This window comes from Lathyrus oleraceus, chromosome 5 (genome assembly GCF_024323335.1).
Source record: "Lathyrus oleraceus cultivar Zhongwan6 chromosome 5, CAAS_Psat_ZW6_1.0, whole genome shotgun sequence".
NCBI lineage: Eukaryota > Viridiplantae > Streptophyta > Magnoliopsida > Fabales > Fabaceae > Lathyrus > Lathyrus oleraceus.
This window is the reverse complement of record NC_066583.1, coordinates 249434227-249506315: the sequence shown is the minus strand read 5'-3', so window position 1 is coordinate 249506315 and position 72089 is coordinate 249434227. Positions and strand designations below refer to the sequence as shown.

At 37.1% G+C, this 72089-nt stretch overlaps 1 protein-coding gene and 1 long non-coding RNA gene across 2 annotated transcripts; one reads left to right on the top strand and one right to left on the bottom strand.

Annotated features, from left to right (window-relative positions):
• Positions 1-21400: 21400 nt before the first annotated feature.
• Positions 21401-33591, bottom strand: LOC127083553 (uncharacterized). Its single transcript, XR_007788465.1, has 2 exons — positions 33439-33591; positions 21401-21529 (listed from the first exon to the last, which is right to left on the bottom strand). It is a non-coding gene; the product is annotated as an uncharacterized LOC127083553 (long non-coding RNA).
• A 10783-nt stretch (positions 33592-44374) lies between these two features.
• Positions 44375-45095, top strand: LOC127080020 (NDR1/HIN1-like protein 13). The gene has a single exon (XM_051020357.1). It carries the CDS (start codon positions 44375-44377, stop codon positions 45086-45088), a length of 714 nt encoding a protein of 237 aa, XP_050876314.1. The 3' UTR covers positions 45089-45095.
• Positions 45096-72089: the final 26994 nt, after the last annotated feature.

Sequence of the window (72089 nt, the reverse complement as noted above, 5' to 3'; positions counted from 1 at the left end):
AGAGTCGAGTGCTTTATTGTTGATCCAACGTTGTCCGTAACTGGATAACCATAAAGACAGTTGATGGGTACTCCACAAAGCATGCTGAGGGACATGAGTGTCCTAGATGGAATTTGCCAATCCTGCGTAACAGGATAAATGTCTATGGGCCCAATATTGAACTGGACAAGGGTGACACGGTCTATACCTTGTGTTCAATATAGACATAAGGGCAAAAGGGTAATTATACACATAATTATTATCACAGGAGGTTTTGTCAGATCACATGACATTTTCGTGACTTGGGTAGCAGTGATGTGTTGCTAGATACCGCTCACTGTTTATTATGTTAAATGCGTGATTTAATATAATTGCCAATGTCGCGAAAACCTATAGGGTCACACACAAAGGACGGATTGATGAGAGATAGAATAATTAAGGAACATCGTAAGGTACGGTGTACTTAAGTAGAATACGAAATATGGTAAGGTACCAAGTACTTAAGTGATTTTGACATATTATGAGATATAGGCCAAAATGTACTTAAGTGGGCTTTTTGGCTTGAAGCCCACACAAGTGGTTCTATAAATAGAGCTCTTGTGCAGAAGCTTTGTATGGGAATACAACACAACTGAAGAGTTGGAATTTCGTATCTCTCTTCCTCTCACTCAAAGCCTTCATTCACAAACAGCTAGCACTGCGATTGAAGGAATCCGTTCGTGTGGACTGAGTAGAGACGTTGTCATCGTTCAACGTTCGTGATCGCCCCGTGGATCTATATCAAAGGTTTTGATCATTATCAGAGATCTGCACCAAAGGTTTGAATCGCCACAAGAGGTAACGATTCTATCACTGATCATGCCCATTCGTAAGGATCACTAAATGGAGAAATTTTTAAATTCCGCTGCGCCTTGGATGGCTATTCTCCAACAGTGGTATCAAAGCCACTTACGAAACCATGAATCTGATATCTGTTTTTGTTATGTAATAATATGATTAAAACAGAATGAATCAAAGGTTAAATTGAGATCGATCAAGTTACATATATGTGATATATGTAACCCTGATGCAAAATACATTATATATGATATAATGTTCTTGTTTCGTTCATTCAAAACCTCGATGATTGTTTTCCTTTGAGCGATCAATGGTCGTTTGCTTCTTGATCCGACATTAGTATGGTGAAGCAATGACGTGTTGATCAATCATACTGAATTAACAATCGAGACGTGTTTGACGGTCTGAAATTGGTGCATTAGGGTTAGTGACGGCACAAGGGTTGTGTTGTCAGAGAGTTATGCGATTGGGGTTTGAACGCACAAGAGTTGTGCTTCCTAAACACCTTTTGGAACAATGTTAACCGGTTAACGCGTATGGTTAACCGGTTAATGGAATGCGAAATAAAATTTTTGAGATTTTTTAACAGTGTTAACCGGTTAACGCATATGGTTAACCGGTTAACGCAAGGCGGAAAACAGTTTTCCAAGACATTTTCAAACAGTGTTAACCGGTTAACACATTTGGTTAACCGGTTAACGCAAGGCAGAAAACAATTTTTCAGATTTCAAAACAGTGTTAACCGGTTAACGCATATGGTTAACCGGTTAACGCAAGGAAATTTTCGCCCATTCGGCTAACTCAGTGCTTTAAAAGTGTCAAGTGTTGATACGAAAAGCGACATCGATTTTAAATGAATTGTTCATTAAAATGTGATGATCGGTCGTCGAAATTTAATTTGATTTTAATTAATTAAAGGAATTAATAATAATAATAATAAAGTGTTTATTATTGCCTTGTGGTGATCGGTTATGGCCTTAGTTTTCCTTTGTTTTGTTTTGGGATTTTAAAATACGACCTGCGTGTCGTGCCTCTCTCTTGATCTCCCAAATGTAACTTCTTTTCTCATCTCACTCCCTCGTATGTAAAACGAGTTTCTTTCATGTAATGTAATGATATGAAGAAAGCAAAGGAGTTAGTGCCAAAGGAGGACAACCTTGAAGATCTTGCTTGGAGAAGCTTAGATCGTTGTAGGTTAGCTTAGGTTCTCTCATTGGCTTGGGAGAACAATTGCGCTAGGGGCCATAACTGTTTCATTTTGTTTGTATGTATGTTGATGCATGTGAATGTATGTTGATGCATGTGAGAGACGGTTTATATGATAAACAAGCCGGTGAGATCAGAAAATTGCAATTCCCTCAAAACTAAATATTAAGTTTTAAGCTTTCCAAGTTTTAACACTCATCAAGACTAGTATCGAATAATGTAGGTTTCGCCTACGCGAGGTGCATGTTCTATATTAGTAAGGTGCGATGGGATAATTGTAATATCCAACTGTTAAAACAATGGGTCAAACTTAACTAAACAAATTATAATAAGATTATATATATGTTTAGAAGCAAGAGTTGGGAATGATCCATATGATGGATTGGAATAAGGAGTTATTCACCCAACTGAAATTTTCGAGAGTTGTATGAGATACAATTGGAAGGAGTTCCTACCTAAATAACCTAGTTTTGTGTAATCCGCCTACGCGGACTTAGAACGAAGTGAAATATGGATCTCGACCCACTAGAAAATCTTCCAACGGGATTTTCCGAATCAAATGATGAGGGTCATTTGTTTTGAATAAAATAGTGGGAGCATGTTTAATTAAAGGCCTAATTGAATATGTCAATGATACTTATATTTTCATTAATCCTTATGTAGATTACCATGACAACAAACACCTCTAACAACATCCTGCGATCAATCCTTGATAAGGAAAAATTGTCTGGGACAAATTTTCTGGATTGGCACCGAAACCTGAGGATTGTCCTCAAACATGATAAAAAGCTGTATGTCTTGGAGACACCTGTTCCTGAAGAGGAACCTCCTAGTTCTGCACCCAAGGCAGAAAGAGATGCTTATAAGAAGCATGTCGATGATGCCAATGAAACTGCTTGTCTCATGCTAGCTACCATGAACTCAGAATTGCAAAAGCAACATGAGAACATGTCAGCGTTCGATATGATCGAACACCTGAAGTTGCTCTATCAAGAGCAAGCAAGGCATGAGAGGTTTGAAGTTTCAAAAGCCCTTTTTCAAAGCAAGTTAGCTGAGGGAGCCCCTGTAGGTCCCCATGTACTCAAGATGATTGGGTATGTGGAAAACCTTGAGAGATTGGGTTTTCCCCTCGAAAAGGAACTTGCAACTGACTTGATCTTGCAATCGTTGCCAAATAGTTTCAGTCAATTTGTCCTAAATTTCAATATGATTGATATGGACAAATCTCTTCCTGAACTGCTCGCCATGTTAAGAACTGCCGAGCAGAATCTGAAGTCAAAAGGGAAGTCCATTCTGATGATCGGAAATGGAAAGAGACAGAACAAAAGGCCCACTAAGCATAGTGATAAGGGGAAGGGCAAGGAAGTTGCCAATCCCAGACCCACTGCTGCTTTGAAGCCTAGTGGAGGCATAGCAAAAGAAGGCACCTGCTTCCATTGCGGTAAGACCGGACACTGGAAGAGGAACTTCCCAAAGTACCTGGAAGATAAGAAGAATGGAGTAGAGACTTCAACTTCAGGTAATTTTGTTATTAATTTATCTACTTCTATATCATGAGTATTAGATACTGGATGCGGTTCTCACATTTGTACAAATGTGCAGGAACTAAAAAGGAGTAGAGATTTGGCAAAAGGTAAAGTCCACCTACGAGTTGGCTATGGAGCAAAGGTTGCTGCTTTAGCCGTAGGAACTTTTGTATTGACTTTACCTAGTGGTTTAATAATTCAGTTAGAGAACTGTTATTATGTACCTGCAATTAGCAGGAATATTATTTCCATTGCTTGTTTGGACAAGTTTGGTTTTTCATTTATAACAAAGAACAATTGTTGCTCAATTTATTTGAATGATATATTCTATGCTACTGCCCAAATGAACAATGGACTGTATGTCCTTGATCTTGAAATGCCTATTAATAACATTAATACAAAAGGGTGAAACCTAACGAGTTAAAACCAACTAGGTAAGAATATTAAAACTCTTCGATCAGATCGAAGTGATGAGTATTTAATCCTAGAGTTTGATGACCATCTGAAAGAGTGTGGGATCCTATCCCAACTTACTCCTCCTGAAACATCCCAATGGAAGGGTGTATCTGAGAGAAGAAATCGAACCCTGTTGGACATGGTCCGATCCATGATGAGTCAAGCCGATCTTCCAAACTCCTTTTGGGGACATGCGTTGTTGACCGCAGCTTACACACTTAATCGTGTTCCATCCAAAAAGGTTGATAAGACACCATATGAGATATGGAGTGGTGAGAAACCACATATGTCTTACATGAAGATTTGGGGTTGCGAAGTTTATGTGAAACGACAAATTTCAACTAAGCTTGAGCCCAAATCTGACAAATGCTTATTTGTGGGATATCCTAAAGAAACAAGAGGATATTACTTCTACAATCCTTCTGAGGGCAAAGTGTTTGTCGCTCGAACTGGAGTTTTCCTAGAAAAGGATTTTATTTCCAAAGGAACCAGTGGGAGGAAAGTAGAGCTCGAAGAAATTCAAGAATCACAAAGCATCGATACACCTATGGAGGAATTAGAGCAGGAAACACAAATGGTTGTGGAAGAGCAACCTGCTCAAGTAGAACAAGACCAGCGTAGGTCAGGCAGGATACGTCACCTACCTGAGAGATATGGATATCTCATAACAGATCAAGGTGATGTATTACTCATGGATCAAGATGAGCCTGTGACCTACCAAGAGGCCATAACTGGTCCCGAGTCTGAGAAGTGGCTAGAGGCCATGAAATCCGAAATAGATTCCATGTACACGAACCAAGTTTGGAACTTGGTAGAGCCTCCTGTAGGAGTCAATCCTATAGGATGCAAGTGGGTCTTCAAAAAGAAGACTGACATGGATGGTAAGGTACATACCTATAAGGCAAGACTGGTTGCAAAAGGATATAAACAAATTCATGGTGTTGACTATGATGAAACCTTTTCACCAGTTGCAATGCTTAAATCTGTTCGGATTTTACTTGCTATCGTTGCATATCATGATTATGAAATATGGCAGATGGATGTCAAAACTGCTTTCCTTAATGGGAATCTTCTTGAGGATGTGTACATGACACAGCCTGAAGGATTTGACATACCAGAAGAAGCCCATAAGATATGTAAGCTACAAAGATCAATCTATGGATTGAAGCAAGCTTCCAGAAGCTGGAATCTTCGTTTTGATGAAACGGTAAAACAATATGGATTCATCAAGAACGAAGATGAGCCTTGTGTCTACAAGAAGGTTAGAGGGAGCATGATCGTGTTCCTGGTGTTATATGTAGATGACATATTACTCATTAGAAACGATGTCCCTACCCTGCAACAAGTAAAGACTTGGTTGGGGAAATGCTTTTCTATGAAGGACCTAGGTGAAGCAGCCTATATATTAGGAATCAAAATCTATAGAGATAGATCACAAAAACTGCTTGGCCTAAGTCAGAGTACATACATAGACAAAGTGCTGAGACGCTTTAATATGCATGATTCCAAGAAAGGATTCATACCTATGCAACATGGCCTGTGTCTATCAAAAACACAATCCCCTTCAACTAAAGAAGAAAGGGAACGCATGAATAAGATTCCATATGCATCTGCAATAGGATCTATCATGTATGCCATGTTATGTACTCGACCAGATGTCTCGTATGCTTTAAGTGCAACGAGTAGGTACCAATCTGATCCTGGTGATGCCCATTGGGTAGCTGTTAAGAATATCCTTAAGTACTTGAGAAGGACTAAGGAATCATTCTTGATATATGGAGGTCAGGAAGAGTTGGCTGTAATTGGTTACACTGATGCGAGCTTCCAGACAGATAAGGATGACTTTAGATCGCAATCTGGTTATGTGTTTTGCTTGAACGGTGGCGCTGTGAGCTGGAAAAGTTCGAAGCAAGATACAGTTGCTGACTCTACAACCGAGGCCGAGTATATTGCTGCCTCAAGTGCAGCAAAGGAAGCTGTTTGGATCAGGAAGTTCATTAGTGAACTTGGCATAGTCCCTAGCGTTGTGGATCCCATTGGTCTCTACTGTGATAACAATGGTGCTATCGCACAAGCTAAGGAGCCTAGATCTCACCAACGATCCAAACACATACTTAGGCGTTATCATCTCATTCGAGAGATAATAGATAGAGGAGATGTGAAAATATGTAAAGTACCTACACTAGACAATATAGCTGACCCACTAACAAAGCCTCTTGCGCAGCAGAAGCATGATGGCCATACTAGATCGATGGGCATATGGGGTATGTCTGATTGGCTCTAGTGCTAGTGGGAGATTGTTGGTGTAAGCCCTAGAGGCCAATAATTTTGGTACTTGTATCGAATTATTTATTAATAATAAAAGGCATTTTCTTTATTATGGTTGATTAATAAAGTCCCTAGAATAGATAGTCCGTTTAATGTATTAAGTGTGACTTAATCATGAGAACACATTAAACATAAGGGCACTGTTCTTAAAGTATCCGTAGTCGAGCTTTAATGTGAAGTGGGATAACATTAAAGCATTAAGACTATTATGTTTGTAGACTGATGATCACATCTCATGGATCATGGATAAAGAGTTATCAAGTCTTAAACATAGGTATGAATATTAGGAGTAATATTTATACCGGATTGACCCGCTATGAGAATACTATATAGAAAGTTATGCAAAAGTGTCATAAGTTATTCTCATGGTGATAATAGTGTATACCACTCTTCGACCTGAAACCACTATGGATCCTAGATGTAGAGTCGAGTGCTTTATTGCTGATCCAACGTTGTCCGTAACTGGATAACCATAAAGACAGTTGATGGGTACTCCACAAAGCATGCTGAGGGACATGAGTGTCCTAGATGGAATTTGCCAATCCTGCGTAACAGGATAAATGTCTATGGGCCCAATATTGAACTGGACAAGGGTGACACGGTCTATACCTTGTGTTCAATATAGACATAAGGGCAAAAGGGTAATTATACACATAATTATTATCACAGGAGGTTTTGTCAGATCACATGACATTTTCGTGACTTGGGTAGCAGTGATGTGTTGCTAGATACCGCTCACTGTTTATTATGTTAAATGCGTGATTTAATATAATTGCCAACGTCGCGAAAACCTATAGGGTCACACACAAAGGACGGATTGATGAGAGATAGAATAATTAAGGAACATCGTAAGGTACGGTGTACTTAATTAGAATACGAAATATGGTAAGGTACCAAGTACTTAAGTGATTTTGGCATATTATGAGATATAGGCCAAAATGTACTTAAGTGGGCTTTTTGGCTTGAAGCCCACACAAGTGGTTCTATAAATAGAGCTCTTGTGCAGAAGCTTTGTATGGGAATACAACACAACTGAAGAGTTGGAATTTCGTATCTCTCTTCCTCTCACTCAAAGCCTTCATTCACAAACAGCTAGCACTGCGATTGAAGGAATCCGTTCGTGTGGACTGAGTAGAGACGTTGTCATCGTTCAACGTTCGTGATCGCCCCGTGGATCTGTATCAAAGGTTTTGATCATTATCAGAGATCTGCACCAAAGGTTTGAATCGCCACAAGAGGTAACGATTCTATCACTGATCATGCCCATTCGTAAGGATCACTAAATGGAGAAATTTTTAAATTCCGCTGCGCCTTGGATGGCTATTCTCCAACAGAGGAAACATCAACATTTATTAAATGTTAGAAGAGCTCTCCTTTTTCAGTCAAAACTCCCAAAGAAATTCTGGTCATATGCCACTTTACATGCCACATTCATTATCAATAAGATTCCCACACGTGTTTTAAACAATTTTTCTCCCCATTTCATCCTGCATAATAAACATCCTGATATGCATAGTCTCAAAGTGTTTGGGTCTCTAGCCTTTGCATCAACATTGAACGTGCATAGAACTAAACTTGAGCCAAGAGGTCGTAAATGCATTTTCTTAGGATACAAGAATGGTATGAAGGGTGCGGTGCTATATGATATAAATAGTCATACTATTTTTGTTTCTAGAAATGTCATACACCATGAGCACATTTTCCCCTATTCCAATTCCAACTCTATTAACTAGGATTATCACCCTCACACAGAACCCTCTGAATCATCACAACATAATTATGTCAGTCCTGTTTCACCACATAGTCTAGAACCTATTATTGAGGAACATGAACACCAGCCTAACATTGGTCCTTCACAAAGTCTTGAACCCACTATTGAGGAACATGACCACCATCCCAACACTAATCCTGAAACTTTAGCAAATCCTGATAAGAACCATGATGTTCAATATGTGCCTGATACACCCGATACTGAAAATGATCACATTCAGTCCAGACCTGTCAGAGTCAAACATACACCTAACTATCTCTCAGATTATGTTTGCAATACATCCGATGCTTCAGCAATCAAGTCATCATCAGGTACATCTAAATCTATCTATCCTATTTCTAATTATGATTCATTACATTTTCTTTCTGCATCTCATCGTGCTTTTGCATCTAATATCACACCTATACATGAACCAAAGAACTACAAAGAAGCTTGTTTATCTGAGGATTGGACCAAGGCCATGAAGTCTGAATTAGATGCATTAGACAAGAATAGAACTTGGATTTTGGTTGATTTGCCACCACATGTCAAACCAATTGGGAACAGATGGGTGTTCAAAGTAAAACATAGAGCAGATGGCACAATAGAGAGATACAAAGCTAGGCTTGTTGCAAAGGGCTATAACCAAATCGAAGGGCTCGACTTCTTTGATACATTTTCACCAGTAGCAAAGCTTACTACTGTCAGAACTCTACTTGCAGCTGCAGCCATCAACAACTGGTTTTTACATTAGCTTGATGATAATAACGCGTTTTTACATGGGGAATTGCAGGAAGATGTGTACATGACCATTCCTGAAGGTGTTTCATGTCACAGGCCCAATCAAGTATGTAAACTCCAAAAGAGTTTATATGGTCTAAAACAAGCCAGTCGCAAATGGTATAAAAAGTTAACAGCTCTTTTACTTCAACAAGGGCATTCTCAATCTACTTCTGATTATTCCCTCTTCACTTTGAAAACTGATGCACATTTTACAGCTGTTTTAGTATATGTTGATGATATAATTCTGGCTGGAACATCTATGCCTGAATTTGATCGTATCAAAATCATTCTGGATGAAAACTTTAGCATCAAAGATCTGGGAATACTCAAGTACTTTCTTGGCCTCGAGGTAGCTCATTCAAAAGCAGGGATCTCGTTATCACAACGAAAATACTGTCTAGATGTCTTACAGGAATCTGGTATGCTTGGATCAAAACCAGCACCCACACCTCTTGATCCTTCAGTCAAGCTACACGCTGATAATGGCAAAGCCTTTGAAGACATTGGAGCTTATAGACGCTTAATAGGCCGTCTGCTGTATCTTAACACCACACGTCCAGATATCACCTATGCCACCCAACAACTCAGTCAGTTTCTTCACAATCCAACAATGGCACACTACCATGCTGCTTGTAGAGTGATACGCTACTTGAAGAATAGTCCTGGTAGAGGAATTTTGTTTCGCAGGAATGCTGAACCACAACTCCTTGGCTTCTCAGATTCTGATTGGGCAGGGTGCCTCGATTCAAGGAAATCCATCTCAGGTTATTGTTTTTTTCTGGGTACTTCTCTCATATCATGGCATGCAAAGAAACAAGATACTATTTCCATATCGTCATCCGAGGCTGAGTATCAGGCATTATCGTTTGCCACATGTGAATTGATTTGGTTGATAGCTCTTATGAAAGAGTTGCACATCACATGTACCAAGCTTCCCGTACTCTACTGTGACAGCCAAAGTGCAATGCACATTGCACTCAATCCGGTGTTCCATGAACGAACCAAACACCTTGAGATCGACTGCCATTTGGTTCGTGAAAAACTACAACAGGGTTTACTTCGACTGCTGCCAATCTCCACTCATGAGCAACTCGTGGATTTCCTGACCAAAGCATTATCTACTTCAACCTTCAACAAGTTTATTTCCAAGCTTGGCATGATCAACATTCATCATGCTTAGCTTGAGAGGGGCTATTATGATTAGCTAATTTTAGTCTTTAGATTAAATTAGTTAATCAATATTGTTGATATAGATATTAGAAGTAAGGTTGTTACTAGTTAGTTACACATTGATTGGTTGTTATGTGATAAGCTTTTCTATATATAGCCTGTATCATAACACGTGTAACATCAATGAAGCTATCTTTCTTCTTTCTTGAAGTCTTCTTCTTCTCTTTCTTTTGGTTGTTCTTCATTCAAATGTCACAATAGCTTCATATCTCAATAGTAATAGTGAACCCTTGATAGACTATTTAATTTGTGATCCGTATTGTAAATATGTTTGATAGTAGTTGCACTAAAATATTTATGTTCTTCAAAGTCATCAAGATTTTTTTTTTAGAAGGAAGATATTAATCGTAATCTCACGAACAAGTTTCTTATCTTTCAATTTTAAATGTTTTAAACGTTCTACATATTTATGACATTAAAAGAATTTAATCATATGATGATTGTGTTTCCCATGCACAATACTATGATTCTATAGACCATTGCTCAAAAAATAATCTCTGATCTAAATGAACACTCACACTTCAAAGATGTTGTGTCTTGAAGTTCTAACTTTTTGTATTATTTATATACACCACCTCTTTCACATCCTAACACAATAATTTGTTGTTTCTTTTTCCCATCATTATCCAATTTTGCAATAACATTAGCATATCGTAACTTATTTTGTTCATCTTAACTCATGTTAACAACTCGTTTCATGAAGTAAATTGTCTATAAATATGATGTCAATAACTACAATAATCAATTAGGTTTAAAGTCTTGTTACCTTTGCATTCACACAAAAAATAGTGTGTGGAGTCCATTGATGATTTGATTGTGTTTTGAAAGCATTAGTTCATGTTGATGAGGTGTTTTGGGAGGGTTTGTAGTGAAGAAAGAAACAATGGGGTGACAATGATTATCTAATTATGTACATATTGCATACATGACATGGTTGAATTCTAAAAAACAAAAACACCAAAAACATGCTTTGAATTCTAGAATCCGAGCATACTATATTTTTTTTTTGAGTAGCATTTGAGAGGTGTGGGGATTTAAATAGGCTTAAAAGAATTTTTGAAGATGGAACATTTGGATTTGGATAGAATGTTTGTAAAAAGAAAGGAATTCAAAATTATTGGCTACGAAGAAAAGGAGGCCAAGAGATCTAAAAGCTCAAAAGATTTCATTCAATTTTCCAGTGTTGTCTATCGTGAGATATTATTTTTTTTCCAACCATTTAACACATATTATTTTGTGGAGATTTTAAATTGCTGCAATCCAATAAAAAGCTTTGAATTGGCGAGATTATTGACTTCGACAACATACTATTATGATAAATAACACTACGTACAATAACAGTTTAAAATCTCCGGAAAATGTATTTTAATCTAGCACGACTGTAGACAACACTTAATTCTGCAAGGTCATTAATTTATAATGTTTTTAAGAAAACTCATATTTTTGAATGATATTTTTGCAGACATGTTAATAAAAATAAAATGTCCCTCCACAAAAAGAATTAAAAACTTTATTACGAGTCTAATTTTTTGTTACTTTGATCTCAAGCTTGTGTTTAAAAAAAATCATGTTGAGTGCTATGAGGTGCAGAGCCGGTTAAGAGAGGGTGCAAACAGAAGTTTTGCACAAGGCTGGACATTTTACCGGGCCCCAATTTTTTGTTAATCTTTGTAAACATCCACTAATTAATAAATAACACTATTAGCCTGGTTGATTTCTTAGCACTTTTTCAGTGATTCAATATGGGATAAGTGACATTACCAAGATGACATTACTACCGTCTCTATTTCATAAAAAAATTAAAAATATCTCAGTTGTACTATCTCTCCCACTCAAAATAATTACTCTTTTATCGATATTTATTACATTCTCGGTCCTAAAACAAGTGTAATAAGATTGTTATTATCTCTCTTTTATTTATTATATTTTTTTAATTTATATGAAAGTATCGAGTATTTTATTTTGATATTTATTTTAAAACAAATAAAATATTACTTTTCGGTATTATATTTTTATTTATTAATTTTATTTTATTCAACTATTCAATTAACTATAATTAATAAATATATTTTAATAAATAATATTAATTTTATATTAAAATTATTATATTTAATTATTTTTTTAAGAACCGTATATTATTTCAATAGAATTTTTTTTATCAAACTGAGGGAGTACTTTATTTTATTTCTCTATAGATGGTTTTGTGATATTTCTAGGCAAATGAGTGAATGGTATTATTACATTTTGTACATGTATATCAATTTTAAAGTCTTTTGACATCTACTCTACTCACATATTTAAATATAAAATTATTCTTAAAATTTTATATATCATTTTCTTTATATTAAATTTCCTTTAAGAATTATAGATTTTATTTTCTCTCTTTTAAAAACTTATAGAAACATTGCAAAGAACAAAATAGTAAAATTACGAGACTAATAGTTAAAGAACAATTTTGAAAAAAATAATAATGTACATTATTTAGATATTTATTATCATTTAAATTTAAAAAAATTCTTCTTTTTCTTTTTGATAAATATTAGCAACTTTTTTTAATACTCAAAGTAGATAAACGAGTCTCATATTTGTTGAATTGTAATTCCTTGTGTCGAAACAGGTTGCTCGACACAACAAGGAAATGTCGAATCACCTTGGGTGTTAAGTTGTGTTAGTGTGTCAAAGTGTCGAAGCATGTTGCTTCACACATGATTTCGAATTATGCTTATTTTAGTAGTTTTAGCTATTTTGGGCTTTTATAGTTTTGGGTTTAGCTTGAGGTCCAAACTAACATAAATCTATAAATAGAGGGAGTAACCCTTATTCTTGTAATGAAGTGAATAGAGTATTAATAACATTATAATTCACAGTATTTTGCAGTTGCAAAGTGAATAAGAAGTTTTCCACAGTTTGTGGGCAGATAGAAACTCTATAGAATTTAATTCTTCTTCTCCTTCATCGTTCTTTATTTTTTTTTTATTTCTCCATTGTTCTTCTTTTCATTGTCATTGTGTGGGTGATAACAATCTTGTTCATCAAGATTGATTGAAATTCTCCATAGGTTGTGGTAGATTTCCAACATCCGGTATCAAGAGCTCCAGTTTAGTCGATTCGTGGGAAGAAAACCATCATGGCAACGAATCATCCAAACGGGCATTTTCCAACAAATCTTTCGATTCTCAAGAACAACAATTATGAGAATTGGTGCAAGCAGATAAAGGTTGTGTTATGTTATCAAGATCTTTGGGATCTTGTGAAGGAAGGAGTAGCAATGTTTGCAGAAGACGCGGCAGATCAAGAAAAGGTTGCACATAAAGAATTGAAGAAGAAAGATTATAAAGCTCTCTTTATAATCCATCAATGTGTTGATGCAAATAACTTTGAAAAGGTTAGTGATGCAGAGTCAGCGAAAGAAGCATCATAAATTCTAGAAAAATCGTTTGGAGGCACTGAGAAGGTGAAAGAGGTGAGGTTAAAAACTCACAAAAGAACATAGGAATTGCTTCAGATGGAAGACAATGAAAGCATAACTGATTTCTTCACCAAGGTTACGAAACTGGTGAATAAAATGAAGGTATGTGGAGAAGTGTTGACATCAAGATCTGTTGTTGGAAAGATCTTGAAGTCGTTGGCTCTAAAGTTTGACCACGTGGTAATAGCCATAGAAGAGTCAAAGGATTTGCCAAAGCTGACAATGTAAGAGCTTCAAGGGACGCTTGAATCTCATGAACAAAGAATGACTGAAAGAGCTGCAGGAAATTCGAAGAGTGATATGGCTTTGCAGACTCAATCAGCAAAAGAAAGAAAAGGCAAAGGAAGTTGGAATGGTAACAAAGGCAGAGGAGACTACAATAATTCGACTAGTCGAAATCAGCAAGAAGGAAACTGGTCGAATCAGAGAAAACCCTGGAACCAAGGCAACCAAAGATGTGGTGTTACATGTAGAGGATGAGGTGATGGTCAAAAGTCAGACAAGAGTCACATTCAGTGTTACAATTTTCAAAAGTATGGTCATTATTCTAGTGATTGTCCAAAAAAGCAGAAGAATCAAGAAACTTATGCAAAGCTGGCGAAACATGAAGAAGAAGAGACGTTGTTGATGGTTACAACAAGAGATGAAAAGAGATTCAAGGACCAATGGTACTTGGACTCAGGATGCTCATCAGACATGTCTGGAAGGAAATATTGGTTTGTCAACATAAATCTCTCAATGAAGAATATGGTGATATTTGCAAATGACAACACTCTAACAGCTGAAGGTGTTGGTGATGTTCTGATTATGAGGAAAGATGGCAAGAGGTCAGTAATTTCAAATGTGTTGTACATACCAGGCATGAAGATTAATTTTCTCAGCATAGGGAAGTTAGTTGAAAAGAACTACATAGTGTCGATCAAAGACAAGATGATGAGAGTTCTCGACTCAAATGGAAGGTTGATCTTAAAGGGTCCAATGTCTCAGAATAGAACCTTCAAGATTGAACTAAATATGATAGAGCATAAGTGCCTTGCAACAGCAGCAAGCAGAGATGAATGGATATGGCATTATAGACTTGGTCATCTCAATTTCAAAGACATCAGAGATTCTAATAGAAGAAATATGGTTTCAGGATTACCAAAAATCGCCATTCCAAATGAAGTGTGTGAAGAATGTGTGCAGGCGAGGCAGCATAAGAATAACTTTAGTAAGGATGTAGAAAACAGATCGAATGCAATTCTTGAAGTCATATCTTTGATGTATGTGGTCCTCTCCAGGTGGATTCGATTGGAGGTAACAAAAACTTTTTACATTTATAGATGATTTCGGTCGAAAACAGTGGTCTTACCTGATCAAGAAGAAAAGTGAAGTGATCGGGGTATTTGCCAAGTTTAAATTTATGGTCGAAAGACAGAGCGGTCGAAAGATCAATATTTTGAGGACTGGTGATGGTGGAGAATATGTGTCGAAAGATTTCGATGCATTATGTGTGAAATAAGGGATTGTGCATGAGGTGGTGCCACCTTACACTCCACAGCAGAACGGAGTCACAGAAAGGAAAAATAGAACCATTATGAATATGGTTAGAAGTATGTTGAAAGGCAAGCATCTACCCAAAGAATTATGGGGAGAGGATGTGTCGACTATGACATGTATCTTGAATAGATGTCTGATGAAGAAGCTAGAAGGAATCACGCTAGAAGAATGTTGGTCTAGTGTCAAGCCTACCTTGAGTCATCTGAAAGTGTTTGGATCTATAACACATAGACATGTTCCAGATCAGTTGAGAAGAAAACTTGATGACAAGTCGAGTCAGATGATCCTCATAGGATATCATTCGACTGGAGGATACAAGTTGTTCGACCCAGTGAATAAGCAATTGGTAATCAGAAGGGACTTGATCATATATGAGCTTAAGGAGTGGGATTGGATTGAGAATGTCAAGAAAGATTTAGTGAGAATCTTTTATGATGAACCAGCTGGTGAAGTCGAAAGAGATGTTCGATAAGGAGAAGTCAGAGGTGAAGCAAGCCCAAGTAGACCTCAAAGAACATGACACATGCCTGCAAGGTTACAAGAATGTGTGATTACATCAGATGATGTGGTCAATGAAGAAGGTGAGCTGGTATATTATGCTTTTTACGCAGATGTCAAACCTGTCAATGTAGTTGAGGCATTGAAAGATTCGAAGTGGATGAAAGCAATGGACGAAGAGCTGAAGTCAATCGAAGTCAACAACACTTGGTCACTTGTCGAATTGCCTCAAGACAAGAAGGAAATCGATGTGAAGTGGGTATACAAGGTGAAGTTGAATCCCAGAGGAGAAGTGACTCAACACAAGGCGAGACTTGTGGCGAAAGGATTTCTTCAGAAAGAAGGAATCGACTTCGATGAAGTTTTTGCACCTGTTGCTAGGATTGAAACAATCAGGTTGATTGTTGGTCTAGCAAATATAAACAACTGGAAAATGTGCCAGATGGATGTGAAATGTGCATTCCTTAATGGCCCCTTAAAAGAAGAAGTTTATGTTGCACAACCAGTTAGGTTTATGAAACAAGGCGAAGAAAGAAAAGTGTACAGGCTGAATAAAGCCCTGTACGAACTTAAACAAGCTCCAAGAGCTTGGAACAAGAAGATAGATGGTTTTTAAGGGAGAAGGAATTTGTGAAGTGAAAATATGAACATGGGGTATATGTAAGAAGAAGCAAGAGTGAATTGTTTATACTATGCCTCTATGTCGATGACCTGTTGATAACAGGTAGCTACAAGAACGAGATCGAAGACTTCAAAGGTGGTCTCAACAAGGAGGTATGCAGGCGAAATACTCAAGAGATTTGAGATGCAAGATTGCAACCCAACTTCGACTCCATCTGAGCCCAGATTACAACTGTCGAAAGATTCAAATGAAGATGATGTCTATCCAACCCAATATAGAATACTTATTGGGTCATGATAACACTAAAACACACGACGTATTTGGCTCGGATTGCACATGTTTATTGTATTTTATTTGTCAATTTCTTGTATTATGCTTATGTTTTGTTTCATTTCCAGGTAATAGTGCCCTAATAAGCCTCTAGCGAAGAAATGATGCGAAAAGAGAAAAAATCAAGGATTTTAAGTGAAAAATACATTAATGGCGCCCCACATGACGTTGGCCAAGGAGGGCGTCATGAGGTGTCATGGTTTGACCATGTCTCAATGGTCACAAGACCACGTCTCCCACTCTTTTTTCCACATGGCGTGCGTCAAGTATAGATGGCGGATGCCACTTCATATGTTGACCACGTCCCAACAGTCAGAAGGCCACGATCTCTCTCTTTACACACATGGCGAGCGCCATGTAGGGGATGGCGGGCGCCATCTGCTTTAAGGAAGCTTTCGGTCAAGGCAGTTAGAGCACTCTCCCATAACCAGAGAAGTTCTCTCACACGAATTTTGAATGGGCTGCTTGGACCCCAAGGCATTGTTACACTGTAAATAGGTCTTAAATTCTTATTTTTTGATCATCCAGTCTTCGTTTCAGCATTAGGCATAAACTTAGTATTAAAAGCGATAATCTGTCACATCGAGAGATTATCGCACTATTGTTGTAATCAAGATTGGAGCACCGTAACATAAAATTTTATTTTCCTGTCAAATTTATCTTTAAGTCAAATTTACTTTCCGACATTGTACCAGATTCAAGTCTCCGATTCGGAGTAGGTTTTTATTTCAATTCGTAATTTATTATATATCGCATTGTCTTTAATTTATTTAAACTCCCGCGCCGCTTTACATTCTTTATTTTCTTGTCCCGCTTTAAATTTATTTACATTATTGCTCTATTTTACTTTGTTTACTTTATCGCACGATTTACTTGTTTTAAATTCTTTTACCACAAAAAGATTTGTCTTCAAACCGAACTTAAGAGTGACACTTTCGTTCTTTTGGAAACCAATCACGCACTTATCATGTTTTTAATCCCTAAATGACTTATTCTACAAATCAATTATATGCAATGTTTACCATATTCATATCCAGCTAAATTTACTGTGTTGGGATGTGAGGATCATCGTTTCGACGGTACTCCATATGTTATTTATGTAGAAATACTTTAGGGGCTGATTTTGATTTTAAACAATTTTTCTGAACTTAAATTGATCGGCCATTTTGTCAATGGGACAGTGTTTTTATTTACGTAATAGTCGTGATTATGTCGGGTAAGATCGAAAGTCGTCCGACACTTTAGATAAAAGTCGAGCAAGCATTCCAAATCCTATTTCTATCACTAGAAGTAAGGGTTTTCGAACATTCTCCTAAGTAACCATAGATTCGTATTAAAGACATAATGTAAGAACAAAAAGAGCAAAAAAAAGGAAAGAAAATGATACATGAGGCTTGAGATAGCAGATGAATCGAGTGAGGGATGAAGAAGAAATTTGTTTGCAAATACTAGTTTGGGTAACAAACAAAATGAAGAAACAAAGTCCTTTTAAAAAACAAAGTTTGTAACAGTCAAGAATACACATAAAAAAATAGAAATGATGACAAGCAAAAGTTGCCATAAAAACCATCATGATGAGGAAAGAGAAATATTTTTCATCATTAAGATGAATGACACCTCATTGATTCACCGAATAGGTGGTCGGTTTGGGAAGAGGAAATTCAGAGATTATCTTGACCAAACACTTCAATCCAATAGGACCTCGTGACCAGGGGGCTTATGTACATCCCATAAATCCCTTGAGACCGAGATTTTGTGAACCGAGTATGAATAGGCAATAAATTCGAGTAGACATATCCTTACATAAGTCGAAATCTGGTTAGAGTTCAATTAGACACAAGATAAGCACATTGGAGCCAATCTCATGCTATCACTGAAGAACAAAGTCGGATCTGACGTCGATGTTAAGAAACCATATGAACAGTCACAATGAATGATTATGAAATGTCCTCATACCGGCGGGAGGCTATAGAAGATAAGGGGGAAAAACATTATATGATGATTATGAAAGACAACAAACATTATTACAAGTTCCCTTAATGAGGAATATGAAGAAGCACTCATTTTAAGAATCATTGATGGTTGTCATACCCTAATTTTTAACCCTTAGATCCCATACATCATTTGCATCCTCACATACAAATAAGATCACATATTTGTCTTATCCCTCTCATCTTCGGGTTTGCCTTTTGTAGAGATCATCAAACACCTGTTTGTTGGTGTTCTACCTTTGTGTTTATATGATTCATTGCTTATCTAACTACTAATCCAAATTGAAAAAATATGTCTTGTTTCCTTTAAGTTTATTGTGCAAGGTAAGACTTTTCATCAAGAGCATCAAGCATGCTTCCTCAACTAAGGTTTTCTTTGATTCCTCAGCAAAGTATGGTCAACCATTGGTTCTCAAGGGGATATTTCTAAAAGCATGATCTCTAAGGTTCTCAAGCACATTTCAATTTCATTTTGATCAAGAGCATCTCAAAGTTTTATTGCTTATTTTCTCAAGAAAAGTCAAAGGTTCATGTGTTTATTTCCATGCCTTCTTCAACAAGTTACCTCAAACTTTGAGCAATCTAATCAAGATACATTTAAGGACACCTTATTTTGAGTTCATATGACCATACATGTACTTTGAAATGCAAGAAAAGTTCAAGTACACAAGTTTATTCCCAAAGGTTTGACCAAAAAGTCAACATTTGAAGTCAAGGTTCAAAGGATCACAACTCCTTCAATTCTCAACATTTTTGAACGCTTATTTTTGCATATGACTCTTCTCAATATCCTCTAAAACTTATCTTTACATGAAAGGATCCAATTATTCTTGGAGGATCATCAAAAGTTTGGAGAAATTATAGGTCATTTGTGGACTTAGTGAAATTTGACCTACTTTCATGTGATTTTTTTCTCAACTTTCAAAGATTATAACTTCTTCAATTTCAACATTTGAGGCTGATTCGTTTTGCACAATATCATTTGTGATCCCCTCTATAAGTTTACTTCATGGATCAAAGTCAAATTATGCTTGGAAGGCCATGGGATTCTTTGAGACATTACATGTCATTTTCAGCCACTTGGAACTTAGAATTTTCTAAGTTACATGACCAAATTTTCGTGCCAACTTCAACATGCCATAACTTTGTGCTCAAGCATCCAAATGCAACATTTCTTGGCACATTGTGGTCTTTGATATGATGTCAACATATTTCAAGAAGAATGAGATCAAAAAGCCTTCTAAGTAAGATGCCCCATTGAGTTGAACATGGTGACTTAGAACTGAAGAAATCACCATGATCCAAAATTTGAACTTCACTAATCTCAATTACAAGCCAAATTACCGCGTGTTTTGGACCTAAACATGTTTAATCAAGTCTCCATAAGTTATTTGACTCTTAAAATGCATCATTTGATTAAGTTTTGATGGATTGTAAGTCACATTTTTCACACATTCTGATCAAATTCATTTTTCACGAATTGAGCTTCATTCCACACGTATTTAGATTCTAACACATTCCCTATAAATAGAGCAACATATTGCATTTATTTCTAAGCTTTTGAGAGCCAAGAAATCCTGATTCGCTCTGAAATTTTTCTATAAAATTGAACTATCGTGTTTTGAATTCCAACTGGTTTCAATCCAATTTCTTGATTTCATTAGCACCCTCGGTCTTCTTTGAAGTTTTTTCAACAATTCCCAAGATCCAAGACCTTCTAAAATGCTCTAACCAAATCGAGTTTCATCAACTTATGATCACCATCTAGACAAGGTAGTTCTGAGCATCATTTGAACTCAAACAAGTTACCACAATGTAGTCATTCACTATCTGATGATTTCCCCTAACTTATCTAGTTTTGATTGATCATATTCATCATTTAATTTTATTTTCAGTGGCTTGGTTTCTTCTGAAACTTCTATGAAATTCCCCATGCTCAGGTTAGATAAATGAATTTGGAGCATGAGGTTGAATTCGTGATGAGGAGACGGTCACATTGGTGGTGGTCTCGTGTTCTGAATTTACCAAACAATGAAATTCCAGTGAGGGATCATCAGGGAAGATGACCAGAGTTTATCTCAGGACATCTGAGTTTTCTTACACGTTGGCAATTTAAATTGTTATGATTGGTTCAATTTAAATGCAATCATGTGTTTCACTTTTGCTAATTTCCATCGTGCGCCTAGTCTAAGGATTGTTGGATCTGCCACGTCAATTAATGATGACAGATTCAACGCTCAGTGTTGTCATACCCCGATTTTGGTCCTGAATTTTTTCCATTTTTTCATTTTTATTTGGCACTTGGCCTAAAGTTCATTTGCATACATTCATTCCCAAATCCATATTTTTTGATAAACATTGGTTATTATCTAAGCTTTTTGATCATGGTGCTTTTGATTATAAAATGGATTTTAATTATTTGACTTTTTAATTTTCAATTTGATTTTAATTCCGAATTAAGTTTAATTCCAAATTTCAATTTAATCTTAATTGTTTATTTTACTAATGATTCAAACTCTAATTGATTTTAATTTTCAAATAAATGTTAGAATTGATATCAAAGTGATTTTAACAAATTATAGATTAATTTGATTTTAATTTGGTTTTTACTGATTTTTTATTATTATTTAAATTGATATTTAAATTAGTCTTGGATTATTTCTAGAAATCCATATCCATTTTATAACCAAACACCCATTTCAACTCAAGGATCAACCAAATTTTCATCCATTCATTAATACCATACATTCATTTTCAATTTCAGACTATAAAAATTACAATCCAAATTCACATGGCCTATGATCATATTCCGAACCACAATAGCTCCATGTTAACATCCATCCTACCACAATCGTAACAGAGCAACATTAAGTCCATAGAATTTCAACATTAACAAGCCAACACTCCTTATTAACCAACAAGCCTTCAAAAGACCTCCATTCTGACCTCACGCAACTGAGGAACATTTTCTAACTTACCAAAAACCTACACAAAACAAACCCTTCCAACCACTTCAATAATATAAATTATAACATAAATATACACTAATAGAGACAAAAACAACCAAACAAGCAGTTGTGGAAGACAATGGGGGATTGTTTCCCACGTGTAGAGAATCTAAAGATGAAGTTAATTTATTCCTTGGAAATGTCGGTACAGCAATGCGTCCTTTGACGGCAGCCTTGGTTGCTGCAGGCGAATGTCTGGATCTATTAGCACTGAAGGTGATGCTTCTAGCGCCAGTTACTTCCTAGCCGGTGCAGAAGTTACCGTTGGAACTATCACGGTTATAGGCTGCGGGACGAGCAGTTTACAGGGAGATGTAAAATTTGCTGAAGTTCTTGAAGGATGGGAGCTAAAGTTACGTGGACAGAAAACAGCGTCACAGTTACCGGGCCTCCACGAGATTCTTCTGGTCGGAAAGTGTTGCAAGGCATTGATATCAATATGAACAAGATGCCAGATGTTGCCATGACACTTGCTGTTGTTGCTCTATCACCAAGCCTCGTTTGAGCCAAAACCTGCAGTGGAAACGTGTTACAAAAGTATAACCAACCATACAACCAGTTCCACAGAAGAGCATAAAAAAGAACCAGTTACCCCTTAAATCTTCTCCATGGACTGGTCATGCAAGCGATGATAAAAATCTTGTGATAAGCTTTTCTGATGATGACAGTGGTAGTAGTGACTTTGAAAAAGGTACGGCTTTCAATTTGGAAAGAACTGTCAAGCGACCTAACTCATCCTTGGAATGTTCGAACAAGTTACAGTTACCACGAAATAGTAGAAGTTTGCAGAAGGAAGTGCCCAAGAATTTGCCTTCATCTTGCACATCAAGACTTTCGCCTGGGCTGTGTTTTTCCCGAAAAATATGGTCGCACAAATCAGTACGCCAATCTTCTTTGTAAATGCAGCTTATGACTCATGGCAGATTAAGAATATTTTGGCACCCGGTGTTGTTGATCTACATGGCACTTTGCGTAACTGCAAACTCGATATGAAAGATTGCTACATCATGAAATAGCAGAAAATTCAAAATATCATAACAATCCATCAAATTTCAACATAATTTAAGCCAGTATCCCAATGACAACAAATTATAGAGGCCAAGAAACAATACCCTAAGACATAATAACTCAGATCTGCTGAAATTTGTTAAGGATCACTGCCCTTCACTATGTTGCTTCTGGTGGGTCTGTTAATGTTGTTGATGCTGTTAGGCTTCTTATAACGGCGGGTGCCCATGTTAGTTGTGTTGATGCCGACGATAATCTTCCTTTTGATGTCATTGTTGTTCCTCCCAAGCTGCAAAGAATTAAAGCAGTTCTCGAGGAACTTCTTTTGGATAATGGTTCTGATAACGGATTTGTTGGCAAGTTCCTTGGTCCGGTGTCTGTTGATGCTTCTAGTCTTGGTTCGTTTGAAAGTCAGATGCCGTGCCTGGCGCTCATCCTAAGCAATCCAATGTTAAGAAACCGAATGCCAGGTCATACTTGTAAACTGCTCACAAATCTGCACTGCTAATTTATAATCCCACTCTTTAGTACAAAATGATAAAGCATCTGGCGTCTGAATATTGACGAAGAGGCTGGCTTTCCTTGAAACCAATGAAGAGAACAACAAAATAAGCAATGAGGACAAGCTTTTACCCTCGCCCAAAGTTCGTAGGAGATGTAAAACAATGGATAGCCTTCTGTGCTCAACTATTTCAGGAAATATATCTATGAAAACCTTCAGCAATTTCTCCACATCATCTGTCTTAGACAGCCAACAAGGAACAATTGCAGATATAAGATCCTCAAAAACATGCTTTGAATGACTGTCAATCTGTGTAACAGCTGATACCCCAATAGCCGGAAGAATATCAAGTATATGCTCGAAAACGTTTTCTGGCCAGACTTTAATAACAGCAGAAAGCAGAGAAAATATATGGTTGCGGAAGCTGTAATGGTTCATTCACCTACGACAACAGTTATTGCAAAATCCAATCTGGTCGATTATTCTGTTGATATAGGTGGGCTTGAGACAGGTTGCAGTCATGACTCTAGATTACATTCCAAAGGACTTGATAATAGATGGACTGGGATGCCTTTTACAAACTCGTGCTCAGTCAACGAAACCTCAGCCTTCAATACACAAAAGCTTGATTACAACCTTGTCTACGTTTTATCATTCTGAGAGTTGCACCAATGGGCTATCCAATTGAACCATATTCCGTTTAGAACTCGTACCTGTCACCAAAATTCTATCAGCAGCTACATTGAAACCAGAGAAGCTTTTGCTCCAAATTTCACTGCAGTAACACAAATTAATTAGTCAAAGCTGCAGAATTTCGAAAAAATCCCAATTTAGCATTAAGACAAAATTCAAAGAGAAAGCATGAGTTCATATTACCGTTTCTGATTTAGCATCGAATAGGGCAATCCAAAACTGAGAATCCCTAAAGGGATTTTGCAGAGACCCCTTTTGAACTCCACCAAAGACCAAATCAAGAACCCTAAGCTGCAAATATAAAAAGGAAAAAGGAATCAGTGAGGGAGGAGGCGATTGGAGAGGCGGAGCAAAAAAACCCTAGGATTTGAAACAACGAAAATTGGAGAGGCAGACGGAATATCACAAAAACCTAATTCCAAAATCAAAGCCAAATCGGTATTTGAATAGGCGAGGGAAGAAGATTCGAACATCACCTGAGTCGTCGTCGTCGGAGGTGAGCTTCTTTTTTTTGTTTTTCCTTAAAACCATGGATCCTTGCATTTTAGATTGAGAAAGCAGCTGAGAGATGAATGATTGAGGGTGAGAGAAACGTGGGGTTGAGAGGGTGAGAGAAATTCGTTAAGATTGAGAGAGCGAGTGAAGTGAGAGAGGAGGACGATGAGGCATCCGTTGCTGTTGCTCTTGTTTTTGGTTTTATTTTATTTAGTTTAAGCAAAACAAACCTTTAAGCTTTTAAAAAAACCATAAAAAAAATTAATATGTTTAGTATTCCCCTATTTTTTATAGTGTATATTAATATTTGTTAAGGCTGTTTAGAGTTCCCAACCCATTAACCTCTAGAACCCAACAGCCAGGCGGCTGGGTTTTTTTTGGGTAATCCAACAGATCTTTTTATTATTATTTTAGTTTTTTATTTTTAATATTTTTTGTTCTAATCTTTTCTGGTTTATATTCCCAAATGGTCGTTGTAAATAATGACTAATCATAAATGGTCTATCTCTAGTGGAGAGAGGGTAGTTTCATGGTCTTTAGTGGGGTGGGTTTAATACCTATATGTAGCATTTTTTTTCTTTTAGCATTCATTTTTTCCATGTTTATGTTTTAGTATAATTTCTCCCGTACTCATAGTTTCATTATCATTTAATAACACATATTTGTTTTCTTTTAATTTCATCATCCATTCAAAACCATTTTAATCTATTAAAATCACACTTTTCTCGATTCAATATCGAGCCCATTTCCACACCCTTGTAAGTCGATTTCTTTTAAGCATCGCCATCAACCTCACATAGCTTACTCTTGGGCTTTCTTACAATGAGTCGGTTCTCTTGCACTTACACTCATACTTTGCATTATTTGTTGTTTGGGCCCGATTTAATTATTTCATGATTTTGAATCCCCATTTGACAAAATGTACCCCACTTCCCCGATGTGTAATAATTTTGTACTGTTTTATTTCTTTATTTTGTTTGACTGTTTAGTTAGATACTAACACAAGAGTAAAATCAACAATTTCAAAAAAAAATCAAAAAATAATGACTCGATCCAACGTCGAGTATTTTCTCAATAAACAAACCAATTCATTTCTCTCCATTCTATTCCATTCCTTTCAAACTTTCATCAAACGCTTGATTCAACGTCAAGCCATTTTTCATAAAAACTCAAAAAATATTAATTTATAGTTAAGACTTTTTCAATAAGATGGAAGTGGAACGTGGTGTATACCGCGCACTCCTGAGACTAGGATTCGAGATGTATATCTCGCCAATCCTAGCTCTCGCCATCATCCAAATTCATCCACTTTGTTTTCTCTCAAACTCTCATTCAAATTTCTTTTAAACGTCCATCAATACTTGATCTATGGTCAAGTCATTTTCACAATAAAACTCAAAATACCTAATTCTTATTTAACACTTTTTTAATAAAGGTGGAAATGGAACATGGTGTATACCATGCACTCCTGAGGCTAGGATTCGAGATGTATATCTCGCTCATCCAAGCTCTCGCCATCACCTAAAATTGTCAATGCGGTTTCTTCAAACCATTTCTCAATCAAATTCCAAAATACTTAATTCCTATCTTAACCTCTTTCAATAAAGATGGAAATGGAACATGGTGTATACCGTGCACTCCTGAGGCTAGGATTTGAGATGTATATCTCGCTCATCCAAGTTCTCGCCATCACTCAAAATACATCCAACCAATCAAACCCTTTTCTCGCCGCCGTGCGATTGATCAAAAACCTTTTCCATAAATGAAATATATATTGTCTTAAGGTGATGCAAAACAATGTTTCGGCCACGATTGTTGAGTAGAGATAGATGACGCTTTTCCGAATGTAGATTTATAAATCCGTTCGATGTGTGGTATGCGTCCACTCCTCATCTGTTTTGGGTAAAACGATGTTTTCGTCGATTAATACAATATAGCTTTCGCTAAAATCGACCAACAAACAAACATTTTTCTACCCAGAACTACGTAAGCCTTGATTTCTCTGTTGAGATACGTAGGAGCAGGATTTGTAAATCTTGTCAGGCCCACTAATAAAAAACTTAGGTTTAGTCCTTCGTCAAAAATCCAAAAACATTTTCTTTTCTTTTATTCTTTCCTTCCCACCTAATAATTCGAAAAGCCTAACATTTCAAACTAACACTAACGCACACAACTGACCTAATGGTTCCCGTTGAGTACAACGGACGTGAGGGGTACTAATACCTTCCCCTTGCGTAATCGACTCCCAAACCCTGATATTGGTTGCGATGACCATATCTTATCCTTTCTTTTGTCTTGGGTTTTATCGATATTTCCCCTTTCCTTTTTAGGAATAAATAAAGTTCGGTGGCGACTCTGTTCAGTCCATCATTGCGAGCGTGTGATCGCGCTTCACTTTGAAGTCGTATCCCCATTTTTTTCGAGGTGCGACAGTTGGCGACTCTGCTGGGGAGTCACAACCAATCCCTAAGCGAGTCAAGCCTAGTTAGGACGCTTGTGTGCCTCTGTTGGTTTAATTGTGTGGCTTTTCCCTTATTTATTGCCTTTTAATATCTTTATTGTTATATTGATATTGGTTCCACCGTGTTGGGTACTTGGATTTTGATTGCAAACCATGTGGGAAAGACTCTACACCCGAGTCTGGAGTGGAAAGAAAAACAACATAAGATAGGATGATGGTTGAGTAGTACGGACTCCCGAGGTGGATACTTCGTAAGAGTCGGTACGAGAACCTCACTTAGAGTAGATTCTTTTGCAAATATTGTCGCCCGAGGTGTATACCTCGTAAGCTTCGATGTTTCAAAGGGGTCCATGACTCTAAGAACCTTTTAGAACATTGAAACTTTGGCCAACTAGAAATGACGGTTGCGTAGTATGGATTCCCGAGGTGAATACTTCGTAAGAATCGATACGAGAACCTCGCTCAGAATAGATTCCCTAGATGGAGTTGATGACCGGAAAGTATTTTCCGTAAGCGTCAAACAGTGTTTTGAATCCATGACTCTGAGTACCCTATCTAGAACCCAGTCGATGGTTGCGTAGTACGGACTCCCGAGGTGAATACTTCGTAAGAGTCGGTACGAGAACCTCACCCAGAATAGATCCCCTTGATGGAGTTGACGACCAGAAAGTATTTCCCGTAAGCGTCAAACATTCTTGTGAATCAATGACTCTGGGGATCCTTTGTAACAAAGCCCTAGACCATACCCGGTGAGAACCCCGTTTTGGAAAAGCAAACAAATTTATCAGTACCTCGGACTTTTGAACCCGTGTATAAAAAAATACAAATATGCATGGCATGCATTGCATCCATTCATATACCATTGCATATGCATTTGTCATCATGCATTTCACATCATTTCTCGAAAATACCAAAAAACTCATCCATCCTTTGTCCATGATAAGCAAAGTGATTCCTGACACGCGAAGAACCAAGAACCATGTCTCAGAAGATGATGGACGAGCTAAGGAAAAGCCAAGAAGCACTGAAGGAGGAACTTAACCTTTTGAAGAGCCAAATGAGATGGGTCTTGGAAACCCTGCAAGTCTTGTTGGGAAAAGAGGGTCACCCAATATACACTGCTGCAACAAAGAGAGCTGATACCCCACATCCATCTGGTGTTACCCCAAGTCAAGGGAAATTCTATGTGGCAACTCCTCATTTACCAATATATGGACCTCCCTTAAGACGTCATCATCAACATCCTCTGGTTATTGCTCCTCAAAGTCACCAAAGCCAGGTTCAGAACAAAAATCAGAATCAGAACAAGAGGAACAAGGATCACAATGACTCGATTCCGGTGCCATATAGCAAGCTCTATCCGCAACTGATCCAAAATGCTTTGGTGACCCCTCGAGCTCTCACACCTGTGTCACCATACCTGTCATGGTACAATCCAAATGCAACATGTGAATTCCATAAAGGAGCATTGGGACATGACCTGGATTCTTGCTTAGCGCTGAAAGCCTTGGTGCGAGGGTTGATTAACAAAAAGAGCTTAATCTTTGAAGAAGATCATCCGAAGGTCAGGTGCGGCTACCATACTGGAACAATGGGGCACTCCATCGAGGAATGCAAGAGTTTTACGCTCAAGCTGCAAGGATTGATTGACATAAGGTCACCAACACTCAAGGAGGAAGGCTCAGGTACATATGCCTTGATTTCTGAGCCAGGTAATGGGACAGGGAAAAGACCCTTGAAACCCCTCAAGGTTTTGTACCACAAGGAAGATGTCAGGGATGTGGCTAATGAGCTATCATTATTTCCTGGTAAGAGCATTGAGATACCGTCTTGGATTTCCAATGTCACGACCCATACCAATGAAAGAAAAGGAGAAGTAAGTAGTGGATCCAAAAGGGTTGCGTTCAACGATGAGACTGAAGGAAAAGAATTTGAAGATCATCCTGCCAATGTCAAAAGGCTTGTTGATCCCAACCTTCAAGTGGCTGAAAATGAGCAGTTAGCAATGCCCAAAGTGTTGTACCAGCAACCACCACCTTCAGGTCTTCATTGCCAACAATCCTGGTTTGCTCCTCATCCAAATCAACAAGCCCAAGGCCCGAGATATCAAAATCAGCATAGGTTTCAAAATAACTTGGAAAGAAGGAATGATCCTCGACATCCAGTCCTCATGACATATAGCCAACTCCTACAACCTCTGATTCAAAACTCGTTGGTGGTTCCCAAGTCTCTTAAGCCGGTTCCACAACCTTACCCACCCGGGTATAACCCAAATGAGAAATGTGGATATCATGTCAGATCAGAAGGGCACTCAACTGAAGACTGTGACGCTTTCAAAGCCAAAGTACAGCAGCTGATTGACAACAGGTACATAGCCTTTCAAGAAGGAAGCTTGTTGGTAAATGTTAACCCATCGACCGGACAAGTGCGAAGATCTCAAGGGGTGTCCCCCTAAGTTAATGGATCAAGATTGGAGAAGTCATTCCCTAAAGCTGGCAATCATTTGGCTGTTTCAGCATTTCTTTTGTAGTTTCTCTGCATGTTGACTGTTAATTGCTTCTAAGCATTGTTGTTTTCTTTGAATTGGTAGGATTAATGAAATGTTTATGCATCTTTTGAATTAATCCATTCGTATTCACTCGTTTTTCATTTATGTTAAAAAACAAAAATACTCCTCTCATTCACTTTTGTTTATCAAACTGTTGTGTTAACAAAGATTGGAAGGAGGATGATGAAAACGAAACACATGAAATTATTGTGGTATGCTTTTGAGTAAAACCTTGTCGATGATGTAAGGCATTGTTTCAAATCCCCAAACACTGGAGTGATAAGGAGTTAATCCCTAGACAACCACTTTGAGCCTAGAAGTTAGTGTTTATTTCGGATCTAAAACCCTTAATCTTAACCTGGGGCAGGGTAGTTATGTTCAGATAGTTTGATTGTGCATTCGATCTTTCAAAAATCGTCCATATATACATCCTCCAATTAGGTTCAACCACATGTTATCCTTCGCGCACATGTTGAAGTGTCGAAGAAGTTGAGAAAAGATAAAATTAGTGCTGGTTGATCCTCATCCACCAATAATGTGGCAGTCAACACCTTTAAAAAAATAGAAAAAAGCCCGCTAAGTTAAAAACCACAAAATGATTTAGGCAAAAGTTAGGGCATCCCGATGGACCAAAAGCTTCAGAGAAGCAGTCCAGGAAAAATTAGGGATAAAGAAAATCAATCAAAAGAGGTCACCAAAATCCTCAACAAAACAAAAAAAAAATATATAATAAGGTGACTGCCATTTTAAGAAAATTCGTCTTGAATCCTCATCACACCTTCGAACCCTCTTGGAAGTCGAATGCGTGTATTGAATTAACTGAACATAGGAACTGGAGATCATCAAGAAGAAGGGGTGGGTAAAAATAAATTTTGAGCCTTATATCCTTTTGTTTCAAAAAACCGTGAACCAGACCAGGTTACAACCCTTAAAAGACCTAATTGAGGTAGGGTTTATTTTGAAAGCATACTATAACAAGGTTGTGTTAACTTGACTCCAAACGATTTTTGTTAATCATTTGATGGCACCAACCTCCGTACTGTGAATGACTTGATCACCATTGTGTTCTTATCAACGACTCGTTCATTGAATTTCACTCATTCATATCAATAAACTTTGATTTCAAATTTTGGCATAAGTATTGAATTAAAATTACCATTTTTGAATGAACAATCTTATTTGCGATTCAACACTTAGCATCAAAGAAATTCAATATACAGTTGAGGAACTTGATGGAGTGAAAGAAGTCTAGTCAGGGGCAAATCACTTTGAGCATCAGTTAATTCGAGCTAATCGCCCTAAGGGTCATCTAGCCAAGAGTAATCTGCTTCAAGAATCAGACCGGGGCAAGCCACCTCAGAGCTCAGTAAGTCCAATCACTCCAAGGTTCAGTTAGCCAAGATTAATTTGCTTCAAGACTTAGACTGGGGCAAGCCACCTCAGAGCTCAATGAGTCCAACTATCCAAGGAAAGTCAATCAAAAGTCTACCATTCCAACATTTGGATTAGTCAAGTTCAGACCATTGCAAGTTTCAAACACTTGGGGCAAGCCATCTCTAGGTAGTCTCATGGCAAGTTGTTTCCAAACTCACTTTCAAGGTGAACATTTCCAAAGTCCCAACAGACTGGGGCAAGATGAGCCACAGAGGGGCAGAACCTTTTTCTTCGTGCTTTCAAACTGCTCAAACAAATTCTACCATACGTCAACAACTATTGAGTTTAAGACGAGTGCCCGAAAATTATGCTAGCACGATTCATTAATCCTCCAAAAGGATCCCATTGGCAAAGTTGTGGTTATCAAACTGGATAGAATCCTCCTTTGGCAACATCTATCATAAAATATTTGGTTGAGTTCTCGGTGTTGAGGAATCATGAGCTTCCATAAAAAGCCTTTACAAACTCCCAGTCTGCCCAGTGTCAGCATTCTCATAATCATGATCATTCATATATCATGCATAAAAGGAAATTCAAATCATGCATAGCCGAAATGTACTTCGTGCTCATTTCGCATTGACCCAGGTCTTGTTGTCGATCCTAGATCCTTTGACCTTTGATTCCAGTTTGTATTTGGTGCCCTTAAACCAACATCCGGTTTTCGCAGTCATTTTCAAATCCAATTGTTGTTCAATACTATTCAGGTCATATATGAACCTGTTGTTGAGCTTTATTCCACTGTCAGGTCATACATGAACCTGTTGTTCAATACTATTCAGGTCATATATGAACCTGTTATTGAGCTTTATTCCGGTGTCAGGTCATATATGAACCTGTTCTGAAGATTTTTTTCTCTGTTTGTTCAATACTATTTAGGTCATATATGAACCTGTTGTTGAACCTTATTCCAGTGTCAGGTCATACATGAACCTGTTCTGAAGATTTTTTCTCTGTTTGTTCAATACTATTCAGGTCATACATGAACCTGTTGTTGAGCTTTATTCCAGTGTCAGGTCATACATGAACCTATTTTGAAGTTTTTCCCTTTGTTTGTTCAATACTATTCAGGTCATATATGAACCTGTTGTTGAGCCTTATTCCAGTGTCAGGTCATACATGAACCTGTTCTGAAGTTTTTTCCTTTTGTTCAATACTATTCAGGTCATATATGAACCTGTTGTTGAGCTTTATTCCGGTGTCAGGTCATATATGAACCTGTTCTGAAGAGTTTTTTCCCTTTATTTGTTCAATACTATTCAGGTCATATATGAACCTGTTGTTGAGCTTTATTCCAGTGTCAGGTCACATATGAACCTGTTCTGAAGAGTCTTTCTCTATGATTGTTTCAGTGTTGTCAGGTCATATATGAACCTGTTGTTGAACTTTCATTCCAGTTGTCAAGTCATATATGAACCTGCTGATGAGCTTTCATTCCAGTATTACCAGGTCATAATATGAACATGTTGATACACTCTTTTTGAATTTTTCTGAGTTTGTTAGGTCATACCTGAACCTGCTGTCAGAATTTCTTGATATTCCCCAGCGTTGTCAGGTCATATATGAACCTCTTGTAACATCATTTCCTTTATTCGGGTTTAGTAAGTCATGTGTGAACTTACTACCGAAACCCCTTGTATTCTAAGCGTCGTTTATCAAACCTCACTTTGAGTACTCCCCAGTGTGTGTCTGTCTCTCCGGCAGGATCTGTTTCCCCAGCAAGTTGTTTCTTACCATTTGTCTGTTTCCCTGTGGACCATCAGCATTCCCCACAGGTTTGGTTTGTCTAGTAGCATCTCCTGTTAAGGGTTCACTATACCCCTAGCAGATAAAAATAAAAAAAAAAAAGAATCATGCATCCATGCATATCATATCATATCAGATCATGTCATAGGGATTCAGGATCAAAATCCGGGTCTTCTTAGTATTTAACCATCTCCCACTATGATCATATGAAGAGTGTCCTGCTTCATATTCTCTAGTTGAAAATACTTAAATAGGGGCAACTGTCATACCCCGATTTTGGTCCTGAATTTTTTCCATTTTTTCATTTTTATTTGGCACTTGGCCTAAAGTTCATTTGCATACATTCATTCCCAAATCCATATTTTTTTATAAACATTGGTTATTATCTAAGCTTTTTGATCATGGTGCTTTTGATTATAAAATGGATTTTAATTATTTGACTTTTTAATTTTCAATTTGATTTTAATTCCGAATTAAGTTTAATTCCAGATTTCAATTTAATCTTAATTGTTTATTTTACTAATGATTCAAACTCTAATTGATTTTAATTTTCAAATAAATGTTAGAATTGATATCAAAGTGATTTTAACAAATTATAGATTAATTTGATTTTAATTTGGTTTTTACTGATTTTTTATTATTATTTAAATTGATATTTAAATTAGTCTTGGATTATTTCTAGAAATCCATATCCATTTTATAACCAAACACCCATTTCAACTCAAGGATCAACCAAATTTTCATCCATTCATTAATACCATACATTCATTTTCAATTTCAGACTATAAAAAATACAATCCAAATTCACACGGCCTATGATCATATTCCGAACCACAATGGCTCCATGTTAACATCCATCCTACCATAATCGTAACAGAGCAACATTAAGTCCATAGAATTTCAACATTAACAAGCCAACACTCCTTATTAACCAACAAGCCTTCAAAAGACCTCCATTCTGACCTCACGCAACTGAGGAACAATTTCTAACTTACCAAAAACCTACACAAAACAAACCCTTCCAACCACTTCAATAATATAAATTATAACATAAATATACACTAATAGAGACAAAAACAACCAAACAAGCAGTTGTGGAAGACAGTGGGGGATTGTTTCCCACGTGTAGAGAATCTAAAGATGAAGTTAATTTATTCCTTGGAAATGTCGGTACAGCAATGCGTCCTTTGACGGCAGCCTTGGTTGCTGCAGGCGAGTGTCTAGATCTATTAGCACTGAAGGTGATGCTTCTAGCGCCAGTTACTTCCTAGCCGGTGCAGAATTTACCGTTGGAACTATCACGGTTATAGGCTGCGGGACGAGCAGTTTACAGGGAGATGTAAAATTTGCTGAAGTTCTTGAAGGATGGGAGCTAAAGTTACGTGGACAGAAAACAGCATCACAGTTACCGGGCCTCCACGAGATTCTTCTGGTCGAAAAGTGTTGCAAGGCATTGATATCAATATGAACAAGATGCCAGATGTTGCCATGACACTTGTTGTTGTTGCTCTATCACCAAGCCTCGTGTGAGCCAAAACCTGCAGTGGAAACGTGTTACAAAAGTATAACCAACCATACAACCAGTTCCACAGAAGAGCATAAAAAAGAACCAGTTACCCCTTAAATCTTCTCCATGGACTGGTCATGCAAGCGATGATAAAAATCTTGTGATAAGCTTTTCTGATGATGACAGTGGTAGTAGTGACTTTGAAAAAGGTACGGCTTTCAATTTGGAAAGAACTGTCAAGGGACCTAACTCATCCTTGGAATGTTCGAACAAGTTACAGTTACCACGAAATAGTAGAAGTTTGCAGAAGGAAGTGCCCAAGAATTTGCCTTCATCTTGCACATCAAGACTTTCGCCTGGGCTGTGTTTTTCTCGCAAAATGTGGTCGCACAAATCAGTACACCAATCTTCTTTGTAAATGCAGCTTATGACTCATGGCAGATTAAGAATATTTTGGCACCCGATGTTGTTGATCTACATGGCACTTTGCGTAACTGCAAACTCGATATGAAAGATTGCTACATCATGAAATAGCAGAAAATTCAAAATATCATAACAATCCATCAAATTTCAACATAATTTAAGCCAGTATCCCAAAGACAACAAATTATAGAGGCCAAGAAACAATACCCTAAGACATAATAACTCAGATCTGCTGAAATTTGTTAAGGATCACTGCCCTTCACTATGTTGCTTCTGGTGGGTCTGTTAATGTTGTTGATGCTGTTAGGCTTCTTATAACGGCGGGTGCCCATGTTAGTTGTGTTGATGCCGACGGTAATCTTCGTTTTGATGTCATTGTTGTTCCTCCCAAGCTGCAAAGAATTAAAGCAGTTCTCGAGGAACTTCTTTTGGATAATGGTTCTGATAACGGATCTGTTGGCAAGTTCCTTGGTCCGGTGTCTGTTGATGCTTCTAGTCTTGGTTCGTTTGAAAGTCAGATGCCGTGCCTGGCGCTCATCCTAAGCCATCCAATGTTAAGAAACCGAATGCCAGGTCATACTTGTAAACTGCTCACAAATCTGCACTGCTAATTTATAATCCCACTCTTTAGTACAAAATGATAAAGCATCTGGCGTCTGAATATTGACGAAGAGGCTGGCTTTCCTTGAAACCAATGAAGAGAACAACAAAATAAGCAATGAGGACAAGCTTTTACCCTCGCCCAAAGTTCGTAGGAGATGTAAAACAATGGATAGCCTTCTGTGCTCAACTATTTCAAGAAATATATCTATGAAAACCTTCAGCAATTTCTCCACATCATCTGTCTTAGACAGCCAACAAGGAACAATTGCAGATATAAGATCCTCAAAAACATGCTTTGAATGACTGTCAATCTGTGTAACAGCTGATACCCCAATAGCCGGAAGAATATCAAGTATATGCTCGAAAACTTTTTCTGGCCAGACTTTAATAACAGCAGAAAGCAGAGAAAATATATGGTTGCGGAAGCTGTAATGGTTCATTTACCTACGGCAACAGTTATTGCAAAATCCAATCTGGTCGATTATTTTGTTGATATAGGTGGGCTTGAGACAGGTTGCACTCATGACTCTAGATTACATTCCAAAGGACTTGATAATAGATGGACTGGGATGCCTTTTACAAACTCGTGCTCAGTCAACGAAACTTCAGCCTTCAATACACAAAAGCTTGATTACAACCTTGTCTACGTTTTATCATTCCGAGAGTTGCACCAATGGGCTATCCAATTGAGCCATATTCCGTTTAGAACTCGTACCTGTCACCAAAATTCTATCAGCAGCTACATTGAAACCAAAGAAGCTTTTGCTCCAAATTTCACTGCAGTAACACAAATTAATTAGTCAAAGCTGCAGAATTTCGAAAAAATCCCAATTTGGCATTAAGACAAAATTCAAAGAGAAAGCATGAGTTCATATTACCGTTTCTGATTTAGCATCGAATAGGGCAATCCAAAACTGAGAATCCCTAAAGGGATTTTGCAGAGACCCCTTTTGAACTCCACCAAAGACCAAATCAAGAACCCTAAGCTGCAAATATAAAAAGGAAAAAGGAATCAATGAGGGAGGAGGCGATTGGAGAGGCGGAGCAAAAAAACCCTAGGATTTGAAACAACGAAAATTGGAGAGGTGGACGGAATATCAAAAAAAACCTAATTCCAAAATCAAAGCCAAATCGGTATTTGAATAGGCGAGGGAAGAAGATTCGAACATCACCTGAGTCGTCGTCGTCGGAGGTGAGCTTCTTTTTTTTGTTTTTCCTTAAAACCATGGATCCTTGCATTTTAGATTGAGAGAGCAGCTGAGAGATGAATGATTGAGGGTGAGAGAAACGTGGGGTTGAGAGGGTGAGAGAAATTCGTTGAGATTGAGAGAGCGAGTGAAGTGAGAGAGGAGGACGATGAGGCATCCGTTGCTGTTGCTCTTGTTTTTGTTTTTATTTTATTTAGTTTAAGCAAAACAAACCTTTAAGCTTTTAAAAAAACCATAAAAAAAATTAATATGTTTAGTATTCCCCTATTTTTTATAGTGTATATTAATGTTTGTTAAGGCTGTTTAGAGTTCCCAACCCATTAACCTCTAGAACCCAACAGCCAGGCGGCTGGGTTTTTTTGGGGTAATCCAACCGATCTTTTTATTATTATTTTAGTTTTTTATTTTTAATATTTTTTATTCCAATCTTTTCTGGTTTATATACCCAAATGGTCGCTGTAAATAATGACTAATCATAAATGGTCTAGTGGAGAGAGGGTAGTTTCATGGTCTTTAGTGGGGTGGGTTCAATACCTATATGTAGCATTTTTTTCTTCTTTTAGCATTCATTTTTTCCATGTTTATGTTTTAGTATAATTTCTCCCGTACTCATAGTTTCATTATCATTTAATAACACATATTTGTTTTCTTTTAATTTCATCATCCATTCAAAACCATTTTAAACTATTAAAATCACACTTTTCTCGATTCAATATCGAGCCCATTTCCACACCCTTGTAAGTCGATTGCTTTTAAGCATCGCCATCAACCTCACATAGCTTACTCTTGGGATTTCTTACAATGAGCCGGTTCTCTTGCACTTACACTCATACTTTGCATTATTTGTTGTTTGGGCCCGATTTAATTATTTCATGATTTTGAATCCCCATTTGACAAAATGTACCCCACTTCCCCGATGTGTAATAATTTTGTACTGTTTTATTTCTTTATTTTGTTTGACTATTTAGTTAGATACTAACACAAGAGTAAAATCAACAATTTCAAAAAAAAATCAAAAAATAATGACTCGATCCAACGTCGAGTATTTTCTCAATAAACAAACCAATTCATTTCTCTCCATTCTATTCCATTCCTTTCAAACTTTCATCAAACGCTTGATTCAACGTCAAGCCATTTTTCATAAAAACTCAAAAAATATTAATTTATAGTTAAGACTTTTTCAATAAGATGGAAGTGGAACGTGGTGTATACCGCGCACTCCCGAGACTAGGATTCGAGATGTATATCTCGCCAATCCTAGCTCTCGCCATCATCCAAATTCATCCACTTTGTTTTCTCTCAAACTCTCATTCAAATTTCTTTTAAACGTCCATCAATACTTGATCTATGGTCAAGTCATTTTCACAACAAAACTCAAAATACCTAATTCTTATTTAACACTTTTTAAATAAAGGTGGAAATGGAACATGGTGTATACCATGCACTCCTGAGGCTAGGATTCGAGATGTATATCTCGCTCATCCAAGCTCTCGCCATCACCTAAAATTGTCAATGCGGTTTCTTCAAACCATTTCTCAATCAAATTCCAAAATACTTAATTCCTATCTTAACCTCTTTCAATAAAGATGGAAATGGAACATGGTGTATACCGTGCACTCCTGAGGCTAGGATTTGAGATGTATATCTCGCTCATCCAAGTTCTCGCCATCACTCAAAATACATCCAACCAATCAAACCCTTTTCTCGCCGCCGTGCGATTGATCAAAAACCTTTTCCATAAATGAAATATATTGTCTTAAGGTGATGCAAAACAATGTTTCGGCCACGATTGTTGAGTAGAGATAGATGACGCTTTTCCGAATGTAGATTTATAAATCCGTTCGATGTGTGGTATGCGTCCACTCCTCATCTGTTTTGGGTAAAACGATGTTTTCGTCGATTAATACAATATAGCTTTCGCTAAAATCGACCAACAAACAAACATTTTTCTACCCAGAACTACGTAAGCCTTGATTTCTCTGTTGAGATACGTAGGAGCAGGATTTGTAAATCTTGTCAGGCCCACTAATAAAAAACTTAGGTTTAGTCCTTCGTCAAAAATCCAAAAACATTTTCTTTTCTTTTATTCTTTCCTTCCCACCTAATAATTCGAAAAGCCTAACATTTCAAACTAACACTAACGCACACAACTGACCTAATGGTTCCCGTTTAGTACAACGGACGTGAGGGGTACTAATACCTTCCCCTTGCGTAATCGACTCCCAAACCCTGATATTGGTTGCGATGACCATATCTTATCCTTTCTTTTGTCTTGGGTTTTATCGATATTTCCCCTTTCCTTTTTAGGAATAAATAAAGTTCGGTGGCGACTCTGTTCAGTCCATCATTGTGAGTGTGCGATCGCGCTTCGCTTTGAAGTCGTATCCCCATTTTTTTCGAGGTGCGACAAGTGTTTTTTCTGATTTTCTTTTTTTTCTTTTTTCATTTTAAATTGCTTTTTTCTTTTCAAATTCATAGAAAAATCATTTTGCATTCAAAAAATACCAAAATAATTTCTAAAATTTTCTTTTATTTTTCTTCATCTGATTTTCATTTTTCAACATTTTATTTTTTTTATTTTATATTTTTTATGAATTTTATCTTTTCTCCTTTGTTTTAATTGATTTAAAAATACTTTTAAGCATTTAAAATTTCTAAAATAATTATTTTATGTTTGTTATTTTATTTCTAACCTTCCATAATTTTCTTGGCTATTTATTTGGTGTTTTGAAGGGCTTTATGGGTTTTCTCCTTTATTTCCCTTTTAAAATTCATTTTAAAAATATTTTTGATACATTTTATTTTATTTTATTGCATTTTATATTTGTTTGACCTTTGTTGACTTTTGTTAGCCTTGGATCTTAGTTGATTTGATCATTGGTCTCATCAAACTCAATGGATCTTGGGTGTTGATGGGGTGACAACCCTAATCCATCAAATGGATGATTGATTTTGATGATGACTTGATCAAACCTTTGATTCAATTTCGCTGCGATCTCTCTTGTCCCCTTCTTCTTCATCTCTTTCTTTTCATCTTGATTCAAACCTTTGTGTCCATCTTGTTCATGATGTGTGAATTGGTGTTTGATGAACTTGCATCATTTTAAATCTACCTCCTAATTGATCATGGATCATTTAAGATACTTTAGACTGATGCATAAGTTTGTCATAAGTACTATGAAGTATTGATTCATGTAATTGACCACTCTCCTAGCCTTTGTGTTTGATCAATTCTCTTTTCTTTTTTTGTATGACATAGCTTTAGCAGAATGATTTACATATCATTTAAATAGCATGTATTAACATAAACATTATTATTGACCGACGTCAGATAGTTGTGATTTCTACATAAGTCCAATTACGATTGTTTAACATAGCGCTAAATTTGTTCCGAAAATAAGTCATTTTCATAAGTGAAATTGTAAGTCTCCTACTCCTCACGGTATTGTGTGAAAGATATTATCTCCCTTTCACTTATGAGAGCTAATGGCATACTTGTTAATTTTATCCAAGTTGGAGTCATTATCATAGGTGATGTAGAGATCCATATTGTCATACTTGTGGGTGAATAATTGAGTGTTCTCCAAAAAATGACAAACCATCTTTCCCTTTTTGATCACTAACATCACTTACTAATATTTTATTGGATTAACCTTACTTTTAATTTCATTTATCTTATGCTCTTTATCCTTTTGTCGTTTACTTTATGCTTTTATTTTAGCATCTAATATCATATTGTTTATGTTTATGCTTTTTTTCCTTTGTCCATTTGGACTTATTTTTTTCTTTTTAAGACATTAATAAAGGAAAAACCCCTAAACAAATTGGTACTCTTGATTCATGGACTTGTGGTTATTATCCTTAGCATTGTTGTGGAGTTATAGACTTAGAATTAGGACCTTGGGATTCATCTGGTACCTTTGACTTTGGACTTCTTTTGAAGACTTGGCTTGGTTATCCTGGTTTCATCTGATACATGGTTTATTCTTTACTTATTTGGCTTGCTTGATGCTTAGTACAAAGGAGAGAATTGTTGCTTGACTTATTTCATGAAATCTGTTTTCTCTTGGTTAGATCTTTCCTCCATAGTTTTTACTTTTATGCTCTATGATATTCTCTTCTTTCCCTCCCTTTCTTTAATTTTCAAAATCTTCTCTCTATTTCAAAAACTTTCTTGTTTTCAAACTTGAACCACTTTCTTAATAAACCTTGACTTTTGTCAAGTGATTTTCAAAATCTTTTCTTAATAAATGCTAATACATCTTAAGCATATCCAAACAAATTTCAAAAGACTAAAAAAATACATAACTCATTCAAATCATTTTGTGCCTTTTGTGCAATTTTCTTTTAAATCTCTTTCTCAAAGTTTAGACATGAGTCATTTCCATAGTTGAGATATAATTCTCATATCCCCATAGTGTTTATGATAATTTTTTCCACCTAAGAGAGATAGTGGATACTTGTTGATCTTTATCCAAGTTAGAACCATTCTCTGTGGTGATGCAAAGTTCTCATACTTGTGGATGACTAGTTGAGTGTTCTCCTTAAAATGACAAACTATATTTTCATTAAAAATGAATCAAAACAAACATCTTTGTTATTTTTACCACAAAGTACGAGGTTTTAATCCTCCATTGCATTTTGTTAGTACGTAGGCATAAGACTCGGAAAGTCTTGGCAAACACAATAAAAAATATTTCTCTTTTCACCTCCCTAACCATTTGCAAACAACACCATTTAAAAACCAAAATGCACAAATTTTCAAAGAGGTTCCTATAGAGTACTATAAATGTTTAGGATGTTAATACATTCCCTTTGCATAACCAACCCTAGGACCCTTATATCTTTTTATTAGTTTTGTTTTAAAAGTCCTTTGGGTTTTGTTCGTTCTTTTTCCCTTTCCTCTGGAAATAATAAAATCGTGGTGTTGATTCTTACTTTATGAGTTAAGTTAATCAGTAGCTTAATCTCAAAATTTGTACCGCTACAATGGTGGAGGGGGGATTAAAAGAGACTTTCTACAGGAAAAAGAGGAGAGACGATAACGACATGAGAAAAACATTTATAGAAACTTAACTAGTCATTTGAGGCTTTCCCTGACTTGCATTGGGGAAGTCAACGTTTTAGTGTTTTTTAGTAAGAACATTTGGCGCCCATCGTGGGACCTCGGTAATGTTTTTCCAAGCTACACAAAAATCATCACCCAACCCAGTTGTACTATGTTTGGATCATCTCCATCCAAAGCCATCTTTCTCCCCCACTATACATAACCAATTGCAAGCACTGGTGGAGGCTCTCCGTCAACATAATGAAACATTTCAAGATAGTGTCAAAGTTTTGCAAACACAAAGTCAATAGGATGGGGATACAGAGGAGGAACCTCTAGATTCACAACCATTTTCCGAAGCGATCTGGGATGATCAAGTTCTAGAGAACTTCAAACCACAATCGTTGGTATCTTTTGATGGTAGAACCGATCCACGGGAGCACATTATTGCGATCAATAATCAAATGGAAATAGTAGGGGCTTCCGAATCACTTAAATGTAAACTCGTGACATGTACCTTTAAAGAAGAGGCTTTGCGCTGATATATGAGCTTACTCAGACACTTAACCAGTCATTTGAGATTTTCCCTGACTTGCATTGAAGAAATAAACATTTTAGTATTTTTTTATATATATAGTGAGGTTCAACTTACTCAAAGAGTAAGTTTTTTTTAACTTACTCCAAATCACAGTCTTTGAATTGAATATAATTTAATGGTTAATTAAGTAAAAAGGTTAACTTAACTATTATATTAGTTTCAATTCAAAGACTATGATTTGGAAAAAATTAAAAAACTTATATATATATATATATATATATATATATATATATATATATATATATATATATATATATATATATATATGCGCGCGTGTCTCTCTTTAATAAAAAAAAATAAAAAAAAATCTTGTTTCATTCCTTCGATTAAATTGTCTCTCTTTAATAATAAAAAATAAAAAATTATTGACTAAATAATGCTACGCTCCTTTATTATTATATGTTATTTTGAGAAAAAAATTATTCTAAATTAGAACTCATTTTTTTACCAACAAATCATTAAATTTAGGTTTTTTATTAAAGTTTTAAATATATTACTTTTTATAATTCTTTTCATTTATCTTTTCTATTCCACTAATAAATAATAATTTTTAAAAAAAAATTATGATTTTTTTTTACTATACAAATTTGGTTATATTTATTAGTTTTAATTATAAATTTAGTCTCTCTATTCTATCTCATTCATATAATTAGTCTCTTTATTTTAAATTCAAACAATTTTGATATTTTTTTATTATTTTTTTATTAAAATTGACAATATGAATATTTTAAAATCACGTGTCAATTATATAACATGACAAATTATCATATTCAAATATTTTGTAGAATTTATATATATATATATATATATATATATTATATATATATATATATATATATATATATATATATATATATATATATATATATATATATATATATATATATATATATATATATATATAATTTACACATTATTAAAAATAGACAAATCATCAATTTTTAGTAAGAAAGTGCAAAATGGGAGCAAAAGACATTTAAAAAAATAAAAGGTAAAATATATTATACATAGTTAAAAAATAGACATGTTATTAGTTTTGAATACAAAAATTTATGGAGATGTTAAAATTATTTAAATTTAAAATAGTTGAATTAATTGGGTGAATAAGATAAAATAGAATAATAAAAAATATAACTTAATATAAATTTTAATATATGCGAAAGAGACGAAACTATATATAATTAATATTTTTTGAACTTTACAAATAACAAATAAATATAAATAATTTTTTTACAAATACTACAGTTAAAAAGATACGAAAGGAGTAAATATCAATAAGATACTTTACAGTATGGAAAAATATCTAAAAAATTATACAACAATATGTTACTTACTTACAAATATATTTATCTATTTGTTTGAATGAAAGAAGAAAAATGATAAAAATGAGTGATTTATTGAGAATATATTAATTTATGATTTTTTTAAAGGATTAAATTATCTCCTTTCCTTTGATGATTGTTAAAGAGATAGTTGAGATATTTATTTGTTTGGAAGGTTTTTTAACAAAAAGATAATTTATTTTTAAAAAATGGATATTTTATATTATTTTAAAATATAGATTATTGGCATCTCTAGATCATCTTCCCCGCTTTAAATTTCTAGTGAGAAAAAACAAATTTAAAAACGGCAAATTCAACACATATATAAATGTCCATAATAAATGATAAGATGTATCTTCTCAAAAAAAATTGTGTTGTTACCCTATCAATCAATAATAATTATTTATTTTGTCAAATCAATTTAAATTTTTTACATTATTTATATGATTTAATATTTTAAAATATTATATATATATATATATATATATATATATATATATATATATATATATATATATATATATATATATATATATATATATATATATATATATATATATATAAAATATTTTTATATTGACAATCAATTACTATTAAACTGAAAAATTAATAATAAAAATACCCACGTGATGAATTTAAACTAACGACCTTCTATGCACTCATAGTAACACTTAAGTGAAGAATTATTTTCAGAAATAGAGTTATATAACACAAAATTGATATCCTTAATTATTTATGGCTCATTGCTGTGGAATTACTTACACATGCATAGAGCCAATTCTGATCTTGTAGAAAGGAAAAATATAAGAGAATAATAATTTATGACTCTGATACAAAATTAGAGATTAAAATATAATTTAGAGTTCAAATTGAATCTCATATTCGCTCAATATTTTAATTGTTACTAATAAATAATTAAACCTATATTTTGAAATATAAGTTAAGGTATGTCCAACTATTTTTTTTTATGGTTTTTGAGTCTTCTCACCTATTTTTTTTTCTTTTTTATTCAATAAATTATCTATACTAAAAAAGTATATCTATATTTAATTGGATCCGATTTTTTTTTTACTGAATCACTTTATTATTTTTTCCTTCCACTACCATTAAACTCAAAAAGCAATTATATTGTAAAAGTTAAACAAATAAAGAAAATATCAAAATTTCCATTGATTTTACTTTCATTCCTTACTTAAACAACTTCGTTCACCAACTCACTACACTTCTCTAATGGCGGAGTCTCAAAACACGTCGTCCTGGAAACCCGCATTGGCTTCCAACACTGCTCCACCACCGGTCTACCATTACCTATCTTCGGAGAATGCTACTCGTTACGCCAACAATAATAGTCGGAAAAATAACTGCTGCAGGTGCTTTTGTTGTCTCTGGTGTTTTATCAGTATCATACTCACTCTGGCCGTGCTCCTTGTCATCGCCACTGTTGCTTTTTGCTTAATTATAAAGCCGGAATCGCCTTATTTTGCAATCGATAGTATCGCTGTGAAGGGAATGAACCTCACATCATCGTCTGTTATTTCGCCGGCGGTTAAGGCCTTCGTTAGGGCTGATAACGGTAATAAAAGGATTGGAATTTACTACGAGAAGGAAAGTACCGCTGAAATATTTTACAGAGATGTTAGCCTCTGTAACGGCGTGTTACCCGCGTTTTATCAGCCGTCAAATAATGTGACGGTGTTTCAGACTGTGTTGAAGGGTAGCGGCATCAAACTTGCGGAAACGGATCGGGAGGCGTTGGTGAAAGATGTTACGAAATGGAGCGTGCCGTTAACGTTAAAGCTGAGGGCACCGGTGAAAATCAAAGTGGGGCCTGTTAAGACATGGAAGATCGGTGATTTTGTGTTTGACTGTGATTTGACGGTTGATCAGTTAACGGCGCAGGCGAAGATTGTGGACAGTGATTGTAGTTATGGATTGGATCATTGATGATGGAAATCTGTCTTTGGATTTAGGGAAAGAATGAAACCCTTTCAAAATTATTAATGGCTTACAAAGATTGTTCTTTTTAATCAAACTAATAAGATAGTTGAAGTGCTCGCGCACGACTAAATTTATTTGATAATATATAAAATATATTTAAAATATGTAAGTTTGAAATATTTTTGCAAGCTATTTCTTTGCTAAAAATATCATTAATTAGCATGTATAAAAAATATAGTGTTATATTTGTAAATAATTTTGTCTAGGGCGACAATTTGGGACCGTCTTAGGAAAAGGCGACGATGCAAGGTTGTCTGAAGGGATGTATTATCTCGCCTTTAAGTTTTCCTCGTCCTTGAAGAAGAAAAATGTGGGATAAGATGTATCTTGGGTAAAGAGAAAGTTATAGTCTTTACTAACTCACGTCTCCATTGGAAATAGGGATTTAATTGTCCATATTTTGACTAAGGGAGCAGTGATCTTTCCGAGAAACCCTAAGTCCTAGACCCCTATTATCCCTTAAGAGGATAAGAGTCAGACTCTCAAGTAATATGCACTTGCTACTACCCATCATTATTGAGAGAGCACTTCGCTCCTAGTAACCTTAGCATTGTCAATCTAGCCGTCCGTCTGTAACCCAACAACACCGGTCGCCAACAAGGTATCTCACCTTGCGTGAGATATTCCCTTAAACTACCTAAAAAATCTACGTACATGGTTACTCCCCGCCATGAGTTAGCCCTCACCCCAAACGTGTAATATACATACTAGCATCTCCGAGTCTCCATGTCCTTGTAGGGGGACACACACACACCTTATTTTTTTGACAGTATAGTGGCGTCCACCATGGTGTCCGGTAAAACTAAAATGGCCCACACTTTTCGCTCCGACCATATCAACCTATTTTTTCCTCTCAAGAAATGATTGACAGAGTCTTATATCATGCAACAAGCATCATTGCTAGAGGTATCTCCGGGAGGGGCCTCTCCAAAGCCACTCGACAAAGATATACGAGGCAGGTGCTCTCCACGAACGTCAGATCCTCCGGATTTCCTAAGAACACCTCAGGAATGGCAATGGTCAACATCATTTTCTATAAAGAAGATTCCCATGGGCATAAACCCTCACGACAATGATCCTTTGGTCATCACCGTCCAACATGGCAACTGGGATATCAGATGCGTCTTCATAAAGTTAGGTAGCTCCGTCGATGTCCTGTTTTGGGATGTTTTCTAGAAGTTACAACTATATATAGACGACATACAAGGGTTAACATGCTCCCTGATAGGATTGTTGGGGGAACGACTACAGATGGTGGGTTACGTGACCCTAGAAATGCGGCGAGGGAGCTGGCACCCAAACCATCAATGTTAGCTACCTCCCCGTGGACACCATGTTTCCTTACAACATCATCCTGGTGTGCCCGACCATCAACACCATAGGAGCGATCGTATCCATCCGATATTTAACCTTGAAATATCCACTCCTGGATGGCAGATAGGGCACCATTCTGGGAGATCAACGAGCAACTCGTGAATGTTATTTAAGCATCCTAGAGACAACCAAAGAAGAGCAAACATTGGTTAATGTCCTTCCTTCCCAAGTTCCAAATACTAACTTCGAAGGTTGGAACCCCATATTGGGCGCAAAGGTGGAATAACTCACGCCCATAAAAGACTTGAAGGAAGTACAAATAGGATCTTACGCCGATCAATTCACAAAGATCGTCGCCTCCTTGTCTGCAGGGGAAGAGCGGGGACTAGTAGACCGACTCAGAAGAAACATCAACTTCTTCTCCTAGGGCCCCTAAGACATGCCAGGTGTAACACCCTAAACCCCAAAACAAATAAATCATAGAATAAATCAATCATTAGTTATAATGCACACGTTTAGGATGTCATTCATCATAAAACAACACCTATCCCAAATAAGATAAAACATTCTAATACACATGTCATCGCATGCTCACCTTCACTTAGGGTATCATCGCAGCGGAAATAATCAAATAAGCAAATTTCACAAAACATTTAAGTCTCAATAAAGTACCTTATTTGAATAAAAATAATGTGGAAAAAATCTTCATTATAACATGAGCTCAAAATGTGAAGAACATAACATACAACTCTCAATTGGCAAAACACAAACTGAATAAAACAATTAAACATTCTCAACTCCGATGTTACACGATCAGAGCAAGACTTCTAAAATAACGATGAAACTAAACAAAGTAACTTCAGGAGCTAACCTCCACTTACAGCAACAAACTCTACTCCTGAGTATCTACAAGATGTCCATCATGGACAACATCAAGCAAAAGGGGTGAGAAACAACAAATTAATATAAACAGTGTAAAGAATGTTAAGGTAGAGAACACATATCAAACAAATATTCATTACACAACCACCAACAATATATTCTCACTTCCAATTCATGACAACAATTACATAATCACATTCAATCATCAACATCATGAACAATCAACAACATATGTCATCATTTGTGCAAATGTACTCCACAATTGACTCATTATGCATGCGGTGCCATTCATGAACAATATGGTTCATCTCTCTCCCGGTCCACACCAAAGTACCAGAGAACACCAAATCGTTACCATCACCATAGGTACTGCTTCACTGATTTCCACCTGAAACTGGCTACTCGCAACTGATCCCCACGACAGGACCAGAGCACACCAAAGTTCGTTATTATCACCATAGCTAATGCTTCACCAATTCCCGCATGAAACCGGCTACTTGTTGAAAGAGTATATCTTTGGCAAATATTTTTGTATCGTATCCACAGAGATTGGGTAATATTACCGCCGTTCTATAATTCAAATGTTATAAGTTTAGAAAGTAACAGGGTTGTTTTGTTTGGAAAAATATTTTGTAAGTGAAAGTTAACAAAAACTATAAAGTGGTTTAGTCAAATATAAAAGCTTGGCAAGATTGGAGTTCACTATTTCAAATATCTAAGATTCCCTATGATAAATAATTAGATTCAAGATTATTGATGATGTTCAAATATCCTCTCAAAATCATTTATGTCTAAATGATATCGTGATAGTTACTATATTGATCCTTAGACGATCTCTCCACCTAACTATCAATATAGCAACCTTTAATGTTCAATATCAAAGAATAGTAATGAATAAATCTATCTCTACAACTTATTCACTACTTGAAAATCTGTTTTATGTCTAAACTCGAGTAATCTCTCTCGACAACTACTCAAATCTGGTTTTCAACTTAAAGCAAAAACAGTAATCAATACATCAACAATCTCTATCTCATATATAAATCAAAATGAATACATAGACAGATGAAAATAGCTACTACCTCCAATCTTGACAAAAGGGAGTTTAGCTCCTCATCACCATTGTTACAAAGCAAAAGGTGTTTTGAAGAAAAACTCTGTTTTTCTCTATTACAAAACTCTACAGCACAATGTGTGAATGAATGGAATAATGTTTCAATACCTAGGTTAAACTATTTTGTCTCTACCAAAAAGGTTGACATTTCCCTAATTGGACATTGTCATCTGCAGCAGAAAAGCACTTCCCAGGCAGACATCAAAATGGCAATTACTTTTTCTGCACAACAGCACTTTTGACCCTTGGTCAGCTTGCTGGATTCGCAGCCTTCGCGGCGCGAACTGTTGCTTCCCCAGCTTCCTTGTTTGGCAAGCTTCCTCCAAAATGCCATGTTGAAACCAAGGTCTTGCTTATCCATAATTCTACACAACTAACAAAAATGTGAAATAACTATTCAAAACAAAATAAATTAAACCTAATTGCATTTATACAAATTAGTGAAGATAAAAGTGTGTAATTAAATCAAAACTTGGTAAAAGGGACCAATAAAATGGTATAAAAATAGTACTAATTGGTCCCTAACAACTCTCCCCAACTTGGCATTTTGTTTGTCCCTAAACAAAAGTTTCCACCTTTACAACCAAAGTCATGACACAAAAGATTTAAACAAGAATTCATCAAGGACATTCAAATGGTTCAAAAGCGTTTGGCGTTTTCTCAATTCACTTATCTCAACTCTAGACAAAACATAAATAAGGGAAATGGTAAAGTGCAAACATCATTTCAAGGATTTCAAAGTCATACATGTCAAAATTGAATCAAACTTACACACACACAATATTGATGAATAACATGAAGGGTTACTTTCACTCATCCAAGCAGTTAAATCAACAACAACTCAAATCATGCGGTTATCACAACAACTACCAAGTTATGTGAAAAATGAGAATCAAGAGGTCTTTCAAGGTTTGTAATGTGGCTCAGGTTACAAGAAAGGATAAGATTAAAGGAATTCAACCAAATTGCCTATCCTAAGGGAGCATTCCCAAAGATTCAACTCTACACAATTTCCTTTTCCTTGGTCCCTATCTTTTTCTTTTCAAAACCACACAACCATGAGCATTTTTTTTTATTTTTTTTTTATTTTTATTTTTATTTTATTTTTTTATTTTATTTTTTATTTTTATTTTTTTTATGCTCTATGGTTTCAAGGGTGATTTCTTTTTCTTGTTTCTTTCCAAATTCTTACCCTTTCATAGAAACTCACTTTTCCAAGTTTCTAATCAACTTTTCACTTTACTCTCCCCAACTTTAGATTCCAAAACCCAATTTATTCAATAATGCTCCCTACTTAAACATAAGCAAAAGGCAAAATTTTTGCAACAACTCGGTTTGAGGTTTCAACTGATACGAAAGAATTTAGGATTCATTTATTCCACAATTTTCAATTGATTTTACAATGATCAATCAAATGAATCCTAAAATAAGCTCAAAGGGGGTTAACTAAGGATTACTCCTCACAAGGTTAGTTGATTTAAGCTTTTTGGTCAAGTGGTTTTTCTCACAAACAATGCCTCTATCATTTTCAAAAACTTCACACAACATTGGATTGATGCATGATTTAGCATGATAAGAATGAGTCAAAATAATGCTCGGTTTCCCGCTTTTATAGTGCACAATGGAAAGCTTCCTCACAAAAGGTTAAGTCCTATTTTGATTCAAACTGACATATACTTCAATGAAATTATGAACTGAAACTTGCACAACCATTAAACTACTCATGTTAAGTCTAGAAAGCGATAAAGTGTACCTTGAAATGCCGACACTAATTCTTATCATCACCACTCGAAGTATCCTATGCTTCTTTCTTTGCGAATAATTCTTGGTTGCTTTAGGCTTGACTTAAGCGTAAGAACGTTTAAATAGAACTGTTGGTAAACCAATTTGATTAAAAACACACTTAAATTTCAAAAAGTACTCATGCAATTATAAAAATACTAAAGAAAAATTAAAGTGCTAAGATAAAGTCATGGTGAACTAGAGCCACCAAAAAGTACATTACAAAATTCCCAAAAATAAAAACAGAATTAGAAAATTCCCAAAAATAAAAACAGAATTAGCAAAAAGAAACTCAAACAAACAATACTCTCAAAACTCCACAAATTCAATCCTCCTCCTCTTCATCACCACCTACACTTCCGAGAACATCCTCCATCTCCTCATTTGGATCAGCACTACCTCCTGCACCCCCCATAAAATTTGGCCTGCCCACAGGCCAATTAGCATAAGCTGCATAATCAGCTTGCGATGGAAAAGTTCGGGCCTCTGGTGCCAGAAACGTGTTCTGGAACTGCTGCTGCATGGCATCAAAAAGAAATGATTGAGACCTCCTGGAGGCCTCAAAGTTCTCACAGCAGTAGTTGGCAAAAGCCATCTGATCAAAACCTGGGGTACTTTGAGGTTGAGGTTGAGATCGGGATCTGGATCGGGCTCGAGAGGAAGAAGTACCAGCTGCATCAGTCTTTTCATTCGGGTTTTGCAGAAACCTGTTCAAATAAGCGTCACTGATCACACTAGTGATCGAGAAGTGTACTTCCTCAGGGATGTGAACATTGGCCCTACGACACAGTCCCATGATGAGTCCTGGATAGGCTAGCACACCAGCTTTGCCCCCGAAATTGGTTCCGCTTAACACTATCTTCCTCAATTCTCCTGAAATGAGGGCTGCAACATCCACTGTCTTCCCGATCATGATGCAGTACAAAAGACAACCGACATCCATAGGAATTGTGGTGGTGTGGCTTCTTGGTCTGATATTGGTTAACAGTAGCACCAAAAAAGCCCTAGCTTCCAAATTGAAATTTTCCCTCTTCCACAATTTTGGATGCCCTTGGTCATTCACTTCAAAAGATTTTCCTCTGAGACAAAGGGTGGCATTGACCGCTTCCAGATTCCACCTGTTGGCTACCTCCATGACACTGTACTCACAACTCTCGCCCTCTCCAAGAGTTAAGGGATGACCTAGATAAGAATTAATGTCATCCCTTCCAAATGACACAATCTTTCCCCTTACCCTGGACCGGTAAATGAAGGTCGTACCCTCCTCGCGATGCATCGCATTCGCATAGAATTCTCGGACAAGGTCGTAGTTGATTGCGGCTTCCGGCTCGCATAACTTCATCCATTTTCTTTGCTCAAAAGCCTCAACCACTCTGTGATACACCCCAGTTGGAGCCAGGCGGATAAACCTTTCAGGTAGAATGGTTCTCTTGACAAGGCTTTCAAATCGGGCTTCGTGTTCCTCACTGATGAACCTCCGGATAGCACGGGCCTGAGGAGGTGTCATGGTCTTAGTTCTCTTAGACATCTGCAATCAAAACCAGCACAACCACAGAACACATATGACAGCATTAGTCAACAATTAACAAAAAGAAAATGGCTGCTGGAATTCACAGTTCGCGGCGCGAAGGGTAGTTCGCGGCGCGAACCCTGCGAATTCAGGAAATCCCCAAAGCTTCCTAGGGCTTCACCATTGAGGGATCAAACACACCCAACCAGCCAAAATGCTCAACCCTAACCTAATCCTATTCTAATTCACACATGCATAGCGATTCCAAACAGTATTCACAGAGAAATTCGAATTCTAACCAACCCTAACTTGAAAAACCCAAAAAGGGATTGGAAAAGAGAACATGAAGATTACATACCTTTTGAATCTCTACACTTGCTAAAGAAAGAAGATTGGAAGAGTGGAAAACTGAAAAATGTTGAGAAATGGTGGGATTTTGAAATTTGGGTGAAAGCGCGGCAAAGGGATTTGAAATGAAGAGGGTTTGAAATGAAAAGGAATTGACCTAAACAGTATTTAAATGATTTCTGTCACGCAAAGTTCGCGGCGCGAACAGGGGGTCGCGGCGCGAACTGCAAAAAACAGAACCAATTAAAAAATTTTCATTCAGTTCGCGGCACGAACAGGGGGTCGCGGCGCGAACTGCAAAAAACAGAACCCACTCAAAATTATTCATTCAGTTCGCGGCGCGAACAGGAGGTCGCGGCGCGAACTGCAAAAAACAGAACTTCAAAATTTTAAAACTTCAACAGAGCTAAAAATCACAAAACAGAGAAATTTAAAATGCACACTAACAACGTTGGGTTACCTCCCACCCAGCGCTTTGTTTAACGTCGTTAAGAGCTCGACGATACCTCAATTAGCTTGATCCAGATAAGGAAAGGACACACACATCACGATTTATGTCACCGCTATGATAGACTTTCAGTCTTTGACCATTGACAGTCCAGCTTTCTTGCGACTTTGGATCCTCTATCACAATGGCTCCATAATTCCGTACTTCCTTGACAACAAATGGTCCTGACCATTTAGACTTCAATTTACCCGGAAACAACTTCAACCTTGAGTTAAAAAGCAATACCATCTGTCCAACATGAAACTCTTTATGGCGGACCTTCCCATCACGGTATGCTTTTGTCTTCTCCTTGTACAGCTTATTAGAATGGTAAGCATCGTTCCTTAGTTCCTCTAACTCATGGAGTTGACCTTTCCTTCTCTCTCCAGCTAGAGTGGAGTCGAAGTTCAAGAACTTAAGAGCCCATAATGCTCTATGCTCCATTTCAACTGGAAGATGACAAGTCTTCCCATACACCAGTTGAAACGGAGTCAGCCCAATAGGTGCTTTGTAAGCAGTGCGATACGCCCACAAAGCCTCATCAAGTTTTAAGGACCAATCCTTTCTTGAGTTCGAAACTGTTTTCTCAAGGATCCGTTTAATTTCCCGGTTTGAAACCTCAGTTTGACCGTTCGCTTGTGGGTGGTAGGGAGTGGTCACTTTATGCTTTACACCATAATGTTGCAGAACTTTTTCTAAGGGTGTATTGCAGAAGTGTGATCCTCCATCACTCACCAACACTCGAGGCACACCAAAACGTGAGAAAATGTTCTTCTTTAAAAATTTGATCACAGTTTTGGCATCGGCCTTGGGTGAGGCAATTGCTTCCACCCACTTCGAAACATAATCGACAGCTACTAAGATGTACTCATTAGAGAAAGAAGAGGGGAATGGGCCAACGAAATCAATACCCCAACAATCAAAAACTTCTACTTCTAGCATGTTGGTTAGAGGCATTTCATCCCGTTTTCCTATTCCACCACTCCGTTGGCATGCATCACAACTCTTCGCATGTTCGTGCGCATCTTTGAATAAAGATGGCCAATAAAAACCCGATTGGAGTACTTTAGTGGCTGTTCTCAAACCACTATAGTGACCTCCATACGGAGAGTTGTGACAGTGCCACAGAATGTCTCTTGATTCCTCCATTGTTACACACCTTCTCAAAATATTATCTGCCCCTACTTTAAAAAGGTAAGGGTCATCCCAGACATAATATTTTGCATCAGCTAAGAATTTCCTTCTTTGATTGCAAGTGAGGTCTTCCGGTGTTAAACCAGTTGCTTTGTAGTTAGCAAAATCAGCAAACCAAGGCCTCACTTGAATCGCATAGAGTTTTTCATCTGGAAATTCTTCTCTCACCTCTTCTTCTTTGTTTGTAATTTCTACATTGACCAATCGAGACAAATGATCTGCTACCAAGTTCTCGGAACCTTTTTATCCCTAATCTCTAGATCAAACTCTTGTAATAAAAGGATCCAACGAATAAGCCTTTGTTTTGAATCCGGCTTGGTAAGCAGATATTTTATTGCAGAATGGTCAGTGTAGATTACAACTCTTGAACCAATCAAATAAGCTCTAAATTTTTCCAATGCATATACTATGGCTAGCAATTCTTTTTCAGTTGTTGCGTAATTAACTTGGGCGTCATTCAACACCTTACTAGCATAGTGGATGGCATGGAAAACTTTATCGCTTCTTTGTCCTAACACCGCACCCACTGCATAATCGCTAGCATCACACATGAGTTCAAAATCAAGGTTCCAGTTTGGTGCTACGATTATTGGTGCGGTGATCAACTTTTGTTTCAAATCTAAGAAGGCTTTAAGACATGACTCATCAAAAAGAAAAGGCGTACCTTTGTTGAGTAAATTACTCAATGGCTTTGCGATCTTTGAGAAGTCTTGTATGAATCTCCGGTAGAACCCGGCATGTCCTAGAAAGCTTCTTATTCCTTTGATGTTAGTTGGAGGTGGCAGCTTTTCAATAACCTCCACCTTGGCCTTGTCCACCTCTAGCCCTTCAGAAGAAATCTTGTGACCAAGTACTATACCCTCAGTGACCATAAAATTGCATTTTTCCCAGTTGAGCACTAGGTTGGTCTCCACGCATCTCTCCAGAACTACATCAAGGTGCTTTAAGCACATTTCAAAAGATGATCCATAAACAGAAAAATCGTCCATGAACACCTCAATGCATTCTTCTATCAAGTCTGAAAAGATAGCTTGCATACACCGTTGAAATGTGGCCGGTGCGTTACATAATCCAAAAGGCATTCTTCGGTAAGCAAAGATGCCAAAAGGACATGTAAAAGCTGTTTTCTCATGGTCTGCCGGATTTACTGAAATTTGATTATACCCTGAATATCCGTCCAAGAAACAGTAGAAATTTTTGCCGGCGAGCCGCTCCAACATTTGGTCCATGAAAGGTAGTGGGAAATGATCTTTCCTTGTGGCTTGGTTCAACCTTCTATAGTCGATGCACATCCTCCACCCTGTCACTGTTCTCGTTGGAATCAACTCATTCTTATCGTTTTTAATCACCGTCATTCCGCCTTTCTTGGGGACCACTTGTACCGGACTCACCCATGCACTATCAGATATGGGATAAATCATTTCGGCTTCCAAAAGTTTGACAACTTCTTTCCGAACCACCTCTTTCATTGATGGATTCAAACGCCTCTGAGGTTGCGCAACCGGTTTGAAGTTTTCCTCCATCATTATCTTGTGCATGCAATATGCTGGACTAATACCCTTCAAATCAGATAAAGCCCACCCTATCGCACCTTGGTTCTTTTTCAATACTTGAATCAACTTATCTTCCTCTTGCGTGGACAATGTGTTGCTTATAATCACTGGTTTGGTACACTCATCTCCAAGAAACACATACTTCAAATGTGACGGAAGCATCTTCAATTCTAACTTTTGCTCTTCAGTTTCCTTCTTTGCATCCAAATCTTCCACTAATTCTTCTCGATAGGCCAGCTCACCACAAGATTCTAGCTCGTGCAACATCGCTTCGATCTCTCGTTCCTCATTGTCGGTTAACACATTGTATGCTCCGATAAGGGATCTTTCCAAAGGATTAGAAATATGGATTTGATTCACGACCTCCACTACTTCCTCTTCACTTGCATCAATTCGAAAAGAATCATGCTTGTCAGTTGGATGTTTCATTGCTTCGAAAAGGTTAAAAGTCACCTCTTCATCTTGCACTCTAACCTTCATAAGACCATCATCTATATCGATCATCATCCCAGCGGTCTTCATAAAAGGTCTTCCAAGGATTAATGGTACATCGCGGTCCTCATCCATCTCTACTATTACAAAATCCACCGGAAACAAAAATTTGTCCACTTTAACGAGCATGTCTTGGGCAATTCCGTATGGTGAGGTTGTAGACTTGTCTGCTAGTTGTAGGGTCATTCTTGTTGATTTAATCTCCACATTTCCCAATCGTTTGACAATAGAAAGGGGAATTAAATTTATACTAGAGCCCAAATCTATCAAACCATTCCCAACGTATGTGCTTCCAATGGTTACCGGTAGAACAACCCGGCCCGGGTCGGACTCCTTCCTAGGTAAAGTCTTCTGGATGATTGCGCTACACCGTGCATCAAGAATGATGGTCTCATCTTCCACATGTCGCCTTTTCTTGGTAAGAATGTCTTTCATAAATTTAGCATACCGTGGCATTTGTTCTAATGCATCAGCAAATGGAATGTTGATTTGGAGTTGCTTGAAGATGTCCATGAACCGTGCATAGTGCCTAGCATTGTCTTTCCTTGATGGAGCATGTGGATAGGGTAGATGTTGAGTTGGAATGACATTCACTCCCTTCTCAGATTTCTTCTTTTTCTTTGATTCAGCATCTTTTTTTCCTTCACAATCAGTCTGCACAGCAGTGGGCAAAACCTGCTCTTTTCGCGGCGCGAAGGTGGTTCGCGGCGCGAACTGAGCATTTCCAGAAGCATTTTCCCTTTCACCAACTACATCTGTTTCTTCCAGCATCCCATCAGTGGTGTTCTCTTCTACAATTTCTTCACCTTTTTCACTTACCGACGCTTTACCGCTCCTTATGACGACTGCTTTGCAATGTTCCTTTGGATTTGGTTGAGTGTTAGCAGAGAAAGAAGGCCCTGCGTTTTGTTCCGACAGTTGCTTCGCGAGTTGGCCTACTTGATTTTCCAGATTTTTAATTGCCGCCTCGTTACTCTTCTGATTTGCCATGGAAGCTTGCATGAATTGTTGAAGAGTGTCTTCTAGCTTGGAATTTCCTCCTTGCGACTGCTGACCTTGAGAGTTTGGTTGTTGGTAAGGGCTTTGCTGCTGATAATTCTGATTGTTGAACCTTGACGGTTGGTAACCTTGATTGTTTCTTGGTTGATAGTCTTGATTGTTAGGCTGTTGTCTTTGATATCCCTGGTTTTGGCTGTTCACATAACTCACTTCTTCTTGGGGTGGAGGACAAAAACCAGTAGGATGATCCCCTTGACACAACTCGCAACATGCTACTTGATGCTGAACTTGAAACCCTTGAATCTCTTTTATTTGTTGTGGAAGCTTGGCCATTTGTTGAGTAAGAAGCTCCACTTGTTGAGAGAGTAGCTTGTTTTGAGCAAGGATGGCATCATTTGTATTCAACTCTAGAACTCCAGGCTTACGTTGTGAAGGGCTACGATCATGTTGACCTTGATGATCATTACGGGCCATCCGTTCAATAATGACTTTAGCTTCTTCCGCAGTTTTTGATATAAGCGATCCACCCGCGGTGGCGTCCAGAAGTGTCTTATGAGTTGATTGGAGACCATTCAAAAAAATATGGATTTGAGTAAGCTCATCAAAACCATGTCCCTTACACTTCCTCAACATTGATTTGAATCTCTCCCAAGCTTCATTTAGAGATTCGTTGCCTCCTTGAGTGAATACCGCTATAGCCGTTTTGGCTTCCATGAATCGGGATTGAGGGAAGTATCTTTCTAAGAACTTTTCTTCTAACAAATTCCAATCCGTCATCACTCTTGATTCTTGATCAAGGTACCACTCCTTTGCCTTTCCCACTAAGGAGTGTGGGAACATCCTCTTGAATAACGTTTCTTCACCCGCTTCGTCTATTCCCGTAGAACCCGCAATCTCATAGAATTTGATGAGATGGGTATACGGATCTTCGTGATCCATTCCGGTGAATGGAGTTGCATAGAGAAGTTGGAGGATTCCGGTCTTCATCTCCGTATTTCTTCCTCCACGGGCAAATTGAGCATTCCTTCTTGGACTATTAGCGGACATTTCGGTACGATTATCCTCCGCCATGTTTCCTTCACAAGCCTCTACAACCACTTCTTCGATTGGAACAAGTGCGGAAGTAGATGCTTCTTCTCTCCGGTTCCTCTCTTCGGCTAGTTTCCTTCTTCTTCGTGTTTTGCTATTGAGCTTCCGAAGTGTTCTTTCAATTTCAGGATCGAATTGAAGTTGCTCCTCGGTTGCTTTTCCTCGCATGCACTAGAATCTACAAAACTAACAAACCAAGTGAAACAAAAGAGGGATAGTAATAAATGTAACAAAACTTAAACCAATGAATTATTGCAATGCTTGTAATATCGACACCAATCCCCGGCAACGGCGCCAATTTGTTGAAAAAGTATATCTTTGGCAAATATTTTTGTATCGTATCCACAGAGATTGGGTAATATTACCGCCGTTCTATAATTCAAATGTTATAAGTTTAGAAAGTAACAGGGTTGTTTTGTTTGGAAAAATATTTTGTAAGTGAAAGTTAACAAAAACTATAAAGTGGTTTAGTCAAATATAAAAGCTTGGCAAGATTGGAGTTCACTATTTCAAATATCTAAGATTCCCTATGATAAATAATTAGATTCAAGATTATTGATGATGTTCAAATATCCTCTCAAAATCATTTATGTCTAAATGATATCGTGATAGTTACTATATTGATCCTTAGACGATCTCTCCACCTAACTATCAATATAGCAACCTTTAATGTTCAATATCAAAGAATAGTAATGAATAAATCTATCTCTACAACTTATTCACTACTTGAAAATCTGTTTTATGTCTAAACTCGAGTAATCTCTCTCGACAACTACTCAAATCTGGTTTTCAACTTAAAGCAAAAACAGTAATCAATACATCAACAATCTCTATCTCATATATAAATCAAAATGAATACATAGACAGATGAGAATAGCTACTACCTCCAATCTTGACAAAAGGGAGTTTAGCTCCTCATCACCATTGTTACAAAGCAAAAGGTTTTTTGAAGAAAAACTCTGTTTTTCTCTATTACAAAACTCTACAGCACAATGTGTGAATGAATGGAATAATGTTTCAATACCTAGGTTAAACTATTTTGTCTCTACCAAAAAGGTTGACATTTCCCTAATTGGACATTGTCATCTGCAGCAGAAAAGCACTTCCCAGCCAGACATCAAAATGGCAATTACTTTTTCTGCACAACAGCACTTTTGACCCTTGGTCAGCTTGCTGGATTCGCAGCCTTCGCGGCGCGAAGGAAGTTCGCGGCGCGAACTGTTGCTTCCCCAGCTTCCTTGTTTGGCAAGCTTCCTCCAAAATGCCATGTTGAAACCAAGGTCTTGCTTATCCATAATTCTACACAACTAACAAAAATGTGAAATAACTATTTCAAACAAAATAAATTAAACCTAATTGCATTTATACAAATTAGTGAAGATAAAAGTGTGTAATTAAATCAAAACTTGGTAAAAGGGACCAATAAAATGGTATAAAAATAGTACTAATTGGTCCCTAACACTACTCGCTCCCGATTGATACCACCGGACTATAGCATAACAAAACTGGACCGAAGTCTATACACCATGATGCATGACTCTTAACAACATGCATTTTCACCAAAAAGATTCACCAAAAGAACCACTAAGCACATCTCACCATTTATGCATACATCATTCATTATATGCAACAATTAATCAATGTTATGCCATCAATAAATAAAAACAAACAGCAACAACTAACCCAAATCAACATCATATGTATTCATTCGTGTTACTTCATCAAAACAATAACATATCATCGTATAAACATAATGATTCACAATCGATCACACAAGTTATCACAAACGTACCTACAATAGGTAAATGACTACAACTCAAACATTTCACCAAGCACTGACATAAGGTAGCTCTGTGCGTTAGCTTTCTAACATTTTGAACGACGTCTCATTTGGACTTGCGGAATGAAAGTTACGGCCAAAATCATCGAACAGAGCAACAAAAGACAAAACAGACATTCTGGCAGCCAGAGGTCAATTCACAAAGTTATAGGTTGACGTATGGGCAATTCTACCAGGTACAGATCGATGCACAACATGTATGCATTGACGCATACTAAACATTTTTTTGAAAATTTCCAATTTCGTTGGTTTGAGGTCGATGCAGAGGGTTATAGGTTGACTCATACTGCGGGGTTTTGCCAAAAACCAGGTGTTAACGTATTTTGAAAATCATTTAGTGATAATAAACCACCAAAACACTTCTCAACATAAAAACAACTTATTTCAACCAATTATTTTTTCAAATAAAAACCCCACCATCATTAAGTCCTAATTTTACCAATTAACATATCAATTCAATTACTAATTCATCAACTTATCATCAATTCACATCTCTAAAACCTTCACCATGGAAATCCATCATCAAATTTAACAACAATTTCATCAATTCATGAGTAACACTTAAACTTTCACACCTTCATCAATGGTAAAACTTCATACACACATATTCATGATAGTTCATACATGGATTCATCATAGTAACATATATAAACACAAGATCCATAAAAAAAATTCAAAAATTCATCATAAACCATTCATAAGAAGAAAAACTAAGAATCCTAATGAAGTTAAAGACTCCTCGTCTCTACCCCCATCATGCAATACACCTAATTGGTAGTATTTTCTCCCTCTTACCTTAGATTTCTAGTAACTTATGATGAATTAGGCAACTTCTATGGCGGTGATAATTGGAACTCAACTTTAGCTTAGTACCCAAATCTTCTTGCAAACTATGACAAAACCTCGACGTAAACCGCAAATCTCTATTTGACACAATGATCTACGGAATACCATGTAAACTAACAATATTCTCAATATACAACTCAACTAACTTCTGCAAAGTATAGTTGATCCTGATCGATATGAAATAAGCCAATTTAGTCATCCTATCAATAATCACCCAAATAGAGTCACATCCCTTTGTCTTCTTCGAAAAACTTGTTACGAAATCCATGTAAATGCTATCCCATTTTCATAAAGGAATACTCAGTTGTTGCTTTAGACTCAACGGCTTCTGTTGTTCAATAGTCAACATCTTAGAAGTCAAACAAGCATAAACAAACTCATCTACTTCCTTTTCATTCATGGCCACCAAAACAATTTCTTTAAGTCTTGATACATCTTAGTAGCACCATGATTAATACTCAACCCACTTCTATGACCCTCCTCAAGAATACTCTTCTTACGCTCGGGTACATCTGGTACACAAACCCTGTATCTGAACCTCATCACGCCATTCTCATCAATTCTAAAGTCACCACCCTTATTCTGATTGATTAACACAAGTCGATCAACGAATCCCACATCGGTCTTCTGACCCTCTATGATCTCTTCAAGAACCCCACTTGTCAATTTCAACATACCTAGCTTCACACTACTAGGAGTCTCTTGACATACCAAACTCGTGTCTCTGAATTGTTCGATCAACGTTAACTCTTAAACCATCAACATTTACATATGCAAAGACTTCATGCTCAATGCGTCAGCTACAACATTAGCCTTACCCAGATGGTAACTCAAGCCAAAATCATAATCTTTTAGAAACTTAAGCCATCTCATCTGCCTCATATTCAATTCCTTATGATCAAATAAATATTTTAAACTCTTGTGATCACTGGACACCTCAAATCTAGATCCAAATAGGTAGTGCCTTCAAATCTTTAACACGAATCCTAACGTTGCCAACTCAAGATCATGCGTAGGATAGTTCCTCTCATGAACTCTCAACTGTCTAGAAGCTTAAGCTACCACATGACCATTCTGCATCAATACACCTCTCAGACGTATCTTTGAAACATCACAATATACAACAAATGACTCACTTGTATTCGGAAAAAACAAATTTGGAGCAGACGTCAACGTATTCTTGAGTTCTTGGAAACTCTCTTCATAATGCATGTCCCTGACATAGTCTTGACCCTTTCGAGTCAATTGAGTCAACGACAATGCTAACTTCGAAAAACCTTCAATGAACTTCCTGTAGTAACCAGGAAACCCAAGAAAACTTCTAATTTCAGTAATAGACTTCGGAGCCTCCCATTGTAACATAACATCTATCTTCGATGTATCCACAACTATACCTCCACTAGAAATCATATGACCAAGGAAACTAACCTCTCTTAACCATAACTCGCACTTGGACAACTTTGCGTACAACTGGTTCTCTTTCAATAACTGCAATATAGTTCTCAGTCGTCCCACATGCTCTTCATCAAACTTTGAGTATATCAGAATGTCATCTATAAAAACAACCACAATATGATTTAAATATGGATGAAATATTATATTCATGTATTCCATGAACACTCCAGGTGCATTAGACACCTCAGATGGAATTAACGAATACTCGTAATGACCATACCTCGTTCTAAAAGCAGTCTTCGGAATATATTCAGGTTTCACACGAATCTGATGATAAACCAAACGCAAATCTATCTTGTTAAACACACAAACACCTACCAACTAATCCATCAAATCATCAATCCTCAAGAGTGGATACTGATGGTCACTTTATTCAGTTGTCAGTAGTCCATACATAGCCTCATACCACCATCCTTCTTCTTCACTAATAACATTGGTGTATCCCACGATGAAACACTCGAATGAAGAAACTTATTCTCAAGTAGATCTTCTAGTTGCTTCTTCAATTCACTCAACTCTGAAGTTGACATCCTATAAGGAGCCATCAACAACAGACTAGTACCAGGTACTAAGTTTATAGAAAACTCCACTCCACGCTCTGGCAAAAAATCATTGATATAAGCTGGAAACACCTATGGGAAATCACTCACCACAGGTAGCTCGCCAAACAAGTATTTACTTTCTGCCTTCACATAAGCTAATATCATAAACTCTGCAACATCGTCCTTCACAAACTCATTCACTTGCTTAGCCGACACGAACAACTCATCAATTGCATCAAACTCTGGAAATGATATCATCTTGTCTAAATAATTGATATGAACTTAGAATCTCCATCTTCAACAAACTCAGGAAACAACATTAACTTATCCAACAACCTGCACTATTGCAACCACGACACGACAAACCAACTTTCCACATCTGAAACATATCAGAGAAGCAAGCTTCTCTCCCACTTGTTTCAATCCCGCTCCTACAAACAAGCAGTTAGAAAAAAGAGCACTGACGATGTTTCACACATTTACTCAAAACATATTACTCAAAACAAATTTGCTCAAAACATATTTAATTAGGTCTTTAACTAAATATGCTCCCACTATTTTACTCAAAACAAATGACCCTCACCATTTAATTCAGAAAATCCCGTTGGAAGATTTTCTAGTGGGTTGAGATCCACATTTCACTTTGTTTTTAGTCCGCGTAGGCGGATTACACAAAACTAGGTTATTTAGGTAGGAACTCCTTCCAATTGTATCTAATACAACTCTCGAATATTTTAGTTGGGTGAATAACTCCTTATTCCAATCCATCACATGGATTATTTCCAACTCTTGCTTCTAAACACATATAATATTATTATGATTTGTTTAGTTAAGTTTGACCCATTGTTTTAGCAATTGGATATTACAATTATCCCATCGCACCTTACTAATATAGAACATGCACCCCGCGTAGGCGAAACCTACATTATCTGATACTAGTCTTGATGAGTGCTAAAACTTGGAAAGCATAAACTTAATATTTAATTTTAGGGAATTACAACTGTTCTGATCTCACCGACTTATTTATCATATAAATCGTCTCCCACATGCATCAACATGCATTCACATGCATCAACATACATTCACATGCATCAACATACATAATGAAACAGTTATAGCCCCTAGTGCAATTGTTCTCCCAAGTCAATGAGAGAACCTAAGCTAACCTAATAACGATCTAAGCTTCTCCAAGCAAGATCTTCAAGGTTGTCCTCCTTTGATATTGAATTCTTCTCTTTCTTCATAACATTACATTATGAAATTCTGGTATAGTCAGAGTTCAGATGTTCTACACGAAGTCATGACATCTGATCCAACATTGTTACTAATACAGCAAGACAGTTCTAACAATTAAAATCCAGTACTGATATGCACTCAGTCACATATGTCAAGACATCTGATAATATACCATCATGGAAATAAGAACATCCAGTTTTGTCCATCTAGTGCACACACTCAGTAGAGATCAAACATAGCCCTTATGTTTATTGATCCTGCCCAGTTCTAAGCATGATGTCTCAACATTGTTTTGAACATCATCTGTCACAACATTACAGATGGATAAACTGTAACAGACTAACCAGTCTATCAGTAACAGCAGTCAATAATGAATGTCATAACATTCTGTTTTGCAATCAGACTGCAGACTATGTGTTAGGTCTGTTATTCCCTTCATAAACAGACTAAAACCAGACTGAGTTATAACATACATAATATAGTGTGCAGAAGGTAAAAACACCAGTAATTGTTAACCTAGTTCGGTACAACATTACCTACTCTGGGGGCATACCAAGCCAGGAAGAAGATCCACTATTAGCAGTATTAATTCAGAGTTAAACTCCCCCGTTTACAACTCCTCACTTAATCCCTACCCAGTGCAATCTATACCTAGGCACTCCTAGATAGAAACCTCCAGTTTCCATTCCTATCATTACAAGTCCCATGTAATGTCTAAACAACTTGAGCTTGCTTCACAGTTTCGTTCAAGAACATAACCTCTCTTGCCTACAGGCTTTGAGTTACAAATAATCTCATGCTTTCAATCACTGAGAAACACTTGGTAACCTTCCCACAGGTTGGGAGGTTTACCTCACACACACCTCTAATTTTTACATTGTTTGAGGCTTACAAAACCTAGGTTACAATCTTCTATTTATAACCTAACCACCCAACTGGATTTGGGCCTTCAGAAATCGCAGCAAATCTTCTTCTTTGCTGTTACAGGGCTGGCAGAAATCTTCTGCTCCAATCAAGGTCTTCAATCAATCTTTTATTTCCTAAAAGATCTCCATATTTGGGAACTGTATATTCACCAAATATATTTACCAAATCTTCTGATTGAATCTTCAAGATCTTCTAATAGGAGATAGGATATTCACCAAATCTCCTAATTAATCATAAACCAAACCAGAATTAATTGATTCAGTTTGATACACATGTGAGATGTCACAGTCCCGATGTCGTGACATCTTACATGACATGTTGGTCCAGATGTTGAACTTCTTCAACCCGACATATTAAAACAACATAGGTGATTACATTATTTGTTTTACAAAATTAATGTCAATCTTAAGGTACTAACAATCTCCCCCTTTGGCAAATTTTAGCTAAAAAAAATATCCTCTTTGTCTTTGACAGCCCCAATGCCACCACCACTGTTGGTGTACATGAGGAAGAAGATGTATAAGGATCAGCTCCACCACAACCCTTCCCCTCAACAGTAGGGCTTCCTGAAGAATATGTAATGCTGAGTACATAGATAATGTAACTCAGATCATAAGACACAATTGTCTTCTTAACTCAGATCACAAGACACAACTGATATACCCAGTTAGTGACTTTTGTGTCTGAATCCATCTTCTCCTTGCTACCAGATGTTGCTTGCTTCTGGTGCATCTTCAGGACAATGTTTCTCTCCCCCTTTTTAGCTAAACATTTATATATAACACCTTCACAAAACCAGATCCAGGAGCAGTATGCCCAGATCCTAACAAACCCATGGTTTAAAGGGAATTAAATGTCGCTCTTGTGAGAAGAAGAATGTTGATGCATCCTTTAAATAGGCCAGACCATGCTTAGGAATTAACGGTAGGAGTAAATGCTTGGTCAAGATTCATAAATATTTGTTGAGAATCAGTCAGAGAATCACCACCAATATCCCAGACAATCTTTGAATACCTATTACAACTCTTGACTGTTTCCAGAAACAGCAGTTCCAAGACTATTCCATAAATGTTGTCAGACACGTTACAAGCTATGTCTTAACATTTGATACTGCTTTTGTCTGCATTCTCCACATATTCTCCCTGTCACCATTCCCTAAGTCCACTTTTACACCTCCAGTGGTAGCTTGACATCTGGCACCACACATCCACATGTCCTTATACAACTTCCAGCAGGAACAAAGGATATCTTCTGTTAAAACATCTCCTCTGACATCTTGTGAACATTCTGTCCTTTTTGTTCACAAGGCAAACTATCAGCAGTTAAACCACATAACAGTAGTTTAATCAGTAGCAGAAGCAAAACAACTACTAGCTATGGCTACTAGTAATACACATATGCACAAGGGTACTTCTCCTCCCCCTCAATCTGTGCAATAATCAACAGAATTACTAGTTATGTATGCAACTAGTAAGACACACACAAGCACAATGCACAAGGGTACTTCTTCTCCCCCTAAATCTGTGCATTCATCAATTAACAGCTACTGAACTTCAGCACCTGTACCAGCCAGAATGTCATACTGACATCTGCTACAACATCAGCACTTGTGCATCACATCCATATTTCTTTATGACTGAAGTTTCAGAAGGAAATAACAATATTGTCCAAGGCAATGTCATGACATCCGGTAAGACATTCTTCTGCTTACTCAGCCTTGACACACGCCCCATCATCTCACTGACTAACAAGGTGCCATACCTTGTTATATGAGAACCCATAGACCACAAGCTTGATAATTACTTGTAGTGCAAAGATAGAACTTCCCCTGTCATGAACAACCAACTCTCCTCTTGAAACTTGGAGATGAACATATCCAACACCCCAAAGTTGGACCTTCTCATACTTCCTGATTCAAATAGAACCCAGACCACTTGATGAATGGAAAACATAAGACGCATCTTCATGTCTTCAAGAGCACACCCTCTGTTCAACCCTCTTGGCTGAACACATCCATACTCTGTGTCAATCTCTCTTCTAACCAAAACATCAAACCACTTCACAACATAACACCATCTGATAGTCTTCAGATACCACTGAGTCATTGGCTTGATCCACACGAACCCAGATACAAATTGGGACATATACATTCTCATCCCATTACAAGAGATAATCTTCCATAGATAGCTCAAAACTCCTTTCACAAGCTCCAAGAGATGAAAAGGAAACACCTCCTTATGTCTTCAACTTACTACTTTTCTGCTTAAAGTAATTTGTCTCAGACCTTCCTCAAGAAAAATCAGCTGCCATGAGTTGATTGTCTTGAACCTTCGAACTCACTTCTGAGATAGACCAAATGCCACTAGTTGATTACCTCCTTCATGAATCCTCATATGAAAAAGTCAAATGCCATTCTTTGACCTTTCCACGTTTATCAGACTTCTCCTAAAGATATTCTGACCTTCCAAGTGAGACTTGAACTTCAAGCTACATGTTGAATAAAACTTAGATTTTCTAAGCCATGAACATGTAACAACCTCTCCATCCAGCAACTCCAAAGAACTGCAACGAGAACGATCTTTTTGAAGTATCCAATCTATAACCCTGTAGACCCTTATATCTCAAGTTGATGTGCCACTTCACCAACTAAGATTCTGATGTTGAACCAAATGTCATAACCTTGTGTTTTGACATCTAGCTGTTGAATTCAGCTCCTTCTTCTGCCACATGAAAGAACTTCCTCCCTTCACAGAACAAGAGTTTAATGTTCTCATAGACTTGATTGTGGAACCAAGTTTGAGTAAACAACCTCCATCCTGCATGTTTGCAGTTAAGTCATCCAAGCTCACACCTTGATGAATCCCTGCTTCTTCTCCAAAGACCTCATACACTCTGATGCATGAGTCTTCAGAAGGACCAGTTAGAAACTGTCCCTTCAACTATACCAAGGATTCCACTTCCTAAGGCAAAGCTGTTTCCATGATGTCAAGAATGCTGCCACTTATTCTTAACTCCACAGTGTGCATAAGCCAATGCACTTCTATACCTAGATTAGAAGTAAGTTGATCCAAGTAACCACCATCAGGACTATGATGTTTTCTTCTTCTTGTACACGTCAAGGCTGAACATGTTTCTTGCCAGGAAACCTTTTCAGAGATCATATGCTTTTGCTGCCACCAAAGTGATAGATCATAAATCAATGTACTATCCTTCCTGTGATTTTGCACAGGGTCTTGAAGACTAGATGTTCCAACATCTTTAAAAACATCATTTATCTTGAGCTCCAAGGATAATCAATTAAATACTTGTACTTGGCACAAGTAGACATTGATCTTAAATCCTTTCCGAATATTCTTTTCAGATACTTCTACCATAAGAATACTTTTGAAAAGACTCTTCTAGTGTCAACATCTTCTGCTTGCAAGCACCTCAACAGTTTTGAAAAACTTCCCAGATTAAATTCACCCTTAGGAATGAGAGAGATGAATTCTTCCTTGCAAATGTGTCACACAACCACCAGAACCCATGTGACACAGGTCAACAGCCAACCGGACCCTAGGTTGACCAATACGTCAGGAGGTTAACCAAAACTCCCCCTCAAATTAACAATCATGGAAACTCCGCACCAATATCCATGCATTGTACCCAACTGTCTCAACATGACATACATCACCCTTATTGGTGGAAACTAACTCTCTGAGTTAAACCTCTACATACTCCAATCACACCAATCAGACTCCAGCTGACCATAAGTACTGGTGAAAGACAACAACACTCGTCAATAGTAGATATGCATTGCCAGAGCATACTACATCAACCAATCTCTGAATCTTCATATTCTCACTCCTTGAAAGAACTGCTACTTCTGAGTGTGGTGTTTGAATTACAAGATTCATGATCCTAATCCTCTTAAATGATATAGCAATCAGGTTGCCCCATTATTGACTTATAACATCCAGGGGACAAGTCTTCCAACACAACATAGTACTTCCAGGAGCAACTATCCAAGACAGACAGCATAAGGTTGCACAATGTCACATTTCAACCAGCTCCACTTCTAGAGATCAAACTTCTAAAAGTGACCTTCTTGAGCATACTCATAGTTGACCCTACCCTTGTCAACTTAGCTCCCACAGATGTCTCCTCTTCCAGGTCAGGAGTAGGTTCCAAACACAAGTATCCCTTTGTTTGACACCTAAAAACATCTGCTCTTCAACCAGTAGCTGCATACTTGTCGAACAACATGTTCTAACATCGCATAGAACATTAGTTCCACCTCATTGGAACAAACCCTCCTTGAAAGTCTTCAAGGTCTTCATATACACTACCCAAGAGAGTAAAAGAATCAGTGATCAGGTGATTCTTACAGTCCTGAAGTGAGAACGTCATCATGAGTGGACTTGAGGAAACTCAAGTATCTTTGACATCTTCAGTAGATTATGATGAAATCTTGAATACAACAGCCTTTCATCCACATGAGGGGAAACTACATCAGAGTTTGAGTTTTGCCAGGTATTATGCAGCCGAAATCATAATACAACTCAACCTATGGCCACACACTTCACCAGATCAGCCTCCAAGAACATACCAAGTTTGAATATGTTTCAATACTAGCACAGCTGTTCCACATAAAGGCCAATTTCCAACCTCCAGAGACAGGTACACATAGTTCCTGTCATGAATAGTCCAACCACCTACTTCAAGGGACCATTCATGGGAATCACAGAACCTTCCACAGGTTCCACCAACATTACTGACATAACTCCTTGCACGATACCAGAAAGTATCTCCCATGGATCTCATCCAGAAATAGAACAGGATGCCTGCTCTGATACCAATTGAAATTCTGGTATAGTCAGAGTTCAGATGTTCTACACGAAGTTATGACATCTGATCCAACATTGTTACTAATACAGCAAGACAGTTCTAACAATTAAAATCCAGTACGGATATGCACTCAGTCACAGATGTCAAGACATCTGATAATATACCATCATGGAAATAAGAACATCCAGTTTTGTCCATCTAGTGCACACACTCAGTAGAGATCAAACATAGCCCTTATGTTTATTGATCCTGCCCAGTTCTAAGCATGATGTCTCAACATTGTTTTGAACATCATCTGTCACAACATTACAGATGGATAAACTGTAACAGACTAACCAGTCTATCAGTAACAGCAGTCAATAATGAATGTCATAACATTCTGTTTTGCAATCAGACTGCAGACTATGTGTTAGGTCTGTTATTCCCTTCATAAACAGACTAAAACCAGACTGAGTTATAACATACAGAATATAGTGTGCAGAAGGTAAAAACACCAGTAATTGTTAACCCAGTTCGGTACAACATTACCTACTCTGGGGGCATACCAAACCAGGAAGAAGATCCACTATTAGCAGTATTAATTCAGAGTTAAACTCCCCCGTTTACAACTCCTCACTTAATCCCTACCCAGTGCAATCTATACCTAGGCACTCCTAGATAGAAACCTCAAGTTTCCATTCCTATCATTACAAGTCCCATGTAATGTCTAAACAACTTGAGCTTGCTTCACAGCTTCGTTCAAGAACATAACCTCTCTTGCCTATAGGCTTTGAGTTACAAATAATCTCATGCTTTCAAGCACTGAGAAACACTTGGTAACCTTCCCACAGGTTGGGAGGTTTACCTCACACACACCTCTAATTTTTACACTGTTTGAGGCTTACAAAACCTAGGTTACAATCTCCTATTTATAACCTAACCACCCAACTGGATTTGGGCCTTCAGAAATCGCAGCAAATCTTCTTTGCTGTTACAGGGCTGGCAGAAATCTTCTGCTTCAATCAAGGTCTTCAATCAATCTTTTATTTCCTAAAAGATCTCCACATTTGGGAACTGTATATTCAACAAATATATTTACCAAATCTTCTGATTGAATCTTCAAGATCTTCTCATAGGAGATAGGATATTCACCAGATCTCCTAATTAATCACAAACCAAACCAGAATTAACTGATTCAGTTTGAGACACATGTGAGATGTCACAGTCCCGATGTCGTGACATCTTACATAACATGTTGGTCCAGATGTTGAACTTCTTCAACCCAACATATTAAAACAACAGAGGTGATTACATTATTTGTTTTACAAAATTAATGCCAATCTTAAGGTACTAACACATTACATAAAAGAAACTCGTTTTACATACGAGGGAGTGAGAGAAAGAAGTTATATTAAGAGAAAAAGAGAGGCACGACACGCGAGTCGTATTTTAAAATCCCAAAACAAAATGAAGGAAAACTAAGGCCATATTCGATCACCATAAGACAATAATAATAAACACATTATTATTATTATTATTATTATTAATTTTAATTCTTTTAATTAATTAAAACCAAATTAAATTTCGGCGACCGATCACACCATGCAGAGTTAGCCGGGGTCCGATACCCGGTCACAAAACAGAAACGCCGAGAATTCTGACTCTGTGAATGTGACGATCGTTACAAAGCATGTTCCGACTGTCACATCCATCTTGTTACGACCGTCACAGGCCCATGACAAACCTCACGCGGCCAAAATCAGCGTTTTGAAATAGTCAACAGACGTGATCCAACAAGCCCTCAATTCACAACTCTTTGACAACACAACCCTTGTGCCGCCACTAACCCTAATGCACCAATTTTAGACCGTCAAACACACCTCGATTGTTGATTCAGTATGATTGATCAACAGGTCATTGCTTCACCATACTAATGTCGGATTCCGAAGCAAATGACCATTGATCGCTCAAAGGAAAACAATCATTAAGTGTTTGAATGAATGAAACAAAAACAGTATATCATATATACCGTATTTTGCATTAGAATTACTTATATCATATATATAACTTGATCGATCTCAATTGCGTAACCTATGGACGATCGATGTATCGCTGCTTCACCATACTAATGTCGGTTCCGAAGCATAGTCAACATGAATCATCCAAATCGTACACACATGATGCCAAATTTAATTACTCGTTTATTCTTTGATTCATTATGTCTTTTAATCATATTAATACAGAAAATAAACATCTATCAGATGCATGGTTTCGTAAGTGGCTCTGATACCACTGAAAGAGAATAGCGATCCAAAACGCAGCGGAATTTAAAATTTTCTCCTTTAGTGATCCTTACGAATGGGCATGATCAGTGATAGAATCGTTACCTCTTGTGACGATTGAAACCTTTGATGCAGATCTACGGAGCGATCACGAACGTTGAACAATGACAACGCCTCTACTCAGTCCATACGAACGGATTCCTTCAATCTCAGTGCTAGTTGCTACGAATGAAGGCTTTGAGTGAGAGA

Coding starts and splice junctions, on each gene's coding strand:
- LOC127080020 (XM_051020357.1), top strand. CDS start 44,375: ATGGCGGAGTCTCAAAACACGTCGTCCTGGAAACCCGCATTGGCTTCC.